Source organism: Thalia democratica, chromosome 5, assembly GCF_965202585.1.
Source record: "Thalia democratica chromosome 5, ktThaDemo2.hap1.1, whole genome shotgun sequence".
Lineage (NCBI taxonomy): Eukaryota > Metazoa > Chordata > Thaliacea > Salpida > Salpidae > Thalia > Thalia democratica.
In genome coordinates this window covers 55,453,775-55,525,863 of record NC_139169.1, presented here as the reverse complement: position 1 = coordinate 55,525,863, position 72,089 = coordinate 55,453,775, and the positions used below count along the sequence as shown (strand labels likewise).

Here is a 72,089-nt window from a genome sequence, read left to right as displayed (position 1 = left end):
TAAAAAAAAATTGCAAAAGAAAAACATTTAAAATTAAATATTAACAAAATCTAGCTTTTAATGATGATAATTTTTCTTATTTAATATCATTAAGACCAATAATATTAAGAGTATGTTAATATCAAATTTCCTGATTTTTCCTAATTTTCTTTCAAAAACTACCATTTTTTCCTGACTTTTGTCTTTTAAAGTATGTACAGTAGTATAATTAAGACAAAGTTTAAACATCAGCTAACATAAGTTTTTGTTATGAAAATCTGTTTTTAATATAATTGTCAATATTATATTGAAATTGATTGTCATTAAGGAGAAAATAATAGAACTCTGTGTTTTTTTTATTTTCATCCAGTGTTTTTCTTTGAAATTAAGTATTTCCAGTTTAGTGAAAACTCTGTATAAATTTCTCAACTACTTTCTAGTAAAATGCAATAAATAATTTCATTAGGGGTTTACAGATAAAACAATTAATAATCAAAATGTTTTTGGTTTATACTTTACCTTTTTTAAAGGAGTTTGTTTTAAGATATAACTTAGAATATTTTAAAATTAGTTATTGAGATTTTCCAATATTGTTTACTCTAGCTTAACTAGTAAATAGAACATTTAAATGCTTAATATAAGTCAAGAAAAGATTTTTTGTTAAGAACAATGTATTGCAAAATATTTATTAACAAAACTGTATGCGGATTAAAGCAGTATTGAATTAAAAGATTTAAAGAGTTGAATGATGTATCAACTTTAAAAACAGAAAGTGTAACTTATTTTAATAAACTTCAAAAAATTTGATTAAAAAGTTTAGCTCTAAGCAGTTTTGTTGTTTGTGAAAAGCCAAGGAAAAGACATTAAACTGTATCCTTGGTGTATGACTAAACAAAAAAAAAATTTGTACACCAGGCTCATGGACCAAAATTTTATATATTTTAAATTTTTTTCCTGTTCAATATAAAATTTATTAAAGTTAAGTAAAAACTATAAGTATGCAACATGCAAAAAAAATCAGAGTCTAAATAAAAACAAACTTTAAACTAGGAGTTTAAAGAATTACAGATTAATGAAGTTTTTATGTCTAACTTTTTGAATTTTTTACTATCATAAAAAATTAGTATCTTTACTTAAGTGCAGCTATTTTTTAAAGGTTAATCTCCACTTCAATGGAAATATATTCCAAAAATTTATTGCTTAAAAATAGTAACAATTTAAATGACAATGACCCATCATTTAGAATAAGTTACAGACAGCCTTCAGACTCCAATGAATACTGTTCTGAACTCAATAACAAGCTTTTTGTTGCTTATAAAAATTACAGCATTATTTCATTCAGTTTTAAGAACTAAAAAACTGTTTAGTGTCAGTGATTTGTTATAAATTTTTAGCTGTTATAAGTTACTTTACAATAAACTTTAATTTTAACAAAAACTATAATGCTAAGCCACCTCGAATTGTTAAAAAGAGCATTTTGTCTTGATATTGTTTTGAGTAAGCTTCGAAAAGTAAAACTTAACAAATACTAAAATAAATAAACACTAGTCTTTTTTCACATGATTATTTCTATACTTTATAAAATGTATATTATAAAAAAACAATAATAGAACATTTAAAAAATTAGCATAGAAATTTTTTTTAAATATTTCTATTTTTAAAACCAAAATATGCATCTACTTTATTACACGTATTAAAAAAATTAAAGAGTAATTTATGTTTCTTTAATTAATTTTTAAAAGAAAAAAAGTGATTAAAATTATCTAAAAAGCTTGTTTTTGTGAAAGCTTGAACTATGTTTATGTTATTAAGTTTGTAAACCTCTTGTTCATGTAAAATTTAATTTATTTTTGAAACCTAATAAAATAATAAGATAAACATGAATTATAAAAGCAAGTCCGTTTAAATGTTTTGTGTTTTATAAAACTAGACTCTAGCTATAGTCAATATAAAAAGAAAATGATTAGTTTTAAAATCATATGTTTTTATAAAATTTGTGTTGTTTATTTATGGTTTATATTCTATTTTTATTTATAAAAAAACTTTAGGTTATCAATAAACTTTTAAAGTCGATCGATGTATTTTAGTAAAAACAAAAAAATTACTAGCACTTCCCTAAATTTCAAAAACAAAGAGTTGCTTGAATTAGCCACAACTTATAAACAGAGTTTTCTAAAACTACCAGAATTCAAGGTATCATGACATGAGTTAAGAATACTAAATAAAATTTTAGTTTTTTAAGTTAAAATATAGTGCATTAGTAACTGAGCTACGCATAGTCAAGAAGGAGAAACTAGTGTTTAAAAAAACGACTTTATTTATTTATAATGGTTCATAAAAATTTTGTAAATAGAATGACGAAGCAGTAGCAACGGATAATGACAATAGGGTACGAAAAAATCAAAATGTCTTAATTTAAAGTTATCTTTCCTTAAATATTTATTTTTTTTTATTCTAAGAAAGCTGCATTTTTTAACTAAAAAAAACTTGTGATATTAAATCAAATAGGCGACGCTATTTCTTTAACTTGAAAAGAAAAATAAATGCCCAATTTAATAGCTGAAATATTCTATAGAAAATGTATTTTATTTTAGACGGTAGAAAAAACAATGTGTTTTTTCTACATTTTTACTTGCATCTTTAAAGTTTCGTAACCGAATATAAGTTATTGTGTAGTTTATTATGTTATATTTATATAAGTACGTAAAAAAAGAAAATTGTTCTTTGCTTTCTAATAAAAAATAACCTTTTGAAAGCTGTGACATTCGGCAGTCAGGTGGTACGTGTAGACTTAACAATTTAAAATACTTCGGAACATTTTTTTATAATAAGTTGTCCGTTTGTTCTTAAGTCAAAGTATGTGTTTATTAGTTATCAAACTGTATATTTGTGTTTATTTATGTTGTTTGTAGTTCTGTAGTGATCATTTGTCTTTGATTTTGTAAACAAAAAAAAGCATGTTTCTAATTTGACTTAAACTAATCTATATGCTTCTATACACTTTCTATCCCCTATTACCCTTAAGCATCCCCTATCAAGACAATGTAACGACCCTTGTGAAGGTGTCATAAAGTGTTAATTTTAAATAAAGTATATTGGTTTAGTTTGCAAAAACAGTGTTTTTGTTGTTATACTACTCTTTTAATTAATTTCAAAAAAGCGTTGTTTATTAAAAGCTTTTAGTAGTTTTACAATATGTAAAAAAAATTACGAAGAGTTAATCAAAAAAAATAAAAAGTAAATATGCACATATAAATAACTGAAAAAATATGCTTAAAAAAATGTTTATTACTCGCAGTTTGAGTACATTTTGCCCATTAATTTAAAGTTTTTAATTTTGATTTATTAAGAATAAAATATTAACTACAATTAAAAAAACATTTTAAATTAAAAGTTAAAAAGTTCTGCTAGAAACTTTTTCTGCATAAAATAAAAACAAATCGACAAAGTAAAAAAATAAATACAGCTCCTTTATACACTTGATCGCTATTGAAAATCTTTCTGTAATTTATAAAGTAAAAAAAAAATGCTGTTTTGCATAATTTTTAATTGGTTTGTTGAAAGTTTATTGAAATTTAAGTAATTATAGAAATTTTAGTGTTTTTGACTTCTCATAGAACGTTTAAAGCTTGAGAAACCAAGCAGAATTAGTAAAATAATGTTTTTAAAATTATTATAAATGTATTGTTAACTTAACCGTGAATAATCTTTTTAACTTATATACTTTTTATGCGATCTGTTTGTAAAAATTCAAGTTAGTTTTACATTGCTTACTAAATTTAAAAACATTATAGAACTTTTGTCACTACATTAAATACAAAAAATTAAATGGTAAAATATGAAGCTAAGGAAAAATTGTCAGTAACTTCACTACAAACTTAAAGAAGGTTAAAACTTTTAGGAGAATTGGAAAATAAAAACGATAGTTTAGCATACTCGGTACAAAATGTATAACTAATGTTTTTTTAAGACATGTCTTAATGTATTTACTTGAACAACAAAGTATAATAAACGAAATCTTTATGACTATAGCTAATGTAACTTTTGTGTTACATTGAGTAGTAAATCTTTTGATAGTTTGGTTATCCTAACCAAGAGAATTTTTTCTCATAAAAATTTATTATAGCTTATTATTACAAAATACTTATGGTTAATTTGCTTTTGTTTTTATATCGCAGCTGCATATTGTTTTTCAGGTTAAAAAAAAACTGTTAAACAGCAAAAAGTTATACATAAATAAAACTATAAAAAAAGTGGTTGTGTAAACTATATCTCCTCTTTTTTTGAGGATTTACTTATCTAAACTAACAAGCTATTATGAAGTTTATTAGGCTGATATTAATGTCCTTAGCTAAAATTTAAAGTATTATAAAAACTCGATTTAACGTTTATATAAATAAATATTATTTTTTAAATACAGCATTTTAGTAATTTATTTTCAAGTATAATACTTTCTGGTACATTAATATGTTGTTGTTATTATAAAGCAGTTAATTTCTGTGAAATTTGAAACCTAACTTAGTTAGAAAAATATTAAAAAAGTTTCTGACGAAAGATGTAAAACACAGAAACAACTGTTTAAGGTAAAAAAGTTGTATTTTTATGCTAATTTTAAATTATATCTATTTCATGTATACCAATTTAATTTATTGTTTCAAAGAAAAACTCGTAATTAATATTAAAACTACTTTAGAATAGCTATTTGTTACTAAAATATTGAAGTTACGTAATTTTGTTACTTTTATAGTGTTTTTATCAGGAGATTTTTTGCTACTGTGTTTTTTACTTAATTTTTTAAAGAATTAGGTAAACTTAATTTTTCCTGATAGTTAAAATAATTTTTTTTAAGTTGGCCAGCATGTGACAGTGGCATATTGCCTTGTAACATTTTTTGAGTTATACTAAAACAAATATCAAATACTGTAAGACTTCTAAGAAAATCAGCACCTTTAAAACATTCCTGTAGTGATTTAATTTTTACTTGTGTTAAATGTTAACTTTAATACAAAAACTAGTATTCATTATTTCATCCCTTACTGTCTGAAAGTGAAGCAAAAGGTGAAACAAATATCAGTAGAAATACAAAATATGCTCATTGTAGCTGATTCAGCAACTGTAGCTCACTCTTTTATGGCTTACATACACTTTTGGGTCAGTTTTCATCAGAATGCAGTCTCAGATTTGAACATGTCTGAGAAAAATATTTCGTTCCTGAAATGACTTACATACACATTCCAACAACGACTAAAATTAAAGACGAATACAAAGAAAGTAATAAAAGCTTTCGATTGATTGAGTTAAGCATCGCGATGCATACATAAAGAAGAGTTTATTTATTCCTTTATCGGTAAATTTAGATATTAGGTCAGGGGTCTATAATTTGCAAAGGGTGAGGCATTAAAGATATTTGAAACTTATACTTAATATTCTTAAAGTGTTAAGGAGAAACATTCTTGGGCGTATTTAAGATTTTTCTTTTGGAAAATTTAAATGCAGTGGGTACATTTCTTTAAAAGGGGGCATTATAAAAAAGATTGGGAAACCCGAAGTTCAACAGTTGTAACTAAAAACAAAATTTCTATTTGTGAATAAAATTTATCAAATGCTGATAAAATCTGCTACTGTATTTAACTTTTACAATAAAAAAATCTACATTCACGGTTCACGACGAATACTAAAAACATTTACTAAAAAAATATTTTTCATTATTTATCTTAAACTAGAAACAGTCAAAAAAAAAAACAAAACAACTGACCTTTTAATATATAATTACATTATAAAAAATCTATTTTGTCAAAGCATTGTAACTTTTATTACAGGAAAAATGTTAATTGTCTAAGCTCAACTAAGCCTAAAATTTGATATTATATTAACATTTACTTTCTAATAGTGCTTAAATAATGCCTTAGTGTTAACTATTTAAATGTTTACAACTACATCTTTTATTAACTAGAAAAGAATTATTGTTGTATAATTATTAACGGTGAAACGAAAAAAAAACGTAATAAGTAGATGACGTCACAACTAAACTTGGATAAAGACAGCAACTTAAATTAATATGACAACTTAGATTTTTTTTTAAATTAACATGACGCATTTAAATAGGCGGAAGAATAGCACGTCTCGCAACAGTACATCTCAAAAACGCAGTTGCGCAGGTCATAAGCCCAGGTGATGATATCGTCATAACAAGGCGGGTCTCCGTGAAGAAGAGTTTTTAAGTATCGCACCAAATTGTAAACGTTCTCCAGGTAGCTTATTAAGCGATCTACGTATTCAATGGTTTCTATCTTTCCGGTTGCAACCATTACCGCAAGCTTGGACAAAGGTTGATGCTGTCTTTTCAGAAAAATTCCAATGGCTTCATAAGTACTTGCAAAGTTTTCAACTAGCTTTCTTTTGCCTTCCATGTTCTCCGAATCCCCAAAAGGGAGATTGCTAACAAGTTTCGACAATAAACTATTAGTGCTTTCCAGAAAAACTTTCATTTTTTCAGAACTTGCTTCTCTTCCTTTGAGTTTAAATTGAGCCGAGTATCTGGAGATTTCGCAATACAAAACTTCTAACATTTTCTGTTCACAACGTCTGTACTCAGCCATGTCAAAGTCTGAAAGCAAGGAATTTAAGTTTCTTTCAAAGTTAAAAAAACGTCTGGCTAGTTCACGACAGTAGCAAGAAAAATTGCAGAGCTTATATTGATCCTTATTGCCGTCCAAATCGACCTGGAAACTAATAAAATGAGGCTCTGCAGCATTTTATGAATTTTTCGAATCTTTTTTATCTACTTGTTTGTTTGTGCAATCAACCGATTTAGTAGCTTTAATTTGTTTTTTAATTTATTATTTTCATCAGCTACTGCATCATACAGCTCATGTAAACAATCGGAATACTGGCGGAAGCACAAGATTGATTTATCAACGCACATTTTTCAGCTGCAGTAGTGTCAGTAGCCGTGGCTTCATCTTTAAAAGCTTTTCGACTTATCGAAAGTTTATCATTGCTGTAAAATTTGATCGCGTTTTGTGAACATACTCTTTTTACTTTTCCAACCTTTTCAACGCTGCTACCAATTCCTTAACAAACACGTCATCGACAACATCGCTCTTGTTGGATTGGCTGGTTTCTTCAGGAACATTTTCAAGAGGTTTCTTCAGTTTCAGATTAAGAACTTTGACTGGGTGTCATTGAGTAGTGGTTACTGACATTACAAATAGTAGCAGTTTTATTTTAAATAATATAAATTTTATAGAAGTGTAAGTACTGTATATGATAATTCTATTTACTGTTATATTTAAGAACTGCCAAACTATCAATTGAATATTTTTTAGGTGTTTTTACAGTAATCAGCTCTATTAAAATGCAATTAATTAAGTTTTTAACTTTTGCTTAAAATAATTTCAACATATACTCCAAATTTTTACATGGAACCAGTTTTAACTGTTTGTTAAATTTTTAAGTAGCTTAAATATAAGTCAAAGTGTAAACTTCTCAATGTAATGAACTTACACAAACTTATTTCAATTAAGGCTTAAAGTTTTAAAAGAAAAGACCACTGCTTTTTCAAAATGTGTTCAACACTTTTTATTTGTTTTGTATAAATGTTTTTAAGTTTATTATAAACTTGCAAACTAAGTATTTATGTTGAATTATATACCTAAATTTGTTATTAGGTTTGTAAAGAAAATAAAAAGTCAGCTTGAGTGACCAAAAAGTTTTCAGTTAATGAGAATCATCAAAGTAGCATGAGTCAAATGCAGAAAACAATTAGTGATGTACCGGACTCACTATCCGGGTCCGGGTCCGGCCGGATATTGCCATTTTTGTCTGATATCCGGATCCGGCCGGATTCTAATTTGAAAAAAAAGTCCGGATCCGGTTCCGGCCGGATTCTAATTTAAAAAAAAAGTCCGGATCCGGTTCCGGCCGGATTCTAATTTTAAAAAAAAGTCCGGATCCGGGTCCGGCCGGATCCTAACAGAGATCCGGCCGGACCCGGATCTACTTAATAAAAAAGAGCATACTGAAAAGTGTTTTTTCAAAATCAAACCCTGTGTAAATTAATAAGAGTCATTTTCGTCAGTTAAAATTAAACACCTACCGTGATTGGCTCATTTGGTACACGTGACTAATTTACATTTGTTTACATTTAAACTTATAAATAAACACTTTAGAAATGCAACTTTTTACATATGTTGTAAAATTGAAAACTTTGGAATGAATACTTGCATTATTTATTGTTTAAAGTTGAGCTCAGAGAATATTTAGAGTTAATACGCTTGAATGTACGAGCCAATGAGAATCATATGACGAAATGTTTCAAACTAAATACTGGTGCAACAAAACATCAGAACATGACAGGCAGTTTATATGTAAGCTGTTAGTTAGATTGGTGTGCAGTTTGATGCAACAAAATATCTTGAATTTTTTTGTGAATGGTTATTGTAAGTAGTGTTTTGTTTTAAAAGTGAATGTTTCAACTGGTGTTTAATTGTTTAAATATTTAAGTCAGGTTTATATTTTAATAGTTTTTTAAAAATTTTACAGTTTCCTGTTTACTAAAAGTTTTATTTAATTTTTAGTTTATTGTTTTAAGTCTTTTGATAAAGGTTTAAAGAGTTTCCAGTTTTTAAAGTGTTACTAAATAAATAATTTTGTATATGCTCGTATTTCTTGTTGTGTTTTATATAAAAGATTCATCATTCAAAACTCTCGTGTCTGATTATAGAAAGTAGTCTCAGTTAGAATTTAGTATTTGTTAGATACTAATTAAATAAGGTAGGATTTAAATATGATGGGTAGTACTAATAAGTTAAGTGTACCACAATGAGTCCACAACTTTACTACCAAATTGACAACCTTTGCTAGCTGTTCTACTGATTATTAGATTAAAGTAATTTTTTCAGTTTTAAAAAACCTCATTCTGACTCAGGCTTGTTTATACTCACTCTAGATAGTTTTAATGACGTAAACAGTGGCAACCCCGCTAGTTTGAAAATTTTTGGGATTTTTTGAAAATCTTAGACTGCCTCAGTCTAGTTTAGTTTTTTATAAAAACTCAGGCTAGTTTTTTTTAGATTTTGAATGGGTTTGAGCTGATCCAGTTTTCAATATTTTGTAATTTTCTAGTGTATTTTGTTCAAGAACTTGGTTTCAGATTTTTAATTCTAAATAACACCTAAATTTGTAAACCTTGTGGTTAGCTGTTCTACTTATTATTAGATTAAGTTCTTTTTTTTCACTTTTAAAAAACCTCATTCTGACTCAGGCTAGTTTATACTAGTGATGTAACGGACTCACTATCCGGGTCCGGCCGGATATTGCCATTTTTGTCTAATATCCGGATCCGGCCGGATTCTAATTTGAAAAAAAAGTCCGGATCCAGTTCCGGCCGGACTCTAATTTAAAAAAAAAGTCCGGATCCGGTTCCGGCCGGATTCTAATTTGAAAAAAAAGTCCGGATCCGGTTCCGGCCGGATTCTAATTTGAAAAAAAAAGTCCGGATCCGGGTCCGGCCGGACTCGAAATTGTGGGTCCGGTACATCACTAAAAACAATTACTGTTAATTAAGCTTAAATACCTAAAAATACCGATTTAATATGTAAAGAACTTTTATAAAAACACAGATATAAAAAAAACTTAGACATAACAAGCTAGTCTAAAATATTAAAATAAATTTTCAAACTAGCCGGTGTTAAAAAAATCAGTTTTAAACAAACCTAATTTTCTCTTAATAGCTTGAGAGTGTGACAGCCCTTTAGTATGCTAAAAGTTTTATAAACCATAACTTTTTTTACTTGGGAGTGAAAGTTAGCAAAATAAATTTTAAAAGTTTTCACCTAATCAAAGTTTTATATCTTATACTTTTGTTTATCACACTAGTAATTTAAAAACAGATAGGAAAAGGAATATAAAAAAGAACAAGCCAATTAAATGACTACTACTAACTAAATTCAATTTACAAAGTTTAAGTCAAAAATAATAGCTTAAGGCATAATAAACGATTTGAATATTAACATTACTTTGAATTCTAAATAAATGACAACAAACTTCTTAATTTAATCTTTCTTTTTCTAAATTACAAATAAAACTTTTACTTAATAATTTCTGATGACTCTCATTAAGTTTGAAATATGTTTTGTTATCATTGTAATTAATATTTTATACCTAATTCTAACTTTTGGTTTTAAATGATAAAGTTGGCCTAATTTCAATGCAAGTATAATCAAAAGCTGATTTAATAATCAAATAACCTAGGTTTATCACATAGTTTATGCGCTTATTCTATAAGTTCATTTATGAATATAATAAATAAATACTTAATAAATAACTTACTGATATAAACAGTATGTTATTCAGGTAGGGTTTTTTTAATTTGCAGTATAAGAACTTTTGTTAGTTTAGCGTTTGTGGTTGCTTAGAATTTAGATAATTTTTTTTTAAACAAATTTAAAGCAAAAAGATGTAAATTTTAGAGCGACTAGATTAAAAAGCACAGTTTGAAATTAGCTTGAAAACAAACTCACTGCAAGTCCTACTTGGATTTGTGAAGTACGTATTTAAAAATAATTAAATACATAACTTAAATTAACTAAGTTAAAAGAAAAGCTAGAAGTTAATCATATAATAGATAATTTTAATAAAAATACATTTTTAAAGTGTTTTTGGTTTAATGTTTTGGACAAGACGTTGAAAGGCATTCGTGGTGTGTGACTCGATAACCGAAAGTTTCTTCGTGCACCAGATCATAGAACTAAATATTTCAATCTTTGTTTTAGTAAATGTAACTTTAGTTGGCATAATTTTAAAACAAGTATAGTAATAATTTTCAAATTTATCATTATAAGTTTTTAGCAAAGTGTTAAGTGTTGTAATATTATCCAAGCATTTTTTTTTAAATAACATTTACATAACCGAATAACATCATGTTAAAAAATTTTAAGTGTTTTCCAAAATAAATATCATTAATAATAAAAACAGATTAAAAAATAAATACTTTCATTTCAAAAATATAACTCTTTCATTAAAGACATAAAACGCTTTAAATATAATATAAAGATATTTTATGGTACTATTACTTAAATAGTTTACCATTTTATTCGATGAATGTTTAGTATCTTTTAAACTAAGATAGATCAAAATAAACTTTTACTACTAGGTTAATTAAATAGAATGATAATTAGAAAGTACTTATCCTTCAATGGACATTTAAAAGTCTAGATGTTATTATAAAAACAAAAGTAAAGTAGTTTTAAAATCCAATTTCACATAAGTTCTACAACTTAAATTCGTTTAAAAATTTCTGAAAGCTTATTTTAAAGTTGTGTTATTAAACTGAAAGTTAAAACTTGTTTTATTATAGTTAAAGAGTCAAGTATTTTATCTATTTCAGTTATTTTTTATTATTATTTAAGTATTCACATATATAAATGTATTGAAAAAATTAAGTAAGTTAATTATTTGTGAATGATCTTAAAAACCTTAGAATATTTAATAAAATAAACTAGCTTAGATAGGTTTTGTTTTAACTAAAAATAAACATTAATTTTACGTGTAAAACTTAAACTGACTTCTGTGTTTAATTTAAAATGCTTAAAATTATTTAGAACATTTTTAGCTAAAAGTACAACAGGTTTGAAATAAAATTATATAAAATGCTAAAAAAATATGTACTTCTCCTTTTGCTTTCATATTCATAATAATCGTTTAGATACTGTCAAAAGGTTTTATCTAAAATCAAAAAGTGAAATTTATTGATTATAATATTTTTGAGAAGTTTAATATTAAAACAAAACAGATTATTAAATACTATAAAATCAATATTAAGTTATATTTATGTATACATTTAATTAAACTAATTATATAACATATTATAATTTACAAAAGGTAAATTTAGTTGTATAACATTATGCAGCCTTTTAGTAAAATTTTAAAAGCTAGCAAAAATTATTCGTTTAACTGAATAATTACACTTATGTAAACTTTCATTAGCATATAAAATAATGTTTTATTAGCAAAATTGTTTTGAGAAGTAGTTAATAAAACCTTTTTTTTATTTTAATTTTTAGTTAAAAATAGATTTTCATGACATTATAATAATCATAAGTTAATGTACAAATATACTATTCAAATAAAATCGAAAACTTATTTAATAGAAGCAAACTCTACTTCAACAATAAGTTATAAATGCTTGAAGTTTTAAAAGGTTTTTTAATGTAGTTGTAAATATATAAGTATTTATTTAAAAAAATTAGTGATTTAAAAATAATAGTTAAAGCCAAACACATAAAAGGTAGCACAACAAAATAAATTTAAAGTGAAGCAAACATAGTATTTTTTCATTTTTGACACAATGAACATAACTAGTTAACAATTTATCTGTTTCAAAAAATGACTGTTCTTTATAGTTATTCAAAAAAAAACAGTTCATTTACTTAAATTATAAATTTTCATTGACAATAAAATTGTTTAAAAATAAAAAGTTAAAAAAAAAAAATTACTTTTTTTTACGTAAATACTTTTTAAAGTTTAAAGTACAAAGTATGCCAACACAAAATTCAAATATCTCGTGTTAGTGCTTGCTAGTAACGATTGATGACGTGATATTTTCTTCTGTCTGCTGCAACGATTTGTGATCTCGTCTCAATATAGGAGTGACGCAAACCTCGCTTGTCATCGTCGTTGCCATGGTCAGATTCATCTGGTTACTAGGCGATCTCTGATGCCGTTTAAATTGTATCAAGTTCATAAATCACAAGAAAAATCTATATTGTTTATGAAAAATTCGAATAGAAAAAATTGTTTTTAGAACTGGCTATTTTGTACTTTTGCAACTCATAATTTTTAATACTTCTATATGATAAATTAAAACTTCAGTTGCTGTTTAGTTTTTTTTTGTAAAACAAAGTAGTAAAATATAAAAAAAAATTTAAAGTTAAAACACATTTAAACAACAGATTATATAACTGAATATATATACAAGCTTACATTGCGTCTTATGTTGTTGTAGCATTTAGTAGGCAAACAGCAAGTGAAAGCTTTAACAAAACTTTGACGAAACTTTAGGTTCATAAAACAGTAGATAATTGGGTTTATGCAGGAAGATACATAGGAAAGAAGCTGTTTTTGTTTGAAAGATACTTAAATTAAAATTTAACATGAAACTTATATTTACAATTTTTTTAAAAGTTTAAGTTAGATTTAAGTTTACCAATGATTACTAAAAAATTATTAAATGATTTAGAAAATATACTATAGCTGCATAAAATTTATAAAACTAAACTACTGGTTAACTTTTGCCACTTAAAATGTTTTAAATCTGTTTCTACAACACTTATCAAATGCAAAAACTGTTTTAGTTAATCCAGTTATTTTATAAGTAAGTTTTATACTAGTTGCACCAAACATGAAAGTTAGGTAAGCGAGAATTTATAAACAATTTTTTATAATTGAATAGGTTAAAATGAACTTTATAAAAAAGAGAACGTGTACTACTATTAGTCATGTAAACTAGTTAGTTTTTTAGCAGTTTAAGTATCTTATCATTATAAGCACAAGACAAATAGCTTCTTTTTTTAGACTACACTAAGATAAAAAATAATTAAATCTCATGCAAAAAAATTTTTTTTGACCTAACAGTGTTGTAAGATCAATTAAGAATTATTCACACATTTACTTCAGATGCTACTTTTAAAGTATTTTCATGATCTCAAGTATTATTTAAAAAAATTGCTTTTGACTGAGCGAAAGTGAGTTAGTTAGTAATTATAAACTTTTAGTAAAAAAAAATAAGACAGAAACATTATCTAAAATATATTCTAAATATTTTGAAATAACTTTCATACAGTACATGTTAAAAACAGACCTAAAAATAATTTTTGCTAAGAATATAATCTAATTATGGTGTGGTCATGCTATGACCAACGTCATGCGTTAGGGATCTTGCACTTGGTTAATGCATCAATTAAAAAGTTTCATAACAAAAACACCTTTGCTTGCTATCGATTAAAAGCTTTTACGCTTTTTAATATGCCTTATAAAGATTAACCGAGATGTTAAGCGCCTTGTTTTGAGTTTAAATTTAGACTACTTGAGTTTTAAAAAGTATGCTTTGATACACATAGCTTACTTGTATGAAAGCAACTGTTGTTTTGCTTATACTTTTACGTGCCTTCTTTGGTTCGTAACCTTTCCAAACGTTTATAATAAACAGCGGAGCCCAGCATATGAAAAAGAAAACCTATGAAATTGATTTTTGTTTATAAGGCAAGTTCAAAACAACTTACGAACAAAAACCGTAGTAAATATTTTTAAACTTTTGGTCTTAAAAATAAACTTTTCCAGGAAACAAAACAGTTTTACTTGTTATTTAAAAGATAAAGCAAATAAAAAAGTTTACTTCGTTTTTAAATTTATTACAACCGATGCTGTTTTGCTTGTTTCTGTTTCGCAAAGTTTTATCTAATAATAAAACAGAAGTTGTAAGTATTATCCTGTTCTTTTGTTTTGTCAAATTCAGCTGGTGTTTAGCTATTTCCTTGGAGCATACAAAGCTCTGAATAATTTATTTGCTCACTGTTGACTCTGATAATCTTACTAAGTAGTTTTGGACACCTTTGATTTTATGATATCTGCTCGATGACCAAAACTGCAGATGTTGCGTTTCAAAATGACCGAAATACGCATTTCACATCACATTAGTAAGTACGATATTATCGAAAGCCTAGTCTTTATGTCACTTGAAAATCAAAAAAGGAGTGATTTTAATAATAACTTAGGTTTTTAGGCTATAGAAAATAATCATTGCAAAAAAATTAAAAAGTAAGGTATGTTATGGTAAGTCAATGAATTTCTATATTAAAACAAAGATTACCGGTATAATACTTGATTTAGACAAGTATATAAAAAAGTTTTGCTTTTGTTTACTCAAAAGTATTTGAAAAAATAAACTCTTGTTGAAAAACAGTAGGAAGAGCAAAATCTAATAAAAAACTTCTAAGTATTGTAGTACTAAAAGGTGTCTTATTAGTAAAAATTTTTTTAAGGCCAAAAAAAAAATTGACACAAAAAAAAACCTTTAGCTTATTAAAGCTTTAGAAGAGCTATATTAAAGCTCACTTTATAGTTAGTTTTTAGCTAACTTTAAACGCAGCTAAACCAAAAACTATTACTAATTAAATTTATAAAGAAACTTTAAAAGTTTTTATATCAAAATTATAAACGGTGTGTTGCAACGTAACTTCCAACTTGCCATTTCTTGTTCAATTTGATGCTCTGACATGTAAGTTTAACCGAATCGAACAACTTGTGCTAACTTTCTTACTTGTTTAATGCTAAAGCTTTCCATGCTAACATGAGTCACTCTCACTTAATAAAACATCGCTGCCGTAATCTTAACGTTCATGTTTAATAAAATGCTATGTGTGTTTTTAAAATCACTCTTTCTTATTAAACTTCAAAATTGTGAATTTAAATTTACTATTTTGAAAACATGCTCAGGGTTTTTTGACGATATTATTGTTATTGCACAGTAAATTGCACAGTTATATAATTTTTAAACTCCTAACATAACTTTATTACTATAATACTAAAACAAAAACATAACATTTTTGCTCTTTTGATCTTATGTATTTATTAATAATTACTACGTAAGTCAAAATTTTAGTATCATAATTAAAGAAAAACCTCTTTATTGCTTTAATTAAGCTTTTACTTAGTTTAAATTTAACTTAATTAATTTTAATTTAATTTAGTTTTAATTATCAGATAACTAAACAAATTAAAGGTATATAATATTAATGTATATTTATATGCAAGTTTTATTTGATTAAAATAGTTCACATTAAACAAACTCCCCAAAAATGTAAACTTTACATCATCAATTAATTATAATGCTGAGAAATAACTAACCACCACAACTATTAACATACGAACAACTTTCTTTTTCGATTCAAGCTGAGATTTAGATTGATACGCCATCGATCTTTGCCTGTTTAATTGGCCGCCTGATTTTGTACTTTGGCTACTATTTTGCCCTGGTATATCTAGGCTTTGCTTGTTTCGTAAAAAACTCTGTTATATTTTTAAGTTAATTAAATTACATGTTCTTTTTTTTTCTTTAAGGTTATAAATGCCACAAATTGAATTTAACTTTTCAACAAGCTTTAATTTCTCAATTTAAAGTTCAACCTATATACCTTAAAAAAACTCAAACTTTACCTTTAAATAGCTTCACTTGATTAGATACACTGTAAGTGACATTTAAATTATACAAACCTTTTATAGACATATATATATATATTACTAAAGAAACATAGAATTGTTTCATTTCTGGAATACAAAAAGTCTTGTTGTTTTTGTTTGACATGATGTATTTAAGTAATAAAGAAGTTAATTTTATTTGCTTGTATACATATTAGTCTTAAACAGTGTTTTTTACACGATTTAGAAACCACGTACAAACTTAACATCTTGTCAAACATTCAACCACTTTTTGTCGTTTGGACGAGGTTTACCTACATAATTTTTGTTTGAGACAAATTTCAAATTAACAGTAAAATTTTGAAATTCACTAACACTTACCTCTCGATTATTAAACAAAAGAGTATTTTAATATTACTTCGTAAAAACTAGTGTATTAACTAGTATTTTATAAACAAAAGTATTAGCTTGAAACTTTTAGTACAGTTTGGTATAACATGAAAGCAGTTTATGAAATGATTTAGAAAAAAGTTTTCTCAATTAATTACTTAAAAAAGCATTTTTACTTGTATATTGATTTTATTAAATCTCTGGAGTTCAAACACGAAACTTAATAAAATTTAAGGCTTTAGTGTAGCTTAACTTCAAAAGCATTTTTTTGCGGTCAGTTTAAAGCTAAATCGTACGCAAAATGCACATAATACACTATAAGTAATAAAACTAATTTAATACCGCAATTAATACTACTAAGTAAATTCCTTTCAGTACATCCTGATAATTACAATTTTTGTGTTTAATAATTTTACTAGTTTACCTTTAAATTTTTATTCGAGTTATATAAAAAAAAATCAAAAGCGTAAATTTGTATGCTATTATGAACCACTATGTTTGTGATTTAAATACTGATTTTCTGATATTTTCTACTAGAAAAAATAAACTTGCTTATTTTAGTTTTTATATACGTTTAAATAACGTTTCTTAATAATCTTCTCAAATGAAAAATGTGTACTTTTAGCTTTAATTTATACATGCAAAGTATTTTAAATGTGTTTACTTTCACTGATGAGATTACTAAAAAGAAATTCTTAGCTTTTCTGCTTTTTAGTGCTATTTTTTCAATAACAAACTATTGTATAACTAACTAAACTTTAAAAATGTTAATTAAATTGATATTTTAGTATTGGCTTTAGTCTAAAAAGTAGTGGACTGGATAAGAGATAGTGGTAACTACTTTTTTTGAATAAACACTTAAAAATGTTCATAAAACTTTTCTGAAGTTGAATATTTTTTCTAAAAAATCTCTAATCTTTTTGGTAAACTTATCGTATTAAAGCAGTTTGTTTTAACTTAAAATACACGAATCGTAGTAATTAAATAAGTTATGTTGTATAAAAAATTTATGTTGGTACTTTTTTACTTTAGTTAGCTATATGTGTACTGTCTATTAATTAATCAGTTGTATTACACTAAATTAAGCATTATATTAATAATTATTAAGTAGCCTAAATATTTGTCATATATTCAATATAAGCAGCAATAAAATAAAAGTACTAACATAAATTCAATAGCAAAATAAAGTTTGTTAACAAAAAATAAGTTTTTTTTTAAAGCTTTAGAATAAACAAAAATAATAAGTCATGAATATTCAAAACACTTTTGTAAGAGTAAATAAACTATTTATGATTTTTTAAGCAAGTGTAAAGGTCTTTAGACTCTAATATTGTTTTAGTGTTGTTAAAAATTTGTTAAACTGATTATATCTACATGCTCAAACAAAATTAATAGTATATGATATAAATCATTACAAACCAATTTATCACTTTGATATGTTCTTCTTGAATCTGTATATTTGTCATCATCTCTATTACTATCCATTCTATTCATAGTTTTTACTAAAAAAGTTTTGAAAAATTAAATACAAAATAAAATGTTTATAAAATAAATTACAGTGAGATATAAAGTAAAAATTAACTTTAAATATATCAAGGTATAAATGGTTTAAAACTTAAATCAAAAATATAAAAATATTTATTAAAAGTTTTCTTTATGTTACTTATAAATTTAAAAAATCGTTTAAAAATTATGTTAGCTCGTGAATTATTTACTAGTTAGTCTTAAATAATTTTATGATGAATGGTATGTTTATAGTCTGACTTTTTTATATTAGAATTGGACAGCTTTTGATAGTTTGATAAATTAGTAAAAACTGTATAAAAAACTATTGGAAATTACTATCTAAACTCTTTAAAAACTAAAACTGAGCAAGTGATCTTTCATTTCTTGAAAAAAAAAATTCAATTCTTATTCGAAATAATGAATTAAACATTATTTTTAGATCAGAGTTCAATTTTTTTTTTAGTAAATGAAAGATCTCTAGCTCACTTTTTGTTTTTAAAGAATTGCGACAGTTATTTTCGATGGTTTTTAAGCCAATTTTTTTTTAATAAAACATTTTTTTCAACTTAAAGTATCATAATAAACAAATGCAACTATAATAACGTTTTTAAATATTTTTTTGGAATCATTTTATTTGAAATTAGAATAGCAATTAAGTAAAACATGTAATAAGTGTTAAAAGTTTAATTCAACTGAAGTTTTAAATATTTAATAAAATTGTTTTGTTATGAACAAAACTTAAAACAGCTTGAAAAATATAAAAAGGACATCAATTAAGATTTTATATAATGTTTTAAACAGTAAAGTTACTTACTTGTTTAATTAAAAAAAAAATAAAACTGTTTTAAAATGTTGATTATAGCTAAAAAGCCTGACGTGATATTGTTGATTGATTCTTTAAAGGAGTCTTGGAATGAAACTGAAATCCCTTAAATATTTGTCGACAGACCATAAAGTATGCACCCGCCATGAAAATACCAGGAATTAAGAACAGAGTCAATATTAAAAAAGTGTACCTGTTGAATACAAAATTCTAAATAATAGTTTTTATTTCGAAAAAAAAAACTCTAAGGTTTAAATAAAACTAAGTTATAACTGAGTATTTGTTATTTTTAAACTTGATGTCTAGCAATAAAACATAATTTTACTAGTACTACTAAAAAATTACAATTTTCAAAATATTTTTTTAATAAATTTGGCATAAATTTTTTTTTTAATTGAAAAGTATTTATTCTTAAAAAGTTTTAAAAGAAAAGCTTTTAAATTAGTTCTTTAAAAAAAAAGTCTAAAAAACGAAAATCTCAAAAGTTTTAGATAAACAAATTTTTCATACGACAAAACTGTTTGAAATTATTTAATATATCAAAGCAAAACAAAATTATTATATAATTTAAATTTAGTACTTAAAACTAAAATGTTTAAAATTAGTTACATCAAATATGTTGTACAACGAATATAAAAACTTTGAACATAAATACTTTACCAAGTGATATTAGCTTCCAATGAAAATGACGGTCCAAATGTTAAAATTTATGTGGAAATAAAATTTAATAATTTGTTAAAATTCACACTTTTTTTAAACGTAAAAACAACTTTTTTATTAACTAAAAGTATAGTAATTGTAGTCTATAGTTTTCTAAATTATTAATTTTTGTTGGTCATAATAGTAAGGTCAAATATTATATTTCTTTTGTTTAAACTTAGCAATAAAAAAATCAAAATTTTTAATGATCATGATCTTTTAATTAAACATTTTTTTAAACATAATTTCCATAATAGCATAATCGCATACTTCCAAAGGTATTATCATTGTAAAAACTGTTTTTAAATGCAATTTAATACAGGTATCGGCAGGCATTTGGTCGTGGCGAGCTAAATTTTAAAATTATCAATATACGCGGGCAGCAGTTGTAGTTTTAATTACAACATGACCTTTCTTTATCTTCATAACAGAACAGATCAAGAATATCTAGTGTAATTAAAAAAAGTTCTTTAGCGGACCAGATTTACATGCTCGCGGGTCGAATTCCATTTATGATAGAACCACGCGGGTCGCAGTTTGCTGACCCCTGGTATGATACACAACTTTTATATCTAAACAACGAGCCGTGTATTTTTGTATATTTTCGACAAAAAAAAAAACACTTACGATTTGATCTAATCTTAAAATTTTTTGTATCTAAGATAAGATGTTCACATGTACTAAATTTTTTAGAGTTCTCGATCAAACTAATTTAAACTATTTTTCTTTAAACTAAAAACTAATAAAAAGCAAACTAAAAAAACAAGCATTTTTGTGGTGATATTAAGTTTTGTTTATTTCAATAGTGTTATTAAAAAATTGCACTTTTGATATAAAAAATAAGCACATAAATACTACACAGATGTTTCTGTGAAACTTACCAGATTTTTTGAGATTGTTTATCATTTACACCAAAAGACATTCGACAAGCTAGTGTACATTGTTTTAGTTTTAAAACTGGAATGCTATCAAGCTTGCTATAAATAAAATAAGGAGACATGATTATCAAGCTCAAAACCCAGATGCTTCCTATTACCTGTTATGTTTTTGTAAAGTATAATTTAAGTAAAACTCTATTGAAGTGTAAAGTTCATATATATTATTGTAATGTACTATAATTGTATAGTTTGTTTTATAAATTTCATTATCTACTAACATATAAAAAATTTTTACAATTTCTTTTGAGCTGATACTAAATAAGTTTTATTCTAGATATGAAAATTATGATATACTATCCAAGTACTATTAAGTTAATAATCGCACAAATCTTAAAGTTGTAGTGATGGTAGTTGTAGATTTAGTAGTATTGAAATCTTAATGATGGTTTACAAAAAAAACTTTAATTTAGCATATTTTGAAAACTTGAAGTCTATAACAACGTTTCTTTGTAGAAAATATTATAATTGTATCAAAAACTGCAATTTTCTATCAAAAAGTTTAAAATACCCTTTCAAAAATTGTATTGATTTTTATTATGAAAACAAATAGCAATTGTTCAAAATCTAGACGGTGCAATTTGCGTTATTTTATTTTAAAAGCTGTTTTAGAAAAGAATAAAGAAAGCTAGTCTAACTAAATGATTTAGTTTTGTATAACTAAAGGTAGCTTAGTTAAAACAAAGTTGTTCTTTTAACGAGTCATATTTAAAAGTAATTTTTTGTCGTAACAGGTTTAATAACGTTTAAACAATTAGCAAAAGTATTAAAGGCTTAACGAAAGCAAAAGCTGGATTAAGTATAAAAAATTTTTGTAGGAAAAGATTACAAAATAGTTACAGCTAATATAATTTAAAAAAACTGTTTGGTTTCGAAAATAATTTAAATAGACCACAAACGCCACGCACGCGTCTCTCAAGGGTAAACCGAAACGCGCACCGCTCGCTAAACACAAACTTCACTTGAAAATTGGAAAACATACGACATCTAAGGCGTCAGAACCCGCAGAGTTGTTTAACGTTGCAAATTAGTGTCAAAAATTCGCTTGAAAGCGTTTCAAATATCAAGCGCATTCGACAGCATTCGGTTCAAGTTGATGTAGTTTTTGAGAGCGCGTCGCTTGTGTTTCAATGCATAATAGATGACGGCTGTGTTGTCGAAGGAGCAAAAACTAAATATAAATAACCAAAATAGTAAACAACTCTAAAGCGCTTTTCAATAAGACTTTGTTTAAAAAACAAAACCGAATCGGTAGTTGCGCAACTGAAATTTACCTCTGTTGATTTCCGCATTTAACGTTTGCATTAATTTTTAATTTCCACAGATTGTCTAAATGACGTAGTTTAGAATTATCTACGAGTTAAATAAGGATTTTTATATTTATATTTTTTATCAATTATAATGAGTAAATTTTACTTAGCTGGTAGTATTAAGGAGAAAAGGAACAGTTCATATCTAAGTAGCAAATCTAATTTATGTATAGTAATAACATAAAGAAGAGCTGCTTAAAAGCTAATATTTATTTCTAGAATTCTGCATAAAAAATTACTTATTTTATGTATTTAACAAAAAAAAACATTCATTACTGTAGTTGTATATAAAAAAAAAAAAAAAAAATTTAAAAGTTATAATGTATGTTTATAAAAAAATACTTTTTAATATTATTAGTTTTAAAGTTTATACATATTTCTAAATTATACTTAAAACTAATTCATTATACAATTTTAAAAAGTTAAACTTAAAGATTAGAAACTACAAATGCAAAACATAGTTTATGTGTAGTTATTATATATATAATACTTAGAAAATATTCTAACATATGTTTATTACAGTTTATTTATGGTTTAACTTATTGAGATAAATACTTATACTATGTTTTCATTTAAAAAATTTTAGTTAAAATAATTTATTTGAATCAGAGTGTACTTCGATTAAATTAGGTGTTATACAACTAAAAAAATTTCAATATAATATAGTTTAAATTTTAGCAGCTAACGCCAATTTGTTTATTTTTTCAAGTACCTTACACTCTAAATAAAATACTATTAACTATTAGATAAACATATTTTACTTACAAGCTTCTAAAGTTAAAATAATTGTTATTTAAAAACGTTATTATATATATAGTAATTATTAAAAATAGTAGTAACGTAAACAAAAAATTATAATTTATAAACAAAGAATGTTAGTTTATATTGATATTATTAAAACAAAACCTTCAAAATATTTTTTTTTAATAAGTTTTTACTAAAAATATTAATTTGTAGTTTGCTGCAATATTATCCTAACAATTTATAATTATCATTGATTAAAATTAATATATGTTTGTAAAAGTAAAATTACTGTTTATTCAGTTTCATTTGTTACGTATTTTGCACTTTTAGTTGATTTTAGCTCGGAATATTAAGTAAAAACTCTGTTTTATCAGTCATGATTAGTGTTGACGTTACCTCTTGTGACCTTTCTAAGTTATTACTTTGTAAAATCAAAGCACAAATAGGAATACAAGTATTCACTAACGCAATGCTTTAATTTATATGTATCAAGGTTTAAAATATACCTAAATACTTTGGTCTATTGATCCCTGAAAAAATTGTAATTTTTATCCTTTTTTTTTTTTTGTTATTTTAAAATGAGTTATCTTTGAAAAAAGCTGCAGTTTTACTTAAAAAATTTTAACAAGAGTTTTTTTTTTTTAAATATTTATGTAAAATTAAAGCCTAAAAAGCTTTTGAATGAATTAAATATGTACTAGATTTTTCATAAATAAAAATATGATTGAATTAATTACCAAGCCAAGTATTTAAAAGAAAATTTTTGTTAAATACATAGCAATTTAGTTGAGCAATGCTTTATTTTTGAATCGTGTTTAATATTCTTTGAAAAAAATTGTACAAAAGTAAAGTATAACATTTTGATGTTCTTAATAAAGTATAAAACTTTTAAATAATAACAAAAAATAATAAGAAAACTACGTTTGAGTTTAAAATTAAATCAAAATTGTGCATAAAAAAATATTCAAACTTATATTATGTTAACACGGTCAAAAACTTTGTAACAAACTATTTTCACAGCTTTCTTAAAAATTTTTAATTAAGCATAAAATAATTTTGTTTGTACTTAGTTACAGTTGCTTTAAATCGTGGTTTCTCAGAATCGTTTATATAACCATGCACTTAGCAGAAACTTTAATATTTACCCCTAAACTAGTTAATTACCTATTAACGTTTTCGACCCCTTGCTAGTTATTTCCTGCGACTAAAGGGACGATATCGCCCACTTAAGTATACCCTCTTTGAAATAATAACCGATTCAATTTTAAAATCTTTACGGATAGTCGAAAAAAAAAAAGCTCAGAAAATTTTGAAATTTACTTTTATTTATGAGCAATTTATTATATACTAAATACAAACTTTTAATTTATTATAGTATTGAAACTTAAAGTTTAAGTGTTATATAAGTAGAAGCATGAAAAAACTTTATATGCATGCGATTTCGTTTGCCAGTGTCTTGACTTCAACGGTTTGCAAATGGCGTGGTACCTTTCGAGTGAAATAGCTGTCATTGTGAAAGTTGAAACTGACACCGACATTCCTGAAAAAAATTTTGGCTCATATTAATCTCTTCCATGTCAATTTAAAAGTTATTAATATGGTAAGACGACAACTAAGATCCTTAAACCAGGTTTTTTTTTAGGGGTAGTTAATCAAAAAAATATATGACTTAAAAAAAAGACCATAAATTTCAATAATAAAGTTTAAGAAAGCCAAACAAGAACATTTAAAAACATCTTTTTAAATCACTCAGAATTTCAAATGTTGTGCACTTATCAGAAAAACGTTTTAATTTGGCTATATATAAAATTGAATATTTTGTTTTATGGTTATATTCGCCCAAGACAAGTTATAAAACTACAGATAAAATTGTTTAAGAAAATTAAATACCCATTAAAAACACGAAAACACGACACATAATTTCCCCGAATATGAAGCGTTCCAGCGTTTGACCGACGACGCCAATGGGGATGCAGATCAACGCTTGCAGCCCGTCGCTGATGGAAAGTGACAGCAAGAAGCAGTTGGTCACTGTTCGCATGTTAGGGGAAGACCGCAAGGTGGCAACAACAAGCAGGTTGCCAACGACGCCAAACACGAACACAAATGTGTAAGCTGTCAACGTGAAGGGCGAAAGACTTGATGTTTCTCGATCTGTTGAAAAGTATAAGTGTTAAAATTTTCATTTTTTTATTTAAGTAAATTTATAAAAGTCAACCAGTTTGTATTTTCACACTGATAGTCTAGCTTTTAATTTTTCAACTTTTCTTATTCCTAATTTAAAAAAAAAATATTTATTTTATCTAAAAACTTTAATTACAACCTTATACTTTACTATTTATTACTAAATTAGTCACTAAACATTACCCTTAAGATAAGAATTTGATTTTTATTGTATAGTTTTTTTTTGGGTTTATTATTCTTAAATACTAGTATTATAATTAATGTTTTAAATAGCAACCATTTTCCATTACTCAACTATACTTTCAGAGTTTTAGATTTAGAAGCACCGATAAGCTCTGTGAGCGAAACATTGTTTTAAGAATATATTTAAGAAAATATAGTTAGTGTATTTGTTTTCTTATTAAATAGAGAGATGTCTAATTGATTCTTCAAAACAACTAAACGTATAAGAAATGTTGTATAATAAATAAAATATTTTAGTCAGCATTGAGTTTATTTTGGTTTTTTATTTCTGTCTATAGATATTTAAAACTTCTTGTGTTCAAAAAACATTAATATAAAAATCAGCAATCTTGAAATCAAATTTGAACAAGTAAAAATAGTTTGCACTGCAGTAGATTTATTAAAAGTGTTTACTTTAAACTTTTAATTTTTAATAGTAAAGTTAGAATAACAAAGTTGTGATATCAAAAAAGATAGTTTTACTAACTCACAGTCATTACTTGAGTTTAACTCGGCTGGCTTAATGCTTGTAAGATTTGAGTTGTACCAAGACTCCGTTGAAGAATCCATTGTAATCATAGGGACTGAAGTTTCATTGTGATTCTGAGTCGCGACGTAGTTGTTTTCGAACAGCGAGGAATTTTGTAGCGAATTGTTTCTTATTTGGAAAACACCATCGATACAATAAGAGTTTTTCATTGTCTTTAGTTAAAATTTACATTTGTTTATAAACTAATATAACGTCTGTAAATGTTTTTTTTTTCAAATCTGTATTTTAATTAACAGTATTTAAGTTTCGTTTACTTTTAATTTTTTAACTACTTTTATTAAAAAATGCTTTTATAAGTTTTGTTAGTTTTATTAGTTTAAGTTACAATAATCAAAAAATAAAATTAATCTAATTTTTAATACAAAAAAAATAAGAATTTTAATAAAAGTTTGTAATACTTTTTGTAAGCATAGCCTGAGTTATACTTAAAAAATTATAAAAATTCTTTTGATAAACAAGTTGTACTTTATACAAATTTTTATCTTGCTCTTAGTTGTTTTTACTAACAGTCTATTTTTAAAAACATTAATAGAAAGTAAGAACAACAAAAAAACACTAAAAAGCCTAAGGTAATATCCCTGAATCATGTACTATAAATCTAATGCGCATTAAGAAAACGTATATCTTGTAGTATAACTGAGACAAGATAAATGTGTTATAACATGTTTATTCATAGCTCCAGTGCGACAACTCAAGGAAGAAATAAAAAATTCAAAATATTAAGAGTGTTTTTAAATAATAATATTTAATGTTTTATGACAATACTTAGTTTTATACATTGTGTGTACTTATTACAATAAAAAATTTGAAGTTTAATTGATGTAAATTTTCTTATGTAAACTAGCATTTAATTTATTGAAATAAATTTTTTGAGAACAAGTTATAAACTTTGGTGTATAATTTGAAAAATCTAAAAAATCAGATAGTTTACGCTATTGAAAGTATAAATCAAAACTTAAATATCATAGTCGGTTTTCTTCAAGTGTCATCATTTAATTTTCAAAACTAAATTTGAGAACAGGCTAAAAGAAAACGTATAAAAAAATTAATAGTGTTTGGTTTAGTTTGTGTAAAAATAACTAATGCTATAAAAAATATGAATATATTTCTTTATACTGATATAAGATAGTTACAGTATAAACTTGTGTTTCTATCTAAAAGAATGCTATAAGTTCTAACTTTTTTTTATGACCAAATAGTTATATTATTTATAGGCAATTAAATAAATGTCGACAAATCATTTATAAAGCGATAAAACTTACCTTTAAGTTTTGGTCAAAAGCTTTAAGTTAATCCATAGTTATTGGCAAAAACAAACTTTGTTACAAAAAGTATATTAATATAAAAAGTATAAAACTATTTTAAATGACTCTTTTATCTCTAAAAAAACTAGAATGTAGATTCTGTACTTATCTATAAAGTTTTAAGTTTAAAATTTGTATAAGGGTATACAAAACGTGTTTTTCAAAAATATATTATATCTACAAAATTAAAAAAACAATGTTTGAAGTTTAAAAATAAATAAAAAAACTTGTAAAACGAGAACATATATTGAATACAAATAATTATTTATCGACTTATTTTACATAAAGTTATTATCAAAAAACTAGAATCTACTAATTAAAAATGCTAATTATTTTTGGTTTCATACTAAAATAGAAAACTCTTTTTGCTTCTTGGTAACTTGATGAAAGATGATAAAAAAAAAGATAAATACTTATATATATTGTTTATTGAACGAAAATAAAAGCTCTCAAATATTTGGTCCAAGGACCTGGTGTACGAAAAAACCTTTCGGTTATCGAGACATACACCAGGATACAGTTTAAAGTCATGTCCAGTTATATTGTGTTTTAGTTGTGCTTAAACTTGAATATAATGGTTTTTAAACCTTTCACTTAACTTTAAACACATGATTACCTGCTTGTAGATTGAAAACTGCAATTTTTTTTGTTAAGACTGACTGACAAGTTTCAATAAAAACAAAACACGGGTCTCAGTCTACCGAATATCTGTGGCTGATAATCGAAAAGCAAACATTTATGTTAACTTGAGGTTGTCTTACGGCATACGAATTTTCAGGCTTTGGCTTTGTTAGTATTTCACCGAAATTTTCTTTGATTATTAATTACCTTCTTAACGAGCTCAATTAAAACGGTTTTGTAATTTAAACCTAGAGTTATATTTTGACATTTTACCTCAATTAGTAAAAAAAAATTCTTAGGTTTACTGTTATAGTTTAGATTTTAGAAGCCTAGGTCCGGTTTACACTGTTTTAGTTGTGCTTTAATTAAGTTATTTTTATTTATTTTGTGTTTTATTTGTGTTTTTAAGTCATCTTTAATTTGATTTACCTTTTTAACATTAAAAAATAAATAAGTAGATTAGAAAAAATAAAGAAATATTATACTGTTTATGTAAACTGAGTTTATTTACTTTGTGGTTTAGTGCGTACCAGAGTTGCCAAAATGATAGTTTTGTTATAGTAATTTAGCACTTGAACGTAACAAAATATTGTTTGTTTATTATTAAAATTTCACGCTCGAGTAAGTTAAGCAATTATTTTTAATAAATATAGTGCATACTTTTGCGGGTGCATCACTGTGGGTGGGCCCAAATCACGTTTAAATATTTGTATTTTTTAATAAAATCAATATTTGTAAATCTTTACAAATATTAAATATTAATGTAGTCTGAGTTTGTATCTTTTGAATTTTAAAAGTTAAATTAAAAGTCCATAAAAATATCAATACAAAAAACTTTAATTGAAGCAAAGAAATGGGACATAATAAGCAATGGTAGAGCACTAATAATGAGTAATTATTTAATAAAGAGCCTAATCGTAACCTTTAACGACGAAAACTTTCCCTATTCCTTTTTATTAAAGAGGCATATTCTAAACTAAAAAGTAAGTCGCGGGACGCAGATTTAGATTTTGAGAGCCACATTTGGCACACGGCCCGCAGTTTGCCGATCCCTGTTCTATCATGTGTTTTTGAAAAACACATCGGCTTACTCTTTCTAGAATGCTTCCTTTTTATTGTAATTTGGTCGGCACGCAACATGTTTTGTTAGTTTTTTTTCTATCTATTACATCTGAGGATTTTATAAATATATAAATAAATATGATGAATATTAGCTAGAAATTTGTATTTTAAAACCTTAACTAGAATGTTGATAAAAATACATGAATCAAATACCCTTTTTTTTCTAACGATAAACTAAAAAGAAAACAAGTTACAATGTTTATGCCATTTGTTTTACATTTCTCTAACATATATTTTTATCCTTTGAAAAAGTATTAGAACATTTTTATGTTAAAGTAGTTTTTCAATAGTTTTTTAATAAAGTGTTCATTTTCGATTTTTAAAAACATAAGTTTTTTACTAGGCAAAAACCCTTCTAGTCGCTTTGCACCAACTGACATCATTTCTGTTGTAGATGGAATTTTTTAATTTTCTTTAAGCACGAAATGCGTTAAGATCTTGGTTTTCCACCTACAATTTTGAAAGGAAATTATCTTTTTTGCTTTTTTTAGGTTCGGCCCTCTTCGTACCTTTTAAAGTGAGTACCTTATCGATGTATTAACTTTATGCAACATTGTAGAAACGCACGAATTCAGGCACTTATTCTAAAGTCTGCTATCATGTTTGACTATATTGAGTCCGACTTACATGGTTTTAGCTAAGTTCAATTTTTTTATCTAAATTACTTTTTTTTTTTTTTTGTTTTATAAATTTCTTATCTTTAAATTAATTTACATTGTTAGTATTAAAATATAAAGCAACTATATTTTTAAAGCAGTTACGATATAAGTCATTGTTTTTATCAATTGATTTTACTTATTTTGTGATTTAGTGCATGCAGTAAAGTTCGTTCCTTATCGTAACTTTACTTTTTTCAAACGCATTGTAGAAGTTAGGTTCTGTTAGTTAATAAATATTTAGTATCAAACAAAAATAGATTAACTTCTGTGAACTTTGTAAATAATATTTCCCAAACTGTTCGTATAACCGTTTATTAGTCCTTGACAAGACGTTAAAAAGTATCCGTTGTGTGCGACTAGATAACCAAAAGATTTTTTTGTGCCCCAGGTCTTAAGACCAAAAATTTTGAGCGTCTTTTTTAATCGTTCAATGAACTATTATCATCATTATCAGTTATATAATATACACTATTATTTTTTAAACTTCGAAAGTTATATTTTTAGTCTTAAAGAACTAAAAGTATATTAATTGTTCAAATTGCGTCAGATCTACAGAATCATAAAACTTTTACCAGTACTGTTTAAAAACAGACTTACATTTATTTACAAAAACGAATTCAAACAACAAAATACTCTCAAAGACTTTATTTAAATATATAAAGTATTTAATATAATAATAAACTCAAAAAAATTTTTAAGAATTAATTTCCTTTTATAGAAATGCTTTTACCAACAAAAAAATCAATAAAGTGGTGTACGAATCGATAACCGGAAGGTTTTTTTGTACACCAGGTTCTTAGACTAAACTTTTTAAGCGCTTTTTTTATCGTTCAATAAACAATATATAAATACTTTAGTACTTTATATATACATTTATTTAAATATCAAACTAGCCTTCAAGTAGACACATTAGGTTTACATAAAAGAATAAAATTGTTTTAATTAATAAGTAAAAAAATATTGACAGTTACCGAATAGTTTTTTTTCTTTTCTCAAAGCTCATTTTGTGTTGAATGTTCTAAACTCCTGTTTTTCCATATTACAAAGAGTGTAACTGTTTTTAAGTTAATTTTTTTATTTCGTGCTAGAGTTTCCCAGTTAATATTAAAGTCTTCTTTTCTAATCTTTAAATTCCTAAAATATTTTGAAAAATTAGTTTAAGTTAGTATTTGCTTTTACCGAAACAACAATTAAAATTACACAATTAAAGATTTGTATTAGCTTATATACATTAAAATAGATGATTGAACGTATTGCTTAATATTCTCTGCTGTTGCCATTATCGCTTTATATATGAAATTTGCTAGCAAGCAAGTACTATTCACCATGCCTTTATCTTTACAGTTGAATATTTTTGAGTTCTTTGTTTTATCATCTAACACTTTAAAACTTTACAAACAAGAATAAAACAATAATATAAAGAGAGATACTTTTACATTTATTTAGATAAAAAGCTAAAAACAATTCTTGTCAAAACAAAACGTCTATAGTTTGAAAACACAATCACAATAAAGTTATAAAATTAGTTTATTTTAAAAAACACAGGTAAACTTTAAAGCATAATATACATAATTAATATATTTGCAAATTGTAATTGATGTATGTCATATTTGTAAATATTTCATTATTACTATGGTGTAACTGTTAACTAAATATTTAAAGGTATATTTTCAACTTGCATTTTATTTGTAATTGTTTTCCTTAATTTGATCAGTAAAAGTATATTTATTTTCTTTCTTTTTTTATAACGTCCTACGTTAAGTTTTTAGTAGTACTTTATTAAACTAAAATGGTTATTTTACTAAATATTTCTATAATTTTTTAAATGTTATACAAAACAGCTGGACAAACTCTCTGTTTGATAGGCCAAGTGCGACAGCCTTTAGTACATAATATGCCAGAATTATTTAATATTGACTTTAGAAGGCCGCTTTATTTTTGTAAAATTAAACTAAATAATGTACTAAGTTAAATGAATAAGTTCTATAAAATGAATTAAAGTTAAAAAGTATTTATCTACTAAATTAATTTATTTGTGAACAATTACTTGAAGCTATAATCTTTTTACAGGTTATTCTCCCAAAAAAGTAGTTTAAGAATATGAATTAGTTTTTAATAGTAATAAGATTTAGAAAAATATTGTAATTTTATCTAAGACCTGGTGAACAAAAAAAATCGGTTATCAAGTCATACACCCACTTTGGTACAGTTTTACATCTTTTCCAGAAAAAAAAGTTTATCTAGGGTGACACAAAAAACACTTATCACTGAAATTTTAAGTTAATAAAATATTTATTTTTTACTGAAATTTACATACGAAAAGAAAAAAAAAATTAAACTAAAAGTTAATATTATAAAAACGTTTGATTTGCTAAAGATAAAAAAATGTGCTTAAAATTAGATACTTCGTGCTAAAATCACACTTAAATGCTGTTGAAAAAATTCTACGTGATTATTTCGGTGCTCCAAAGTGTGATTGTCGGTTAGCGTCTTTTTAACCAAGGTTATGAAGTTGAGTCTAAATGTTTTGACCTATCTATCGATCAATATATTTACAATCCCACCCACGTAAACTTCAGAAATTTATTTATAACTTTTTTTTTAATGTTTACTTAATGTAGTTAACCAGCAGTATTTCGAATAATGTCAGTAAAGCTGAGATAATTTCCATGTTATGCAATCATCAACAACAATCAACGCGACATTCTGCGACCTCGTTTTGTACTCGATAGGACTCATCATACAAACGTAATCACCATGAGCCTTCACTGTATTATAACTCTTAAATCTAGCTTGTCATTTTTTAGTTTTCACAAACATCTAGTACCACTTATTAATATATGAACAATAAATTGATGGAATATTTTAATTCTAAACAAAATATATTACTTTCATTAAAGTAGCAAGTGTTTCTAAACTGTGATATAGTACTAAAAAGAGAACTATATCAAGATAGTACCTTTCTAAACCAATAAACATAAACTGTATATTTTGTTCATTAAAAATTGTATTGTTTTAAAAAAACTAAATTCTTATACTTTAAAATTTCTAACTATACAAACACACTAAAGGTTAAAAAACAAGTAAACATACTTTATAAAGGTTAAGTTTTACAAGTGAAAATGCAAAAATTTCAATACGTTGTTACTCAAAACATTGTTGTATGACAGAACCTTTCAAAAGAACTGTTTGAACTTTAAACAATCTTTACACCAATTTCAAAATTAATATTATTTAAAAGAAGTTTAAAAACATTTTTATACAGAATGCTTTAAAATTAACTTATTCAATTTAATGGCAATTATGTAACTAAAATTTTGATTAAAAATAAGGTCTAACTAAAAACCATTAAAAAACGTATTCACAATAATAATCGAGTTTATTTAACATGTGTACTTATAGTATAAACTTATCGTTTGGGTAAAAAAAGGTTTTATGTGTAAAAATTAAATGAACGTAATTCAGTTTTTAACAATTCATATAATGTAAGTTTAAATATATCTAAAAGTTGTTAGACTTACTTCATTTCAAACAACAAATTTATTTAAACCGTGTATATACAGTTTAAACTTAATAATGAAAACTACTTATTTTAGAAAGAGTTTGGTTAATTTAAATTAAGTAATATGGATCGCTTCTTAACCAACAACTACTACAACCGTTACTTAAAGTTTCACTAAAATTTAGCTATTAATTAATCATTAAAATTTTACACGGGAAATAGATGACAATTAAAAAAATCGGGTAGCTGTCTAAATTGCGCGAGCGTACAAAATTGCACGAGGGGACAAAATTGCACGAAGATAAAATTGCACGTAGACAAAATTTCACGAAGGTTCACTTTTGCACGAAGACACTTTTGCACGAGGGTACATTTTTGCACGAGCAGACAATGATGCACGCAGACACTTATGCACGAAGGGTCATTTTTGCACGAGTGACAATTTAGCACGGAGGGTCAATTTTGCACGAGTTTTGTTTCCTACCCAGGGACGGGTCAAAATTGCGCGTAGACATTTTTGCACGAGGGGACAAAATTGCAAGAGAAAACTCTTTTGCACGAAAAAATGTGTATAATATATTTAAAAAAAAATCAGAAATAAAAAAATTAATAACTAAATAATAGAAAAATACGAAAAAAAACTATATAATATAAAAAAAATAAAAAAATAAGTAAAAAATTTTACGTAAAAATTAAAAAAAACAATTAAAAATAAAAAAGTAAATAAATAGTAAGTAAATAGTAAGTAAAAAAAAAAATTAATAAAAAAAAATAATAGTAACTAGAAAAAATAAAAAAATATATTTTTAAGTTAAAAAAAGTTATTTTAAGAAAAAAATAAATATTAAATGTTAAATAGATTAAAGTAAATAATAAAGAAGTCAGAATTTAAAAAATCAAATAACTGAGTAATAAATAAACTTTGAAAAAATCAAAAAATAAATAAGATTTATAAAAATTAATAAATTAAATAATAAATACAGAAAAATAAAAGTCCAAAACAAAAATTAATAAAATTATTAAAAAAAGTTAAAATAAATGAAATGAATAATTAAAAAAGTTTAAAAGAAATACTAATAATTAAAAAATTCAAAATGAACAAATTAAATAATAAACAAAAATCAATCAAAAAAAAATATGTAAAAATAAAAATAAAACTAGATTATAAAATTAGATTCTAACCGTTATTAAAATATTACTACCAAAAAGAGTTTTGTTTATACTAATAATTTTTTTTTGTTAAAAATATAAATTAAGTAATTCTAGCTGTTGTATTATTTTGTTTGTATTATTTTAGTCAAAAGCTTGTATCTCCTTTTTCTTCTAAAAAAGTAAGAAGAAAATTGCTTCTGCCAGTGCTTTTGCGCAAGTCTGGGTTAAGTAAAGAGAAAAAACAGAGCAGGAGAAACTTAAGATATAATTAGAGTAAAACGCGTGCAAATAGTAATGCAACTAAGATAAAGTTTAGACAAATAGAAAATAAATTATATAAATAAATATAAATTATGGTTAAAAGTTTAAAAAAAAAAAAAACAACTTTAAGTATAATTTATGGAAGTACACAGCCATAACAGAACTTTCTACACAATGCACAATAAAAATTTCATCAGACGGATTTTCTCCTTTCTAAAATTAGTTAATTGATTCACTGTTTTGCATGCTCGTTTTTTTCTGTGCAAAAGTATCTTCGTGCAATTTTGTCCCCTCGTGCAATTTTGTACGTTCGTGCAATTTTAACACCTACCCATGTAAATATTATTTATTTTTTATTACTTTTTAATCTTGTTTTATTTTATATTAAAGTTTAGTATAATTTTAATTTATGTTTACATCAATACATGTATATTCTTTAATAAGGGATATTTTTATTAAAATAAAACCCTGTTTTTATTTTTATTGAAAACTTTTTAAATTTTTTATTAGTTTTTAAACACAATAATTTAGTTTCAATTTAAAAAAGCTAAATAAATTAAAAAATGAATAAAACTAATACAAACCTAAATAACTTAAAATTAACTACACTAATACATGCTTATTTTTTATTTTTATAAAATATAAAGGTTTTAATATATTTCTTATTTAGTTATTTTAAGTTAGTACTATTTTGTGCAAAATTGACCCTCCGTGCAAAACTGTCTGTCGTGCAAAATTGACCTTCCGTGCAAAATTGTAACTCGTGCAAAATTAAGCTTCCGTGCAAATTAGTCTTCGTGCAATTTTGTCCCCTCGTGCAATTTTGTGCCTGCGTGCAAACTAGTCTTCGTGCAAAAGTATCTTCGTGCAATTTTGTACACTCGTGCAATTTTGTTCTCGTGCAATTTAGTTCCCACGTGCAATTTAGTAACCTCGTGCAATTTTGTCTTCGCGCAATTTAGACCCGCTCCCAAAAAAATCAGTTATCCAAACTTTTAAAAACTGCTAAAATGCTTTGTATTGATAAATTTTAATTAATATTAATAGCTTATTGTACTTGACTTAAATTAATTAAAGATATACTACTCAAAGCAAGGTTGGGCAACGTACAATCTGCAAAAGATAAACTTTAAAAATTTAAAGTTACTTTATAAACTTGAACCACGAGCACGTAACTTTTTGAAGTTTACAGTAAACATTCGGAAATACATTATACCAACGAAATATTATTTGATTAGTATTTATTTATGTTTTATTGTTGTTTCCGGTAAATTTATCCCTATACGGAAAACGTTGCTTACCTTTGACTATTTTTTTATTGGTCTTAGTTTACAAAGTATAAAAAAGCTAACACTTATTATATAATAATAACTAATTTATACAGTATTCTGTCTTTATTACACTAACACATGTTTCTTAAGACTTCAACGGAGCTATGAAGTTCAAGAAATACCTGTTAACACATAGAAACATATGTTAGTGTAATAAAGAAAAAAAATACTGTTTAAATTCGCTATTGTTATATATTCCAGTGAGATTGTTTCGCTAGGATCTTTATTAGCAAACGATTAAACTTTTATTTTGAGTAATCATTTAGCGTACATAATTTATTAAATAAACGCTACAAAAATTTTAAACTTTTTATTTATAACAGTGACTAAACTATTAAAAAAGTTCTAATTTTGATATTTATCTTAGTCACACCTTTTTTTTTGTTTTATTTAGAATTTTTTCTAATGTATTTTTTTATCAGTTTCTCGGATCTATCCTTATATATTGCTTTTGTAACTGTATAACAAGCTAGTTTCTTCACTTAAAAAACTATTTTTTAGTGTTTACAAGTAGTTTTTGTACATTGATTATTTTGAAACATATATAAAATAAGAGTAGCTAGTTTATACAGTACAATAAAAAATAGTTCAGTGACAAAATTATTAGTCTTTTGAAGTTTCTAAATTAATTTGTTTTTATGTGCAAATAGAACTATTTGTGTTTTCAATCATTTAATGCTAATCAAGTTTAAAATACAAGTGTTTTAAGTGGGAACGGGTCAAATATTCACGAATAGACTCTTTTACACTAAGAATTTTTTGCACGAAGGGACATTTTTGCACAAAGATAATTTTGCACGAAGACACTTTTTCACAAGGGGTCACTTTTGAACGAAGACACTTTTGCACAGAAAGTCAATTTTGCACGAAGGTAAAATTTTGCACTAGAGTAAAAAAAAGGAAAAAAAAAAAAAAAGTTATTAACCGAGGGTAGGGTTAGTGGTAACAGTGATAGAAAATATAAAAAGCAAAAAAAAAAATAACAAAGAAAATAAAAATAAAAACTAGAAAAAAAATAAAATAAACTAATAAAAATAACAAAAAAAAAACACTTAATATATTTTAATGACTCTTCAAAACTTATTACGTTTAATTTTAAACTCTCGATTTTTAGTTTTGACTTTAAAAATATGAAATATTACTTGTGTTCTTGATAAACATGTCAACTTCTACTTTTTTGATATTGGACCATTGTCGTGTTAGGGATCACATTTCTAATACATCAAGTTTTTACAGTATATTTTAATAAAATTTACGATTTAAAATACTAAAAGCAGATTCGTATTATTTTTGAATATACTACGTCGCTGATTTAAATTATAAAAAAAAACATAGTCTACATTTTTAGAAGATTTAAAATTTTTTGGTTGTTAAAGTTATCAAATATAATTCGTTTTTTTTAAATATGTACTAATATGTTTGACTTAAATAATAAAAAAAACGGTTTTAATTTTTATACAATTATGGTTTTATTAGTTGAACCTACAGGGTATTACATAGATAAAAGTAGCAGTCGTTGTCAGCTGACTACGAGAGATTTTTTTTCGAAAAGAAGAAAGTAAAGTTATAACATAAAAAAATAAACTTTAAAATTTAAGTGCTTGTGTTGCATTTTCTTTTTTGTAAGATTTCAAAGTAAGAATATCACTAGCCATAAGATGAAAACAAAGATACTTCAGACTAAAAGATTGATTTTTTTACTTTGCAAGTTATAAAATTATCCGTTGAAACTTAACAAAAATTAAAGTAAAAAAGTGTCCGAAAACTAAAACACAACATTAATAAATATTTTAAAGGTTTTTATTATTTTATATTTGTGACTATTTCACCTTAACTAGAATAAAAGTGTTATTATGTTAAGTTAGTAATTAAAAATTTAGCTATTTTAAATATGAACTGTATCTATAAAGCTCATATCTTTTATATATAAAACTATAATTTAAAAAAAGGCTTACTGTAAAAACTAAAAGGTCCTTTTTAGAATTTTAATAATAATGCTTATAAAAGATATAAGTGGAAACAAATGCACAAGTAACATTTGGACAAGCATGATAGTTTTGTCATCTATGGTAGTTATGGATTGGTTACTAATAGTTGCTAATGTCAATGATACAACAAGAAAAAAAGTTGGAGTTTCCGTGTTGCTTGTGATTGCTGATATATCTGTTATTCTTCTATTAAGGTAATTTTAATTTAGTACAATAGTTTGAATTGAAAATTACGTATTTTATTTAGTAATCGCTAAGTTGAAGACAGATAAAGGTAACAACTTTTTTTTTTCTTACGGTTTTTATCTAAAAAAACTTTTAGTTTATTATTTTATTATATAACTATAAATTAATAAATAAGGAGCTTCTTGGATTTTCGCTTTTTAGTTTATGAATAATCTAAAATGAATTTATAAGCTCTGTATTTTTTAACATACTTTTACATAACAGTATATCCTAAATAAACTTATGTAAAACATAACCAAGGTTGGCTTTATGATAGTGAAAGTTCTACTAGAGTATCAAAAAAAGAAACGCTAGTTTTATTATACTTTACAATATGTATATACTTTTTTTTATATCTAGGTGAAAATAGCTAAAAGTTAATTAATTTTAACTTAAATTTTTTTTTGCAGATTACTTGGCACTGATTAGTTCTTAGTTATTTTCTAAAATAAAAAACTGCAATACTTTTGAGACTCAAACTCCATTTTTTATGCTAAAAAACTAATTAAGTTTCTGTTTATTAAGTACAAGAATTTGATGTACATTAAGTACAAATAAAACACAAATAAAAATTATTTGAAACAAATAGAAATACTTAAAGTCTAACTGATGATACACAAATTAACAAAAAATATTAAGGTTATTGCAAATTAGTAATTAGTTACTCATGAACGAAAAATTTCAAGTTTAAGAAGTTTACATTTACCTAAAGTGTTTTATTCTATCCTTTTTTTTTCATTCTAAAATATTAAAAGACATCATTAAATAAAAACTGTATGATTATACTCAAATACAAATATATAATTTTAAATATAATTCACAATAGAGTCAGGGGTCTTAAGTTCGATAAAACAATTTCCCAATGGATAAAAAAAATAGATCAAATGTTAAAGATTTTTTTTTTAACATTATAACTTGTTAGATTAAATTTTTAATCTAACATGTTTTATTAGTACAGTAAAGTTATTTATTATTAGCACTAAGTTAAATTTTTACATCGTTTTATATTTTTAAACTTTAACGTTATGACTACAGTATAGTTTTATTTCAATTTAAATTTAGTTTAAATTAGTAAGATACAGTTTTTGAAAAGAATTACTTGAAAGTACTTAAATAAATATAAGTAAAATGAAATGTATTTTATTATATCTCAAAAAAAGGAATAAAAAACTAACATAATTAATAACTTATAAAACTCCTTTTAACTTGGTATTTTACGAACTTTTCTACATTTTATAGTTAAAAGTTGTATTATTTTGTTGCTTTTAATATAAGTCATATAAACAATTGTTTTATTATTTTATTGCTTGTTACATAAACTGAAAAACCAGATATAATGCTTTATGTTTGTTATTATTTATGGTGACATTTGTCTATTTAGAGGTTTGTTTATTTATTAAGAGTATTAAAGAAAATAAAAGTACTAAAGTTTTAACAAAGACACAACCCTTAAAGTTGTATTTGTTGTAAACAAAGCTATTCATTTAAATAAATAAATGTATGTATATATATATTTATGTATATATATATAATTTGTTGTTAAAGCAAGCTTTACCAACAAATTAAAAAGACACAATATCGAACTATCGAACTATATTTGGGAATTAAATGACGCAAAAAAAGACTATAATTTAAAATGGGAAGTACTCTGCAGAACCAAAACAAAACCAAAAAACAATAAAACATGCCGTTTATGTTGCTTGGAAAAATACGAGATTGAAAAAGTTTAAAAAGATTTATCATTAAATAAAAGAAAAGAAAGGCAGCAACCCTGCCTACATAATCAAAATATGTATTTCAAAAAAACCAAAACCACTAAATAATAACAAAAAATAACAACAAAATAAATCTAAAAACAAGAACAAACAAAGCAAAGATAAGTTAACTTGTACATAAGTTGTTTTTAAAATAGGCTAACTAAAATTATTCAATTTTAGTTGAAACGTCACAATGTGTTTTTTTGTTTTATTCTTTAAAAATCTTACTTTGTTCTTTATTATCGTTCTGAGGAGATGTATAAAGCGTCGAAACTAAGTAAACGATTTGAAAACTAGTTGTTTTTTTATATTATAAATATATATATTTATATATATATATATGTATATAATTGCTAAACTAAATTACGCAGCACAAATTTTTACAACCAATGTAATAAACTTTATTGCAATAGCTTTTTACCTTAATGTAAACTTTACTTAGTACATAAATTACGAGTGCAAAAATATTTTAATTCGGACAATTCGAATTCCAGCGATTAAAGTTCGAAAAAAAAGTTTAAATGACCACAACTTGATAAATAATATATAAAAAAAAGCGTTGAATTTCTAGTAATACAAATAGTTTTATTTTTTTTGCTAAGTTTCAATAATTTCTTTGAATTGTAGCTAAAATATTAAAAAAAAAAATTAGTATTTAAAAAAAAATTCTTTTAATATATATAGGCTTTTTTTAATTTAAAACTCTTTTATACTGTTATTAATTAAACCTACAATCACTTTTTTTAATAAGTTGTAACTCTTAATTTTCTTTTAAATTTGAATGGCCTAAATTTTAATTGTCATGTAACACAACAAGTTAGACATGTGATCAGTTTTTAATATAAAATTTTATTAATAAAATATTTTTGTATAAGTTCAAACTTGTGTTAGTAGTTGTATTTAAAGTAATTTATGTTGTTTTAGTCCGACTTACTATAAATTAGATTTAAAAAAAAGTAAAGTAGAACTTTTCTTTGAACTTGTTTATAAAACTATATGCTTTTTAGTAGTTTCTACTTATCTATGATACAGCTGTTTACCCTTTAACAATGTAAGTAACTAATCTGTACACAAATGTCTAAAATCAGTAAATAAAAACCTTTTTATATGTTATAAAAAAACAAAACAGTAACTATTTTGTTAATAAGTAGTATTTAAAGTATTATGTACCTTTTAGCATTTGTTAGGATTTTAAGAAACGTTTAAAGCTAAATGTTTTTAAAATTGTTTGCACTATACTTTAAAACTTTTATTTTAGAAGATATAAATTTTTACAAGTATTGGTCATGACAGTTTTTAGTAGTAATGCAAATTATTACTAAATCTAAAAATGCATTTCATTGGATAAAGAATAAAACAATATTTAGTCGATCCGAATTGAAAAATTTTTTTTTTTTATACTGTTTTATATGTTGTAAAAACAAGCTTGTACTCTAAAAGAAAAATTAAGCGGTATGAAACTACGAATACGAATTTAATATTTGTGCTTTCAATCACAATATTTTTCTAAAAATTCGCTGTCATTTGATATTTTATTGTTTGTGAACAGTTTACTGTCGTAAAATAGTAAAAGTGCTTAAATAATAAGTTATTGATTATAACAAAAGTACCACAAACATTTATTAACTTTTAAAATGTAAGCTAGTTATAAAAAAAATTATAAAACGAATTTAAAAATTAACTTAGATATAAATATGGTTTATACCTGTTATACATGTATAGAACTAAGAAAATTTAAAAATCTCAAAGTTTGATTGAAAACTATGGTGCTTTTATCTATTCAGCTTTATTGATTTTACTAATCATTTAAGTGATTTTTTAACTGATAGATAAAGTATTTAATTATATTTCCAGTTAAAGTTTCCGACTTATAATTAAAAATTCATTGTTATGCTCAAGCACTTATACTCAATAAACAGAGTGATAGTACAAAAAGTCACTAATTTATTTGCGTCGTTAAGTAATACAAAATCATAGCAAAATTGTTAAACAAAAACACGTATGTATGAAATGTTTTAATATCCATACAAATCACTTATCAGTTTCTTAGCTAGAATTTACTTACAACTTATTCTTTTAACACTTTTTATAGTAAATAATAATGGTTGAGCTTTGATTTAAAACAATTGTATAAGCAAATGAAGAAAAAAACATGTTTATTAGATACTTAACAGTAAAGTCTTTTTCTAAACATGAGGTTATTAAAAACAAACAGTTATTTTTAAAGAACAAGCTGATAATTTAAGTTACATGATTAAAATTTTTAATAGTTAATTATCTTCAATGAAAATTAAAATATAGTTTTGCACGTTTTCGTTTTATTATTTTAGTTTAATAATTTAGACTTTTTTCAAACTTTATCACATAAATTAACTGAATAGTTTCTGTAACAATTAGTATATAATTATAATAACTAACTGATTTAAAACAAAGTATAGCTTCAGTTTTTGTGTTAAAAGATGCTTTTATTTATTTCTAAATTAATTTTAGGTGTTGTATGATAGACAAGGAAGGAAAAGATAAAAGCATAGGAACTTTAAAGAAAAACTCGTGTTTCATTTGGTTTGTAGTAGTTATGTGTATTGACATTAAAAACATAATTATTTACGATCAAGCTGACAGCATAGGCAAAATGCATTTGAATTTAGACAACAAGGATTTATTCAATGACAACCTTAAGTTGTATGAAAGCAGTACAGACGAAATAGTGTTTAATGAAGTAGATATAATTATAAAAAACACGACACTTAAAGAATGCGAGAGCTCATATACGAAAAGAAACAAGTTGAAGAGTTGTAAAGAAAATCTTAAAGAAAAACAGCTGTCAATAACAACTTGCTGTATCATAGAAACATTCAGCAAGAAAATTATAAATGGAGTACTTCGTAATGAGGCTGTAGAAAAGGCTTCTGAATATAGAGCAATTATGGGGGTTGCGCAGTCAATTATTTACTGTGGAATTTTCTTAACTCTATCTTCAACACTCTACCTTAACCAAGCAAACAAAGAAATAAATTTTCGGATTAAACTTATATATTTGGCTAGGTTTACTATGTGCCTTATTGATTTATTAGACTTTATAGAAATAAAAACGTCTTTGTGGCTTATAAACAAAGTTTCGAGTAAAAGTTTTTTACCAAATTGGACTATTTATGCAACCCACACATATTGTCTCTTGGTTCAGATAGTAGTAGTTGTTGTTTACTTTTTCAAAAGCTATAAAAAAAAAAATTTGAATTCACAATTTGAAATGCACAACCTAAGTAGCTTGTTATCAGTCATAGAAATGGTTCTTAACCCAACAATAGTTTGTATTGGAACTTTAGTGGTTCGGTTATATTTTTTGATACTGAGTTTCACAAAAGAAGTTTCGGTTGTATTCCTTGGAAAAAATATTTTTATTCTGATTCTAATTGTGAGTTTTTTTTTGTACTTTTGTTTGCTGTTAGATAAAACAATAAAGTTTAGATTCTGACAAAAGTTTCAAGACTCAATAACTTTTTAAACAAAAACAAGTTGAAGAAGATACGAACAACTAGTAGCTCACTTACTTCAATAATACGAAGTAGCTACTTTAAAAAGAAAAACAGAAAAAGCTCAAGAATAAGGTTAGATAAATTAATACAAATAGTTGTTCTATTTATTAAACCACACAGTGGGCCCGCAACTGAAAAAAAAAAAAATAATTTTCTATTTTAAATTGTAAGTAGTAAGCCAAAATTCTAGCACATTTAGTGATTCAAATTAAACTACAAAATCAATCTATAACAAAAGTTATGGCAATTTGAAGATTGTAATTTGGATGGTTTTTAACTTGTTTTATTTTTGATGTCTTTAAAATCGAAAACCGACGGTTAAATCAAAATCTTTTTTAAAATACTTTTACATCAAAGTATTTTATTACTTTTTTCAGTCTCCAAAATCGATCTTTTAAAAAATTGTTTAATGTAAAAAACTATTAAACTTAAATTTTTTTTTGTCGTTAAAACAAAATAAAAAAAGTTATTTTATTTATTTATTTTTGTTGACATTCTACTAAAATTTTTCAAATAACAGATTTCTGGCATGGTTGGAACATATAAGTGAATATCCTCTGATTTAGTAGATTAATAAAACATTAATAAAACAACGCCACTTACGCTAAAAAGTTTTTATAAGAATCATTCTAGAAAGAATTAAACAAGCATTTTTCCGAATATATTTTAAAGTTTTCAATAAATAATTGTATTATAAAGAATTTCTTTGTATTAATAAAACTTTATGTTTAGTATCTACTTAAAATGTACAAGCTATCAAAAAGCGAAATTAATTAAGATATAAGTTTAAATTGCCTTATTTTGATTTTTTAAACAAATGTATACATAATAATTTATAGAGCAAGATAAATCATAAGAGCTACTACTTAAGGTCCAATAGCTTTCATTCTTTAAGATTTCATTTATTTAGCTTTGAAAACTCGACAGATACAATCTTAGACTACATTAAAATCAAACACTTGTAAAGATTTACAAATCACTTTCTATTTCAAGTACAAAGCGATTTGGGCCCACCTACTTTACTTAGAACTAAGTTTAAAGGGAACGGGTCGAATACGCACAAAGACATTTCTTCACGAAGAGACAAAATTCTTTTGCATGAAGACTATTTTGCACGGAGGCTCTATTCTGCACGAGGGTTCAGTTTTGCACGAAGGGTCATTTTTGCACAAGAACGAAATGAAACAATTAAAAAAAATAATAATAATAAGTTACTGACCGAGGGTTAGGGGTAGAGTGATAGTATTGATAAAAAATAACTAACAAAAATTTACATTAAAAAAAAGAAATAAGTAATAATTAATTAATAAACGAAATATTAATAAAAAGTAACCGACCGAGGGTAAGGCTTAGGGGTAACAGTGATAGTAATAATAAAACTGAAAAATAAAACAAAATTAATAAAAGCCATTTACTAAAAAATAAGTTAGAAAAAAATATATATAAAATAAACTAACAAACAAAAAAGATAAAAAGAGTTAACGACCGAGGGTAAGGGTTAGGATAACATTGATAATAAAAAAAAAATTATGTTAATCAAAAACAATACAAATTAAAGAAAAAATTCAACCCGTGCAAAAGTGACCTCTCATACAAAATTAACGCCGTGAAAAAGTGTCTTTGTGCAAAAATTTTTTTTCGTGCAAAAGTGTCCTTTTGTGCATATGAAACCTACCAAATTTAAAAGTTACCTATTTTTTTAGATATTATTTTGCAAAATACTTATTTTTAATGCTTTTTTTGTTGTATACATTTATTTATTTTAGAGTGATAAATAACTTTTAATGTTTCTAAACTCTTCGAAGTTAGATAAATTAATTAAAATACAGTACTTTTATGTTAACAGTTCTGATACAGTAGTTGTTAAACGCCATGAAGACACATCAACTGAAATCAGCAGCAGTTCATCGAGTCAGTCATTAAACGAGTGTTCTGCTTGTAAACTCGAAAATTTTAAATTTTCTTGGGAAGATGAAACCGATACTGCGAATATAGAAAGCAACGTTAAACAAAACTGTCACAAAAATAAAGAGTTGGTCTGTTCAAAGGTAAACTTTTTGACGCAGCAACCACAGATTACAGCTAGCGCAATTCAACTTGGTCTGCTAATAGGTGATGATTTCGACAAAAGTAAGTGCAAAGACGAGACTATGAATGAAATGCAAAAAAGAAATGATAAAATTATATGTTTAGTCGATCAGTTTTATAGTAATCAAGCGACAGTAAAAACTTTGTGTAAGGAAAGTGATACTGAAAGTACAGCATTATAAAAATTAAAATAAACTTTAAGCATAAATTTCGTGAAATTTTTACGAGCGTTGTTAATAAAATATTTGAAACTATAAACAGTTAATAATAAAATGAAGTCAAAAATCTTGGTGAAATGTAAACCTTGTTAAGTTAGTTGTTGGTATTTAATAAGGATTTTTTTTAAAGAAACTGTAAATGAAAGCTTCTTATTTTTTAAAACAAATGTTTCGAAACTTTTATTGGTTTCATTTAAACATTTTACAAGTTGATGAAATGATTATAGTTAGCAAATAAATTGTTTTCAAAGTCAATTCTTCTAGCTTTTGTATGTTGATCAAAAACGTTACTTATAATTTTGAACCAGTAAATCTGCTAATACAAATTATCAAAAAAAATGTTTATGCATTTTCTCTCGTCTAATTAAAATTTCATATTACTTGTAGGGTTGTTAAAAAATTTACGTACTTCCATTTATTTCACCACTATACAGCTTTTTATAAATTTTTTGTTAACAATAAAAGCTGTATAAAGATATTTTATTGATATACAAAATTTTTTAGGTATAGTTTAAAAAGTTTTCTTTATACATATATCTAAATTAACAAATGTGCTCTAATTTGTTCATAATTTATCAAACCTAAATCTTAAATGAGAGGTACTTTGTTTTTTGATTATAGACATTAAAAAAAAATTATTAATTCTATTCTACTTAAGAAAATTAATACCATAAATTTTTTATGGGTATTTTTTATGAAAATTTTAAGGGTGCGCGACTATTTAAATTCGGACAATTAAAATACCAAAAACTCAAATTCTTAAAAAATTGTTAAAAAAGCCACAACTGCAAAAGTAATATATACTTAAAAAAGTAAAAATTGGGTATTTAGGTCTTACTTATATCTACAAGCCATTTTTTCTTTTTGGCATAGTTTTAAATATCTTTGTGATATGGCTAAAACAAGTTTTAAAATATAGATATTTTAAATACTTTTTCTTTTTTTAATTGTCAGCTCGGAGGGTCTGGTAGCACCGGCGGAACAGCCTCGGAGTCACTTGTGACCCTAATAGTCACAAAGCTCTGGCTAGTTTTCTTTTCTGCGTTGCGCTAACTTGTGCGTCTCTCACTCATCTTAATATAAAATCTTACTTAAGAGAATAACAAATATAAAAATGACAATATGAATATTAATATGAGGATGAAAATGAATATGAGGATGAGTATCAATGACAATAAATAATAAGTTATTTATAATAAATAAATACAAAAAACTTAAAACTTAACTATCACTAAAATACTAATAAAAATCACTAATAAATTATACACAACTATAAAATTACTAAATGGTCCAACTTAACTTCAATTCTAACTTAAATACTACTATTTCCTATATTAGGATGAATACCAATAACAATATAATTTAATCAAATGCTATACCAATTATTTTAAATAATACTTGATATTGTTAAATAAATACAGAAAACTTAAAAGTAAATACTAAATTACTAAAGTAATATTAAAATCACTAATAGATTATATACAACTATAATATTACTAAATTTATTATCAAACAAATTAACTACGAGGTTGCAAATAATAAAGTAATAAAATGTAAGGAAATAATAAATTAGACTCATAGTTGCTTTTTTAGTAACAGTACCTAAATTTAATCTGAAAACACAAATTCAGACCTCAAGCATATAAATAAGCGTACCTAGTTTTATGACTATTTTGTCCTTTTAAGAAAAATAGCCTAACGTTACACTATCTTTCCTAAGAAATCATTTTTATAATTTCTGCTTAGGTTTTCGGGTGGATTGAAAACTCGGTTTTTTTTGTGACCTTTTCAAACTAACTTTAAGTTTAAACTAACGGTTTTGAATTTAATATTCATTATAATATTAATACCAGGTCCAAACATCTACATAAATAGGGTGAACGAGAACGACTATTCTAATTCGGCCAATTCAAATTATTTTTTTTTAATTGCCACAACTAAAAATGTGATTAACTTTTTGATATCTATAAGCCATATTTTTTTGTAAAATTTTAAACATTTTTTAAGATAAAGTTAGATAAGTCATATTATATATTAAATTTCATAATTTTTTAATTTCTCAAAAAAAATTCAAAAAAAAAATCAAAAAAAAATTGCTTGTAAATAATAGTAAAACCTACACAACTATTTATTTTTTTAAATATGTTTATATTTTAAGATATGATCTCTTAAATACTATTTTACGAATTTGAACTATCATGTACGACATATATACTACAACAAATAAAGTTTAGTTAAACTTATTTATAACTAAAATTAACATAACAAATGTAATTCTTTTTCAATGTTTACACAATTACGGTGAATAAAATTAAATATTTCAATGCTACACTATACTAAAACTATAAAATAACAAAAATAATACTTTTTACATATTTTTTATTGTTTCTCTAGTTTTTTATTTTAACTTTTAAATTTTTTTCACGTTAAGTATAACAACAAATAAATATTTAATTAAATTAATTAATTAAATAAATACATGTTTATTGAACGATAAAAAAAGCGCTCAAAAAGTTTGGTCTAAGGACCTGGTGTACAAAGGAACCTTTCAGTTATCGAGACGTACACCACCACTTGGTATATATATTGTTCATCGTTTAATATTTAGTATATTGTTTAAAATATCGTAATTAAAAACTATATTCGTTTTAAAATAGTAAAATTTTAAGGAATTATTATTTAAAAATCAAATAACGAAAAGTAATTCTTCTTATAATTTTTTTCTCAATTCCTAAGTTATATTTTTAATTGATTTAAACATTTAAAAGACGATAATTATGATAAATTGGTTATAAAATAAAAATTGAACCAAATTTAACATTAACAAAAAATAAAATTTAATTAAAAATAAGTTTCTTAAGTAAAGTATTTTTTATATAGTTAAAAAGGATCTGTTTAAAAATTTCTACTCTTACTTGCAGTAGGTTTACAATAAGTATGTTTTTTGTAAATTTTAAAATTAAAACACAGTTAAGAACCTTTTTTTAACTACTGAATTTTAAAAACTTGAGTATAAAAAGTTTTTTGACCTTTTAAAGAGGTTTCAAAATTATATTTCAATTAACTATTACATATGAACGATAAAAAAACGACTAAAACTGTTAAAAAAACTTCTATGTAACTATTGACTATAAGGTGACCTTTTATTAAAAATTGAAACAAAAAAACTGTGAAAACATCGTATGTGGAGTTTGAGTATTGAAACCTTGTAAGTTATTAGTTTTCTTAATAACAGTCTTTTATTTGAAATAAACACTGGAAAACGTTTAAACGACCCTTTTGTAAGCCTTTATGAGAATAAAAGACAATATTTGGTAACAGCAGCAATTTAAAAACTTAAAAAACATCTTTAGCAGAACCATTTTAGTATTGTGATGACAAAAAATTGTAAAGTTAATAGTTTTAGTATTAAAAACAACTGACATTTTTTTTAGTTATAGCAAAGATAAAAACACCGTATAGCGACCTAATTACAACCCATTTTTCTATATGTGGCAAAAAAAGTTCAAATACGGAAATTGAGCAGATTTATTTTTTATAGTTGACTTTGCATAAATATAGTAAACATATAACTTTCAGGTTCTTAATTAAAATCAAACAAAGTCTTTTTTATTCAACACAAACATATTTTAACAAATTTTTGTCAGTGTGATAAAATTGTAATAAAATAAAGAAAATTCATTACTTATATAACTTTATAGCTAACTTTTCAACAAGTGCTTTCATTGAACATATTAACATTTTTTCCTATGTTAAACAAATAATTCTGTTAGTCACCTTCTTTAACAATTGTAGCATAAGTTGTCTTGGTTTTTTTGATACTTGAGTGATAACAAACAAACTTTAAATATCGAAACAAAAACAAAAAAGTGTTAGTTTGAAAAGATAAAAGCAGCTGAGGTCTGATTGGCTAAGAGAAATAAAAACGAGTTTTCAATCTACCCTAGGTTTTCTAAAACATTTAAGGATCAACTAGAAGTTCGAAATAAAAAACTTAAAAATATATGTTAACTTTGTATACTTTCCAAAACTAAAGAAAATTCTAAAGCAACATAAAATTTTGAACTCTCCATACAGCAAATATTTCAAACAAAAAAATTAAATAATAAAATGTAAGGAGCGAACAAATAAGAATCACAGTTGCTTTTTTAGTAACAGTTCTTTCTTGCAGGTAAACCTAAATTTAATCTGAAAACACAAACTCACAACTCAAACATATATATAAACGTTCCTAGTTTTATGTCCTTTTAGGAAAAATAGACTTTTCAATAAGAAAAATGGCTTTTAGATATTAATAAGACCTAGATACCTAATTTCTAATTTTTTCAAATATGTTTTACTTTTTAAGATAAGGTCTCTTAAATACATTTTTTAAGTATTTGAATTGTCGGAACTTGAGTTGTTCGAATTTTAATCATCATATAACCGAACTTTAGTAATGCTTTAGTTTAGAAACTATAGCTTATATGATAAACAATTAAACCAATGCTACATGATAAAAGCATTAAACAAATTAAAGATTTAAATCAGTTTTTATATTTATCCAAGTCTTACAAGTTAAAGTAAATTTAAAAACAAAGATTAGTACCGAGTTTCGTAAAAACCGGGTAAAAAACAACACAGAAAAATCCAATATCTCAAACAGTTTGTACTTTGTTAATTTATTGAAGCAAACGCTTAAAAAAACTTGAAAACAGACCGTCGAAAATAGTATAAACCAAGCTATAAATATTTAAAAGGTTTCAATTTATTACATAATTTTTAATGAAATGCGGCAATAAAAAGCATTAAAATACTGTTTTAAGATAAATATAAGTATAAAAATTAACTACAATTACATCATATTATATCATAGTCCTTTAAATAGATTTGGGTTTTAGGTATACTTTGTAAAGTTAAGATTTAAAACAATTTTATAAAATAAAAAGAAGAACTTAATAATAATAAAACAATAAAGTATCATATAACTAAAACGTACTTTAATTATTTTAAACTAATAGTTTAAATCTTATAGAATGTTTTCGTTAAGATTATATTTAAATTAAATTTATCAATCCAAAATTACTCTTTAAAGTCCAGACTTTTAAAATTTTACTGTTCTTTGAAATTTAATGTACATGCATCATCGATGTTTAAGTTCTTTAGACTATCACTGTGATCACTTTAGTAGTTTTTGTATAGAGCATGATCATCTAAAAATCTTTAATGTTTAATTTTGGTTTTATACTTTCTAATTAGTTCAACGGGCTAGCCACCTATTTTTGAAGCTGTTTTTAGTCTGTCTAACTGCTAGACCCTTAAATACCTACTGCCACGGATTGTTCACAAAGCTATACAAGTTTAAACTTTTTTACATTCTAGATTTGATCTTAGTTTGATTTTTCTGCTTTAACATGTAAAACTTCTATCTAACACCAAAATTTTATAGCGGATAAAATTTTATCATACCGCACAATTGTCGCACATTTTTAACAAAAAGTTTTTACTTGTTTACGTTTGGCAGTTTGTTTTTAAAAATTTGAAAAGTGTAATAATTTTGACATCTTTTTAATAAAAATTTAACCTAGTCGTAAATTTTAATGGTTTCCTGAATTATAAAGACCAATAGATATTATATTTTGTTCTTTACTAGTTTTATTCTCCATTTCCTGGTTCTTTTCAATTTTTATGCGTAATGTAGATGTTCAACTTGGATTGTTTTTCTTTAAAAAACTTTAAATGTATTTAATTATTCTAAAAACTACTGTCTCATTTTTGGTAGAAGATCATGTCACTCTTAAAATATCTTACCATAAATGTTTAAACAGCTATATTTCTCTGTCATAATACAATGTAACGAAATGCTGGTAATTAAGACAGAATTTTTGTCTCCTGTGATAATTCCTTGTTTCTGTTTGTAGTATTATGCTTTTAACGCTATAAAATATCTAATTAAAGATAATTTGATTACTTTGTTTACGTTGTAAATCAACTATATTCCTCAAAGTTTGAATAGTATTTAAAATTAAAAAAAAAAATTAGTCACTAGAAATATGGATAAAGACGGGTATAGGTTTATTATGTTTACAGTGTTTAGAATAAAGGTTTTATAAATAAAACAGCTTTTCCGAGCTCCTAAATCCTCCAGAATATTTAATTAACATTAAAAAACTAATTTTAAAAACAAATAACTTAAAACTAACTAAACTATTTTATAGTAAAACTAGCTTGCTTATTTTATAAGGTTTAAATAAAGACTTCATGATGTTACAATTTATATTAGTATACTTAGATAAAGTTTGTTCTAACTTTACTATGAGGTTTTAGATTAATTCGAAACTTAATTCAAAGCAAAGTTTTTCGTAATATTTAATGAATTTATTTTTTTAAAGTTAGACTCTAATCTAAAATAGATAAAAGCTAAGCTTAGATAGAAATATAAACTCCAATACATCTGTTGTTGTTTATTTTTAACTTGAAGTAAGAAAAAATATGTTGAATTAAAATAAAGTTTTCGTAAACTAAGTTGACGTAAATTTTAAGGTTATGATTTTAAAATATGTTTGGATTACATAAAACATTTAAAGTAAAATATTCAGCTAAATATGTAAGGTAGAAATGTAGCAATCTGATTACGTGCAGTAAAGCAGAAGAATAAACTGAAAATATATAAATTAAAACCAAATGATAAAAAACTTTTTAGTGATGAAATATATACAGACTCTTTATATTATAACTTTAAAAAATTTAAAAAACAAATAATTTTTTGAGAGTTAATAACAAAAAAGTTTATGATAAAGTATGTTTTGTTAAAAAAGTTCTAATTTAAAGATTTGACAAAAATATGTTAAAATATAAAATTAATACCATATTAAACATTTTACTTAACTGACTGTAATAAAATATATTTGTTTTAAAATTTAGATAAAATAGCTATGTTTTGAGTTCTGATAAAAAAACTGTTTTTATGTAAAGTAGATAAACTTCAAAAACGTTATTGCTTGTTAAAGTATTTATTAGAAACTTATTCTACCTTGAATTATTAAAAATACATTTTTTTTAACAGATAGAGTTTCAAAAACTTATTTTTGTAGATCCTGGAACTAAAACTTATTTTGAAAAGTTATAAAACTTTTAATTTGTTTAAAGTAAAAATCAAATTAAAAAATTATATTTTTATTAAACATTTATGTGATTATATTAAAAAATTGTTTAAAAACTAGTTGATTTTTTATTACTTTCATCTGGAACAAAAGAAAAATTATTGTACTGCTTTTTAATTCTTTCTTCATCAATGTTTTTTGGATACCCGTTTTTATTTTTTTCCGAATATAAGTCATCTATATTTTTAGGTTTAGATATCCTGAATAATTTATTATTATTAGAAAGTTATTAAGTTAGAAACAGAATTTAATTATTTTAAAATGTTAGTATACAGAAAATTAGAAACTCACAACAAACAAAACAAAAAAGTTGTTTAGATTAAATTTTAATTAGTCTAATTTCATTTTTTTTTCTCAATTTTGTTTAATTCTATACATTTTTAGTTAGAGATTAATGCTGCTTTTGATACTATTGCCCTGGACATAACACTAAACTGTATTCCTGGTGTATGATTCGATAACCAAAAGGTATTTCGTCTACTAGGTCCTTAGACCAAACTTTTTAAGCGTTTTTTTTTTGTTTAATAATTAGTTAGTATTATCACTAAATATTTTAGTTGAAAATAGTTGAAGAATTCTTGTTATACCTTATATAGACTAATGTTTAATGTAGGGGATAGCTAGAGGGCAAAATGTGAATCGCAAAGCAAAATTGCGCATAAAGCTAACTATATTTAACAAAATAACATTTATTGCAGAAGAATTAAGTTCAAACTTTATTATAATTGAAAACTTCAAATATGCTGCTTTCTTTTAGTAAGCAAACTGCTATTTGTTTTATTTCATTTTGCTTTTGTTCTCATATACTTTTTTTATTATTAAAAAGTAATATATTGCAAAAATAATGCGGCCTGCAAAGAAAATTTGAAAGTAAAATTGTCACTTTCCTATAAAGCTGCCGACCTAAATTAAGGAAAAGGTTTAAGTTTTTTTTTCTAAAAATATAAAGAAGTACTAAAAAATAAGGATTTACTAGCTTTCAAAAAATAACTAATTAATATATACATTAAGTCATTAAAAGCATAAAAACAACCAAAATCATATATACAATAGAACAGAAACAAATTTCTAAGAAAGTTTATGACTTTATCAATAAAAAACTGTAAATATAAAGTTTATTTCGATAAATGCGTGGTTTAACTTAATTGGACTTATTTAAATATCTTTCTTGTAAATCAATAATATTTTTTTAATGTAAGAGAAAGGTTTAACTGAGCTTATACATTTTTATCAAATAACTACTGATGTGCAAAAGTTTATTAATTAAACTTAAAAACTGTTTCAAAAAAGCTTAGAAAATAAAATCTAATAATGCAGATTACCAAAAAGTCAACAAAATTAAAACAAGACAACCCTTTTTATATGTAAAAATTAAAAATAGATAAGCTAATACCAGCCATAAAGTTAAAATAACTTCAAACCTGTCAAACTGAAAAACGTTACTATTATATTTAAATTTTTAAATCTTTGAGATTACTTTTTTAATAATTATCTCTAATCAGAAGCCAAGCTCAGTTTAAAAGGTTTCTTCTTATCATCTTATAAAACAGTAGTTGAAATTTGTATTCAATTTTTTGTCATAAATACTACTTACTTATTTCAAACTGAGTGAAGGTAACTGTTATTAGTAAAAAGCTTTAACTAACAGGTCGACGATCAATTATAGCATTATAAAAAATATAAAAACATTTTGTAGCATTTTATACGGTCTTTTACAGATAAAAAATTCTAAGAACTTATCAGTTTATAATTTTTAAAAGCAAAAAAGACAAAAAAAATTAGAAAACACTAACAACTATTTAAAGTTAATTCGAAATTTTCACAAAGTGACACTGTTATACCTACAAAATTTAATTGATAAAAATTTTTGTATTTATCTTTTGACCAATATCGTGTAAAATTAAATTGGTACTTTTTTCCAGCAAGGCTCAAAATTTTAATAAAAAATAACCATAGGTCTTGTGGACTTATTTAAATTTAGGTCAAAATCTCTCTACAAAAATTTTTTAAATTAATTTTTTTTAATAACCACGATAAAGTAGTTGAAGCTCAAAAATGTATTAAAAGTATCAGATAAATGAAAAGACCTATCGGTTATTGAACTACACAATACTTATTTTCTTTAATGTTTTATGAGTTCTGTAAATACTATTTTTTACATTAAAAACTTAATTTTTATATGATAAATTTGCAGTTTTTGTCTTAACTATAAAAGGTTTTAAAGTTATTTAAAAAAAAACTGTCGTACTGAAATGCAGATTAAAAGATATTTGTTATAGTTGTTAAGTAAAATTTTTAGGTAGTACAAACTTTCTCAAAAAGTTCACTAGCGTTATAATTTAAAAACAATTATTTCTACCAGCTCTTATGACAAAGTGTTTTTAAAGATTTGGTCAAAACTGTCTTATATATCGTTTTAAAAATCTTAAGTTTTTAATCTTAAGTATGAATTTAATACTTAAAGTTTGGAATTTTTTACAAACACTAAAGATGTTTAGACTGAAACAAATAAATTCAAAAATATAGAAAATTTAGCTTAACATTCAAAACATTTTTTAATGGTAATAGTTTTTTAAAACGATATAACTTATTACATGTTGAATCATTGTTTTTGAATAATTTCTAAAACCTTGTACTTAAAACTTGAAATTACAAAACAATTAAAGATTATTAAAATAACACATCAAGTAACTAGTTGATATATTATTTTAAACATACCTTACCAAAAAAATAATAAGTAATATTGAGTTAGTTATAGTTTATTATAAGTATTACTTAATTTATTAAAAGTTATATATACATAGTACATTATTTCATCAAATTACTACTTTATTGTATAATTACAGTAAATTTACTAAAAACTGCTAAAAATTTTTACTACACTACTTAAAAATTACTCTGATAAATAATTATAAGGATCTAACAGTATATACAAAATTTTAGGGACACATTTTATGCTACTGGTACAAAATCTGCGCAGTTAATAATAATAAATAAATAAAATGTATTTTTAAATTTTAAATCTAATTGTCAGCAGTATAGTTTTAGTTTTTGATTAAAACATATTTTTTTTATACTGCATTTAATTACTTTTTTAAGAAGGAGCAAAGTTATCAACAAAACATGCAAAAAAAAATTAAACCATAAAAACATAATTCAAACAAGTGCAAAATTTACAAAAAAATAATAAATAGTACAGAGTTGTATAAAAACTATGATTGTAATCTTATCTTTGTTAGACCAAACATAGAGATATTTAACATTACTAGCTTAAAACATCTTATGTTGTTATAATTACAAAAAAAAAGTTCATAGGCTAATTGTTGACACGAAATAATTAATAACCCTCAAGATACATGCTAATCAATTTTAATTAAAAAAAGTTCAAATAGTTTATAATAAATGTATAAATAGTTTTTTTTTATATAGAAAAAGTAGAGCAAAAATGAATTGTAAACAAAAATATTTTTTAATTACTGAAAGGTATCTTAAAACCTCTCTGAAAGTAATTAAGTATTTTAGCATTAGAATATAACTTTTTAGTACTACATATGCTGTACAGAAATCTAAGACAAAATTCATTCAAAAACATCTTTATTAAAGCAAAAAACAAGTAAAATCGATTTCGGCTAACGCTTTTCAACTACTTTTGTTAGCAACTAATTTTAAGATTAATTTTTGAGTAAATAAATAGTTAGAGGTTACATCAGAAAAAATCAGAAAAATCAATTAATACTAATTAGCATAATTGAGCAAAAAATAATTAATTAGACATTCACAATTCATAAATGCATATATAAAACAGTTGATCAGTAATTTAACTAAGATAAGCAACAATGAAAATAAAAATAAGCGACAAAATTCAAATAAAATCTATAACAACTTATAAAGATTAGATTTATAAACGTATTGTTGCTTACACAAATTAGGTTTGCATGTTTTTATAAATAAAGATTCTAAAACACCTAGGTGATAATCGTTACGAGCTTTACTTAAAATTGAAAAGTTACTATCACTATAGTTCTTTGCACAATCTGAATTGTTTAATAAGTGTTCAGCAATCGCTGATGATCTAAAAGATGGTTTTTTTAAACCAGTGTCCATCCATCTTCTGAGGGAATTAAAAACGTGTTGGTCCCTTCTTATATGGAATCTCTGGGACGTTCTGCCAATGTACTCACTGTCACAGTGGCATTTGTACATATAAATTATTTTGCTTTTTTCATGATCGGCAGTAGGTTCTTTATAAATTCCATTTAAGGGCTTTCTTGTAGCATGACTGATTCTTAGTTGTACAGAGTTAAAAGTAAAGTTTACAGTGTATTTTACAGTCTTTTCGAGATCAGTTGCTACTTTACCGAGATATGGCAATCTCAAATTTACAGGACATTTACTAGGACCAAATTTAACAGGTTTTTCAAATTTTGAGATTGTATTGTTAATTGTCTTTCTGATTATATGCGATGGATAACCAAGAGCTTCAAAAATATTTTTTATTTTATCTAATTCTTCTTTAAACATCTTTTTCGAACAAATCTTGTGTGCTCTGAATACTAAACAGGAAATTAAACCGAGTTTTTGAGATAAAGGGCAAAATGACTGAAATGGAATATATTGGCCAGCAAATGTTGGTTTTCTATAAACATTTTGTTGAATTCAGATTTAATTCTTATATTTATAAACAGATAGATGGAGTGGCGATGGGTAGTCCACTTAGCCCTATTTTAGCCAACATTTTTGTGGGATATTTTGAAACAATGCTCTTTTCCAAGTATCAAAAACCAATAAACTATATTAGATATGTTGATGACATTTTTGTGTCTTACAATGATGAATATAACATTGAGGAATTATTTAGCAAAATTTCGAATTTACACCCAAATTTAAAATTTACTATTGAAAAAGAAAAAGACAATTGCTTACCTTTCTTGGATGTACATCTGTTGCGTACATCTTCTGAGTTGCTTACTACTGTTTATAGAAAACCAACATTTGCTGGCCAATATATTCCATTTCAGTCATTTTGCCCTTTATCTCAAAAACTAGGTTTAATTTCCTGTTTAGTATTCAGAGCACACAAGATTTGTTCGAAAAAGTTGTTTAAAGAAGAATTAGATAAAATAAAAAATATTTTTGAAGCTCTTGGTTATCCATCGCATATAATCAGAAAGACAATTAACAATACAATCTCAAAATTTGAAAAACCTGTTAAATTTGGTCCTAGTAAATGTCCTGTATATTTGAGATTGCCATATCTCGGTAAAGTAGCAACTGCTCTCGAAAAGACTGTCAAATACACTGTAAACTTTACTTTTAACTCTGTACAACTAAGAATCAGTCATGCTACAAGAAAGCCCTTAAATGGAATTTATAAAGAACCTACTGCCGATCATGAAAAAAGCAAAATAATTTATATGTACAAATGCCACTGTGACAGTGAGTACATTGGCAGAACGTCCCAGAGATTCCATATAAGAAGGGACCAACACGTTTTTAATTCCCTCAGAAGATGGATGGACACTGGTTTAAAAAAACCATCTTTTAGATCATCAGCGATTGCTGAACACTTATTAAACAATTCAGATTGTGCAAAGAACTATAGTGATAGTAACTTTTCAATTTTAAATAAAGCTCGTAACGATTATCACCTAAGTGTTTTAGAATCTTTATTTATAAAAACATGCAAACCTAATTTGTGTAAGCAACAATACGTTTATAAATCTAATCTTTATAAGTGGTTATAGATTTTATTTGAATTTTGTCGCTTATTTCTATTTTCATTGTTGCTTATCTTAGTTAAATTACTGATCAACTGTTTTATATATGCATTTATAAATTGTGAATGTCTAATTAATTATTTTTTGCTCAATTATGCTAATTAGTGTTAATTGATTTTTCTGATTTTTTCTGATGTAACCTCTAACTATTTATTTACTCAAAAATTAATCTTAAAATTAGTTGCTAATAAAAGTAGTTGAAAAGCGTTAGCCGAAATCGATTTTACTTGTTTTTTGCTTTAATAAAGATGTTTTTGAATGAATTTTGTCTTAGATTTCTGTACAGCATTAGAAGTACTATAGTTTTAACATAAGTTTTAAAGCAATACTAAAAGTTTTTTTTTTTTAATTTGTTGTTTCAGATAAAAATATAAAATAACTTTTTTTTGGCACTAATTAAAACACAACGCTCACACTTGCTTTCAAAAAAAAATTCTAAACGAAATCTCATGTCAAATTATCGCAATCACTAATTTCTTCCGAACGCAGCCGCTGATAGCCACTTCTACTCGGCAAATTTATTTCAAACTTGTTGCTGCGCGTGTAAAATTCCTCCGCCTCCTCCATAGTCTGCATCATCTCCACTCCCTTCGTTTCCGGCAGGAACAGCGTCAGGAAAGCCGCCAGGAGCGCCACCGCGCCGAATATGGTGAAGGGAAGCCAGGAGACGTAGTCCTGGAGGAAGATGAGGTATGGAGAGCTGATGGATCCCCACCTGGAAGCCATCGAGGACACTCCGAGAGCGTTGGCTCTGAAAAGCAGTTTTGGAAACTAAGATTAATTATTTTACTTTTACAATAACAATTAGAAATAAGAATATTTTGAACTTGGTTTTCCAGCAATAAGCTATTTGGTACAAATTATATTTCAAAACACATTACCTCTAAAAATGAAAGGTTAATATGAAAAACAAAAGTTTTTTTTTATCATAATTGAAGTTAGATTTATAAGTCAAGACCGAATAAGACCAGATGAGTTAGACACATTTTTATAATGATTACCTAACAACTGTAGGAAATAGTTCAGCGCAGTAATTGTACACAATGGCGAAACAAGCGGAGACTCCGCATTTACCAACAAACGCCAGCACCGTCGCCGCAGTGTCCATTGCTAAATATTATTATTTTTAACCTTAGTTCTGTTTTTACAAGTAATCTTTTAAAAACTTAATACCTTCATTTCCATCGGCAAGCTCTGTCAACACCGTACTTAATATACAGGAAACACCTTGAAGTGTGAACATTGAACACAACAGGACACGTCGACCAAGTCTGAATAACACATTATATATAAGTTAACTTATAAAAGCATATAGTTTTTAAGAATAACTAAACATAGTTTATATATTGCAATAAAAAAAAGTTTTATTCCACTAAGTTGTAACAAAAACAGATAGTTCTCCTTCATTATATTTAGATTTAAATGCATATAAAATATAATAAAGGATTATAAAAATAACAAAACTTTGGTAATAAAAACATGGAAAAAGTCATCTGAGGAACGCACTAATACTTTTGATTACGAAACTTAGTTAAATAAACTTCTTACTTTTATGAAATAAAAGTTACGAGAATTTCATTTAACCAGTTTTTGATTAGAAAAATTATACAAAACCCAAAATTTATTTTTCCCTCAAAAATAATCTTATAGTAAAGATTAAAAAAAACCATCATTTTTTTTCTAAATTTTACTGTTTACAAAGTTACAGTTACCAATATAACGTATTCTTACATGTCAATCGTAAATTGTACAAAGAAATAGGCAATAAGTTCTATGCATCCATTTAAAGCATTATTGACAAAGATGTTTCCTGAAAGACTTCCCGCATTTAATGAAAGTCCATAGTACACTAAAGCTGTTGCAAACCTAAAATTTATGTAGCTTTTTGCGAATGAATATTTGTAAAAATTTAAATAATAATAAAAAAGACAAAGTAACTCAAAAAACTTGAACTAAATTTAGTATAAAAATAGTTAACCTGCACCGGACTACTTTTATTTTGTATAAAAAATCAATAACACTTTGATTAAAAGTTTAGTAATGTTTTAATTTTTTAATAGTGTTTTTTTATTTAAACTTATTTTATTTCACTAAAAAAAAACATATATAAGTGTTAACATAATTTTTTGCATTTGTATTTCTTAAAAATAAAACCATTAATTAGTTTTTAATCCTGCATCTTAATTACAGCAAAATTATTTAAATATTTGTTTGTTTAAATAAACCAAAAACCTCATCTAATTACATTAAGTGTGTATTTAAACTTATAAACAGTTAAAACTCTTACCAACAAAACATCATTTTCAAGATTACTGGTCTCATTAGTTTATTGTTAAACAAGTCTACGAAACTGTACTTCTGATTGAGTCCTGCTGCAGTTTTCTAGAAAAATAGTACTTGATTGAAAAAAGTTTATTAAAAACCAGACCTTAGCTTTAAAAACTATTGTTTCCATATTTTTTAGTATATTTTAGTAGTATATAAAAAAGCTTAGTAAAGTTTTCCTTTTTTTATTTACGCAGTAATGTAAAAACCATTGAAAATAGCAACCTCATCAACTGTAGCATCTAGCCAGTCTTGCTCTGTTAGAACTTTACCATTTTTTTTAGCAAAATTCTGCGATAACTTTTTACCTTCCTCGTCTCTTCCCTTAGAAAAATACCACCTTGGAGATTCTGGTACCTACAATTATTTTAAAAGTAGTTACTTAGTGCTCAGTTTGTATATTTTCATAAAAAATAAATAAACATGTTTTAGTTAAGCACTTACAATAGGAATTTGTAGTTTAAATAAAATAATAACAAATTAAACACAGTTCTTTTTTATTACACTAACACATGCTTCTGTGTGTTAACGGGTTGACACTTTTCAACGGAGCTATGAAAATCAAAGAAAGTACTTTTGTTTTTAATACGTTTGTTATCTTTTTTAACAAACGCCTAAATTTATATTTTTAAATATTTATTTTAAATGTACCTATTTATACGAAGAAACAAATAAAGCAAGTATTTTTTTCACTAACTACATGTAATATTACTGTTTTATACTTTTTCTATAACTAACAGCTGTAAACGTTTTTTTTTAATAAAATATATTTTTAATAAGTAAAACATCTTACAAAAGGATGCATGAGGAAATATGGAATAGGTGTGAGTGATATAGCGATATAGAAAGCTCTCCAGTCGCGTAAAAAATAAGCAAAAAGTGAATTGAGTGAGTATCCCATAGCAAAAGCTGAGTGGGAATGAATACCCGTCACATTTCTTTTTGGACCAGTTATCTCAACAACTAAAAATATAACAACAGCTCTAAGATCATTTGAAGTACATATAAAAGTACAAGTCTTTTTTATAAAGTGTTAAAGTTTAAATTTAATTGTAACAATATCACAAAAAAAAATTTCCTTTTTAAGCTCTTCTGTTTTTTAAACTACTTAAAAATTGTAATTTTTTTTGAAGTAGTTAAGGGTTATTATGAGTTAGTAAAGTTGCACAACAGAATGAAAAATGCGTATTTTGAAAACATTTAAAATGATTTTTTTTTAAATTAAAATTTCTGAAACATTTTAAATAAATCCAACTAAAAAACAAGCTAGTGCTTATACACTGTAATAATTCAGTAAATATATTTTTTTAGTATATGTTCATAAAAAAAATCTTTAAATTTTTCTAGCTTTTAAAGTATGTATGTAACTATTATTTTAAAATAATAATATTTAAGCAGCACGAATAAAACTATTTCTTAATTTAGTTAAATAGGTACTTTTAAATAAGGTTTACTTATGTAAAACAAATACTGTTTTTTTTTAAATTCTAAGTGTTTAAAAATATCTACGATGCAAGAAGTACAAGCTATTAACCATAAACAAACATAATCAGATATCCTCCGTGAGTAAAAGCTGCACTTAAAAATCGCAGCACAACAAACAACTCGAACCATGGAGTAAGACCGACTCCAACGCCACATATAATTGATCCAATTGTTGTAACCAATAGTATTGGTTTTCTTCCGTATCTAAATTAAAATTTTAATATAATTTCATATTAAAAGTATAGAGTTTTCAAAAATAAAAGCTGTAAAAGAACATAAAAAGTTGTGGTAAACTAGCAAAAAATATTACGAATTATTTAAAATTTATCTTCATTCTGAAAAACACAAAATATATTAAACTCTAAGTTTAAGTGAAAGGGATAGAAGATTTATTTAATTAATTTTTCTGACCTAAAACCGGTTAAATATAGTTTTCGGGTCGGTCAAAATCCTTGGTCGGACCCACGGGCCGTATGGTGTACATACATTCCTAATTTAAACTAGTACAATTCAAAAGCAAAAAATAAATAAATATCCAAAATCATAGAAAACTTTACAGATGCTTAATAGAGTTTGCTAGTGTTTAATTTTTTTATAAAATAAGTCTATACAAAATTACTAAAATGTAAAACTGTACTTAGATAATAAAGAGTTCTAGATTTGCACATATTTATTGGGTAGCTGTCTAAATTGCACGAGCGTACAAAATTGCATGAGGGGATAAAATTGCACGAAGATAATTTTGCACGAGGGGATAAAATTTCACGAAGATAAAATTGCACGACGGGTCACTTTTGCACGAGCAGACAATTTTGCACGGAAACAATTTTTCACAGGTTAACTTTTTTTTTTTTTTTTTTTTTATCTTTTTTTTTTTACTATCACTGTTACCCCTAACCCTTACCTCGGTCAGTAACTTTTTTTTATCTTATTAATATTATTTATTTATTTATTTTTTTACTTGTTTTTTTATTCCCGTGCGAAAATGTAAATTGTTCAAAATTGTAACTCGTGCAAAATTGTTTCGTGCAATTTTGTGCCATCGTGCAATTTTGGCTTCGTGCAAATTTGGTTTCGTGCAATTTTGTCCCCTCGTGCAATTTAGTAACCTCGTGCAGTTTTGTCTTCGTGCAATTTAGACCCGTTCCCATTTAATTTATTACCTAAAATCATTTATATAAAATCCACACAAACAGTTTTAACAAAAATAATTGGCAGTTTGTTTGTTTTTAGTTCATAAATACTTTTTTTAATTAACAATATTAAAAAATCTTAAATTATAATTAAAGGTAAATTATCATAAATTTTTAATATAGTCTAAAATCTAACCTGTCACTTAAATATCCGAACAGTATAGCACCAAACCACATTCCAGCGAAAAAGAATGAAGTAGCCATGGTGCTCAGTATACTTTTGCCACACACAAGATCCCACTAAAAATATTAATCACAATAAAACAATTTTCAAAGTTTCTAATATTTGAAAATCAATTCTATGGAAAAGTAATTATATTACATAGTTTTTTAAACTCCCAGACTTATATTAGTAAAAAATATTTAAGTTTTAACTTTTTTGTTTCTACTACTTAGTGCATTTAGATGCGTGTTCAAAAAGAAGAAACGTTAACTGTTCAGTTTAGTTTATAAAATTAATGAAATACATGTTTAGATTTTAAACATTTAATAATGTTTAAACAAAACGAGGTCAAACAAAATCGTATACTAGTTAAGTTTTTAGCTAATCTTCAAAATTTTGTTTTTATTTTTGAATAAATTTTATCTAAAAAAATTTAATTTGTAAAACATTGTAATATCAATTTTTTGTGACAGATATTAATTTAAGTAGAGTAATATTTTAAAACTATTAGTTAACCAGTTTCATTAACAACTTATTTAGTTCATTTGTTGTATCTATAAAAATAGTATACAAAAACAAACTTCAGTCAGTGTTGTAGAATCAAACTCATCATAATAAAAATGGTATCCTTTATCACAATTAATGGTTGGGGCAGTTTTGTCTACACATGTTAGCTCCGGTGGAACACAAGTATTCAAATCATACCCGTATCTAAAAGTTAAACTTATATTAAGGTTTTAGGACTTCTATATTTTGTTGATATATATCAAGTCAAATAGGGTTTTATATAATTATGTTATGTATCTTAAACAATATTTAGGTTTTCAGGCATTAAAATGTGTTTAACTTTATTCAAATAGTTTGGTAATAAAAAAATACAAACGCTTCTTTTAACTGCATTAAACATTTCATATTGTTAATCATTTTTTTCTTTATATCAACAATATTCTCTATTCAAAACGATTTACAGACAAAATATTATAAATAATTTAGTAGATGAACTTTGTCTAGCGGCATCAATTTAAATAATAATTTAGGAAAGAAAAAAGCTGCTAATTATTTTGTAACATCGTAACAAAAGTAGAGTTTTATTTTAGGTCTTTATCTAATTTGGAAAATCAATCAAATACAGCCTTTTAAATTTATACCACTAGTTAAGATTGAATTTTTTTTCATAAAGTCACCTACTGTTTCTGTCTACATTTTTTATAAAAATATATCGATATACAAACATTATTTAAACAAGAATATATTAATATCAAACGGTGTTTAAGATGTGTAATCTGATAAAAAACTAAGAGAACTTAGCAACACTTTTAATAATATTAGTAGGTGCACAGTAATTTCAATATACTGTACCAGGCACGTAGCTTGGTACGTTTCTGCAAATCTACAGAAACGTAAACATTTGTTCAAAAAAAAAAAAACTCGCTTTTGTTTCGATTATTTAGCTTTTAAGACCTTGTTTCTTTAGCTTTCAGTATTCGTTTATACTTAGTTTTGCACTCCTGAGAGATAATTTTTACATTTACGGTACTCTTTAGCACTTTTAGTGTCGTAAATATTGAACAAATTGAATACATTTAAATTGTATACAAATTGCTAGAAGTAGATTTCTGTTATCAAATAGCAAATTATTGTAAAAAAATCCATTTAGAAGCTGTAGATTTGGTTTAAATGATGTAAGAGATTAAAAAAAGTAAGTGTGAGAGAGGATCTTGTACTATTAAAATGTTTGTGGTGAGTCAAAAAGAACTTCACATTTTTTTGAAATTTACACTTTTTTGTGTTAAAAGAGCAAATACAGATAGAAAATATATAACAAGATGAATTTTAAAGTAGATGAACCTCAAAGTAAACTAACATGAAGAATTAACTTTTGTTTTAAACCAAATTGACTTTCTGAGTTGAATGTTTTAAGATTAAATCCCTGTGGTTGACAAATATACAAAAATGAAAAACTTTTGAAACAGTGATGATAATATCATTTCCAGAAGTTTTACCAAGAAGATTAGAATCTATTAAATCAGAAAAAATAACACAATAAGACAAATAGCTTGCAACAAGAAGACAAACTGAAAAACTCAATAATATAACCATTTTTTCAAGAATAATATAAACAAATTATAGTTTTTTTTTTATATTTTAGAACTTTATTTTTTAATAAAACTTGTTTTAAAGATTTTATAAATGCTTACCTTAGTTAAAGTTTTTATTGCATTTTTTAGCAAAGTTTAAAGATTTAAATTGTACATTATTGCCACGCACTCAAAGTATCTTGGATAACTCTAGGATATTTAGAGTTTTATTTTTGAACTCAGGCTGACTCAGTATAGTTTTGTTTTATCTATGAAAAACTAAGGACATTTTTAGGTTTGTTAATAATGTCAGAACAGATGTTTTTCTAGATTTAAATGAGATTATGCTGGCTAGTTTTGATAAATTTTCATTTTATAACAAATTTTGTAAAAAACATTGATAAATTTGAAAAGTTAGTCTTATTTCAATGAGTAATATGCTAGGCAGATTTTCATGCCATTTTTTGTCGTTACTTCAGTTTGTTACAAAGAGTTCCAGATGATTACTTCAAGAAAAAGTTCTTTGAATGATGTTTTCATACAACTATGTAAAATACAAAGTTTGTTTCAACTTGTTTTTAAATATTACTGTAAATTTTATTTTTCTACAAGCATTGTTGTTTACAATATGAAGAGTTTTGTATTTTATTTTTTCTTTGAACGTATCAAGAATATGTATTGTATCTATTGTTTCAAAATAAGTTTATAAATTTTAGAGTGGTTTACAAATTTTATACAATATATAAGTTTAATTCTGTAATAAATGTTTGATAAATGATAAAAGGTTTTAAAATAAGTTTTATATAACTTTTTCAATCTAAGATTAGAAAGAATAAGTTAATACTATTTATTTTAACAAGTGTATAGTTGTATTATTAATTCATAACAAGTTTTGAAAAAAATTAATATATTTTATGTTTTGAAATCTTTATGTTCGAAATTATTTATATGTTTTACATTGTATCTGAAAAATATTGATGTTTAATATTCAAAGTTTGTGGTTATTTAACTAAGTTGTTTTATTTAACAAAGTTGATTTGTAAAAAAAAATGTTGTTACTTTTTTACAGCTTTTATTTAACAAATTGTTTTTAGTAAGAAAATGTTTCATTCTTTTTTACAGCTTAAATCTTTATGCTACCAAAGCTAGAAATAACATTTACTAAGACGTGTACTCTTCATTTCTTTATGAATTATTGATGACAATAATAAAGTAATTGTACATCTGAATTTTATCTAATGTTGTGAACTTTTTTATTATATATCTCTTTTGTTTTTTATTCAACTCCTAAAGTTAATAATTTTTATCTAATAAAAGCAACAATTTTTGCAAATGTTTTCAGAATTGGGGAAACTGTTTTCAAAGTTATATATTTTAGGCCTATCAGTAATACTATTAAAATTAAATTCTTAATTAATTTTTTTATTTTAAATGAAAGGTTTTATAGGTTCATAAAAGTTGCAACATATAAAGAATTGTAAGGGGTCAAGAGCAGTACAAATTGCCTTGTATTCAGTTATTCATCATACTTCAACATTCAATTTATTTTTAAATTATTAACAAAACTGCACACTTTCACATAAAAATAAGGGTAGTTAAAACTATTCTATTCCCGCTATGACGTTATCACACATTATTCTTGATTGTTTTTTTGCAGAACCGTAACTTTTTTGAGCTAGCTACGTCCCTGGACTGTACATAACATTTTTGGTCGTGTTTCTAAAATTGTTTTTAAGCATCACATTATTGTAATTCTTACTTTAACGACCGTTTTTTTACTAATTGAAAAAGTAATTTATAAACTCTTAACACCTGTTTAGTTTTTTTGTACCGTAAATCCTTTTTTTCTAAATACACTGAAAAGCTATTAAAATTCAAAAGTATATTGAAACATTGATAGTCTTATAACAGTATTTACTTCTTGAATAAACAAGTATGCTTAAAAAGCTTTAAAACTTTAGAAATTAATTTGATAACACTTAAAAGCTTAACAACTTGAAAGAAACCAAGGCCAAACATGACGAGACAGTTTTATTCTGTCAACAAATTATAGTTCATTTAAAAATTCAATAAGGTTAGTAATTCTGTAGAAGTTGCTTTAGCAATAAGTATTTGCAGCAAGCTATAATGCTTTTACCTTATTTAAGTATTGTGTTTTAAACACAATTTTTTTTAAGAACATTATTGATTTTTAGGTTAAAGGTAATTAAAAATTTCCAAGCAGCTTTTAAAAGAAAAAGATCTTGGAATAAATATAAAAGTTGGTTATCACACAATATTAATTGTCTATAAATTTTTGATGACAATAGTAAAAATAGTTATACATAGAGGAACAGTTCCATAACTATTTATCTAGCTACTAAATACTCAGTTTAAATATTCAACAGTTTTTTGAAGATTAGTAGCTAAATATGAAGCGTTACTAAAGACAACCCTAACGCGAACTAGTTACAAAACTTAGTCTTTACATTACAAACTCTTAAATTCGACATAAAAATATTTTTTATACTAAAAAAGCATTTATATGTGTTATTTTAATAAAAAGTAATCTAAAAACTATTAAGTAAAAGTCGCTTAATTAACGAATAATTACATTGAATAATTTTGGTCATGTTATAATCAAAAATTATACTTATTTTGAAAAGTTATAATAACTGTATAATCTATAAGTACTATTTTTTTAATACAACATGAATATATTATCATCTTCTACGTTTTGAATTTAAAAAGTTCAAAGAACTAAAAATATTTATTGTTTACTTATCAAATTTTAGAAGTTGTACTACGTTTTTCAACTTCATTCTTCTTTTTGGTTTAGCTTTTGTGTTTTTAAATGAAAAACCCAATATTTAAGTAGACTGGAAATAGATGAAATGTTTCTCCGTCAGAGACAGTAAATTCCTATTGATTATTAAAGTAGCCTAATTTTATATAGGTTTTATTATACCAGGAATAATTTTTAGATAAGTAAGCCTATAAAATATTTTCTAAATAAAGTATCCTATTTTTTAAATGATTGAGTTATAATATGTCCAAATTTTTATCTATATTTTACTAATCAATAAACATCAGCGGTCGTCTAAACTGCAAACTTTTTAAAATGTCTACTACTAGTATATATAATTCTAGACTCTAAGTAGAGAATTTTGCTTTAAAATTGCAAAATTAGTATTAATTTTCATGACTAAAGTAAACTATAACTTGTTTTGTTTTAATGTTGTTATAAACTCAAAGTTACTTTATTTGCTTATTATTTTATGTGACATAGATTAATATTAACAAAGAGTTTTTTTGTTGTCATAAAGTGTTTGAAAAGCTAACGTTTTTATTGTGTCTAAAATATTTGTATATTAAATAGTAACACTTCAAAAGACAAAAATTTCAAAAAGTTTTGCTGTGTAAACAAGATATATTTTTATCTCTGTTGTTTGTCAAATTTCAACAAAAACAAAACATAAATTGCATTGCACACATAACAAAGATTAAAGTAAATATTTATTTAGTAAAAGGTTTAATTATAATAAGATATTTTGTTAACTCAATGTGTAACATTGATTATCCTTTGATGTGTTTTTAATAAGGTTTTTTTTATTTTTGCAATGTATGCAAGTATATATTCAGGTTGTTATAGTCTGTTAAGAAGTTCAAAATATATAAAAACTTTTACAGTGTTTTTAAAAGTTTGAAACGTACATACGGTTATCTTATATAGTTATGCAATACTATTCTGTGCGCGGCACATTATTGTAATTAAGTGCACCCAATGTCTTTAAATATGTATCAATTTAACAGAAAAAATAATTTTATTATGTATAAAATATCTGTTTGCTTAAAAATTCTTTAAATATCGAAAAAATTAATTAAGTAAACGTGTTGTAGTATACAATCAAAAATAAAACTAATATTCAGCTTATTCAAATTACTATTCTGCAATGCACACTACTACTCACAGGTACGATCTGTTGGAAAATCTAAATACTATCATAATCACTAATATGTAATCGTAACAGTTATCCAACTTTTAAATCTCATTAATTAGAATAAAAATAAATTAAATTTAGCTTAGTTTTTTTTGTTATAAATTAAAAAAAAATTATAATAAAATTTTATAACTTTTATTTTCATATTTTTTTATACTAGGAGGGTTTTACTTATTTAATAATAAAAGCGATTACTATTTGAAACTTATATATACTGTATATATGCTATTTTTTAAGAATCTATAGCTTTTTCGAACAAAGCTTTACTGTAATATCAAAAAAATTGTTATATTTTATACAAACCTTTTGCAACCATCATATTTGTCATCATTATTTTTTGGAGTAGTATAGTTTAGCACGTCTTGATCTGTTAAACTTGGATACAATGTTTTGTTGTCCAATGGAGGTACATTACAGCTGAAAATAAATATATAATACTTTAAAAACGTTATACAAGTTTACATTAAAGTGATATTTTGTGGGTAATAAGCAATATATTAATTCTTTTCGAATAATGAAAGCAGGTTCTATTTACTTTAATTACCTATAATCAATGTTAGCAGCATAAAATACAGACGCGACGTTGTGTAGACCTGAAGGTATTGCAAGATAAAACACTAAAGTAACCAATAAAATTTGATATCTTCCTAGTGGGTTTATTTTTGTTAATATCACATCGAAGTCTATCATAGTATAAAAAATATTGTTCAGATAGAGGAGTTCGTAAACAATCTGTAAGAACGATAATTACAAGTTCGAATTTAAGATACTTATATTATTTATGAACAAAAAGATGCAAATATATGATCAAAATACCTTAATTATGGTTACAACTTAACAATTAACTTTTTTATTCAAGTTGTATGTTTATAACTTTAGTTCAAAAAGTAAGTAACATGGCATATTTTCTAAAGGTGGTTAAACTTGTAAAAAAATGTTTAAGTAAATTGTAAATTTTACTTAGTGTTTACCATTCATTTGAATAGATTAAACAAGCACGTTTATAACTCAGTATGAAAGTCATGATTTTAGTTTTTATAACAATTTTAAGTTTAAATCTAAAACTATAATAACTTTTGAACTTAAAAAACTTTAAAAACCAAACTATTCTTAAACATAACGTTTTAATTTTAATATTGCTTATTTTTATTTGATTCAAAAAATAAGTTGAAAACTAACATTTATTAATAATTTATAATTTTTTTAACTTGATAAAAAGTAGTTAAATTAGTTTTTCAAAACGTTAATATTTTTGAAAGTTTATTTGTTACGAAAATTTTGTACACTAAATTTGTACTAAAAGGTAAAACTATGAATGTTTTTAAATAATGGCCATAGTACAAGTAGAAATTAAAAAGCTACAAAGCTACTATATAAACAGTAATAACTATTTTAATAATTTTAAAACAAAAAGTCACTTTGTCTTTAATGTACATGTTATAATAAAAGTTTTGATATTTTATTTTTTTTATATTATTTATTTAGCTCTGGTTTTGAAAATTAACATTTTGTACATATTTTAAAATACCACAACTACCATCTTATACTTATTAAACTTTTATTCTAGATAACATAAACTTTTTTGTTTTTCTTGTATTAAAATAACTCAAATGTACACTAACTATTGAGATTTTTTCACTACTACTTTAAGAAAATAAATTCCAGAACTTTTTTAAACCAGAATATAAAATAAAACTAATTAACTCAACAGCCTATATTCTTGTTTTACTTATTTTAGTACTTCAAGGTATTAATCTATACTTTTATTTTAAAATCAATGATTTTATAAAAACAAAAATTATTGTAAAAACGTATAGATTAAGTTAACCTTTGTCTAAAATTTAACCAACGCTTAGATATAAAAATAAAAGTAAATAACTATAAACAAAAGCTTAAGAAAAGTTATTCTTAAACTAGAACAAAAGAGTATAACAAGGGTTCTACTAGGAGCATCTACTTATTAATTTCAAGCACTTTTTTTCTTTTTACAAGTTAGTAGCTCCAGTAGGCTTCTCTCAAATTATCAAAGTTTTTTTTGTTTTTAAGTTTTTAAACTCTCAGTTGTTTTCCAAAAGCTTTGTATTTGAAAGTACAAAAAAAGTATTGAATAGATTTATTTAACGTGAAATACTAAAACTTTTGTTTTATAGTTTATGCTGCTATCTAATACAATACATAATGGTTTTATTTTTACTAATACAATAAAAATAGTAAACAAGTGTTAAGAACTTTAATCAAAAGTAGCTTGTTAAAGATTTATAAAATTTAAAGCATCTAATAGCAATTTGATTAATATTCTATTAAAATCATAGTAGTTGAAAATAAAGACAAATAAAACTTACTTATTAGTTGTGTGTAGCTTGATGATCGAAAGGTATTTTTACACATCAAGTCCAATGACCATAATACTGAGCATCGATTTTTCTATCATGTTCAAAAAAATGTTAACTATTCAATAAGCAGTATTAACATTCAAATCTGATTTTTTTTTGTTTTTTTTTGTTGTGTTATATAATGGTTGTACAACAATTGATATTAAACTACTAAGTTACTATTTATTTTGTATGTAACCTCTTGCGAATCTACGCGCTCTTGTTTACTTATTTTAGAATTCTCAAAAGGAAAAGAAACTGTTTTGAAATT

General features: G+C 24.7%; 2 protein-coding genes across 3 annotated transcripts; both read right to left on the bottom strand.

Moving 5' to 3' along the window:
* Positions 1-12,170: 12,170 nt before the first annotated feature.
* LOC145835617 (cholecystokinin receptor type A-like) lies at positions 12,171-25,729 on the bottom strand. Of its 2 annotated transcripts, none has more exons than XM_082943291.1 (10): positions 25,481-25,729; positions 24,474-24,737; positions 24,008-24,123; positions 20,476-20,630; positions 18,949-19,088; positions 17,986-18,068; positions 15,886-16,047; positions 14,105-14,215; positions 12,964-13,095; positions 12,171-12,694 (listed from the first exon to the last, which is right to left on the bottom strand). In XM_082943291.1, exons 1-10 carry the CDS (start codon positions 25,686-25,688, stop codon positions 12,548-12,550), a joined length of 1,518 nt encoding a protein of 505 aa, XP_082799417.1. In that variant the 5' UTR covers positions 25,689-25,729; the 3' UTR covers positions 12,171-12,547. The 2 variants fall into 2 exon arrangements, with proteins under 2 accessions (XP_082799417.1, XP_082799418.1); XM_082943292.1 differs by having other exon boundaries at positions 25,477-25,601.
* Positions 25,730-58,500: 32,771 nt separating this feature from the next.
* LOC145835379 (organic cation transporter-like protein) lies at positions 58,501-70,136 on the bottom strand. Its single transcript, XM_082942942.1, has 12 exons — positions 69,991-70,136; positions 69,750-69,863; positions 63,970-64,099; positions 63,362-63,465; positions 62,082-62,236; positions 61,341-61,510; positions 60,773-60,904; positions 60,510-60,604; positions 59,954-60,088; positions 59,396-59,493; positions 59,224-59,332; positions 58,501-58,973 (listed from the first exon to the last, which is right to left on the bottom strand). Exons 1-12 carry the CDS (start codon positions 70,134-70,136, stop codon positions 58,670-58,672), a joined length of 1,692 nt encoding a protein of 563 aa, XP_082799068.1. The 3' UTR covers positions 58,501-58,669.
* Between the last annotated feature and the right edge of the window lie 1,953 nt (positions 70,137-72,089).

Bases quoted from the DNA above. Each gene is read 5' to 3' on its own strand.
- LOC145835617 (XM_082943291.1), bottom strand. From the start codon at position 25,688: ATGAAAAACTCTTATTGTATCGATGGTGTTTTCCAAATAAGAAACAAT. The intron at 18,069-18,948 runs GTCAGGCTTTTT...AAACTTTTTTAG, and splicing joins GAATCAATCAACAATATCAC to TAAAAACTATGAATAGAATG. The intron at 14,216-15,885 runs GTTAGTTATTTC...TCAATTTCATAG, and splicing joins GTATGTTAATAGTTGTGGTG to GTTTTCTTTTTCATATGCTG.
- LOC145835379 (XM_082942942.1), bottom strand. From the start codon at position 70,136: ATGATAGACTTCGATGTGATATTAACAAAAATAAACCCACTAGGAAGA. The intron at 69,864-69,990 runs GTAATTAAAGTA...ATTTATTTTCAG, and splicing joins GCTGCTAACATTGATTATAG to CTGTAATGTACCTCCATTGG. The intron at 60,905-61,340 runs GTAAGATGTTTT...AAATAATTGTAG, and splicing joins ATTTCCTCATGCATCCTTTT to GTACCAGAATCTCCAAGGTG.